Below are 67500 nucleotides of genomic sequence, written 5' to 3'. Positions count from 1 at the left end.
AGCAGGATCGACCGAAAGAACGCACGGAAGAACAAAGCCGGATCGAGAGAAAGAAGGATCGACCGAAAGAACGCACGGAAGAACAAAGCCGAATCGAGAGAAAGAAGGATCGACCGAAAGAACGCACGGAAGAACAAAGCCGAATCGAGAGAAAGAAGGATCGACCGAAAGAACGCACGGACGAACAAAGCCGGATCGGCCGATTGAGAAATAGAAGCATTGGCCGAAAGAACACACGGACGGACAAACCCCCGATTGAGAAATATTTCGAGAGAAAGAAAGAACGCATGGACATCGGCACAAAGAAAACATGCAGGGAATGGCCGGAGCTGGTAGAATCGATCGCCGATATGCGATGATCGATTCAAGAAGACGATGATCGATTTCAAGGAGAAGATGATCGATTCAAGGAGAAGATGATCGATTCATGGAGAAGATGATCGATTCAAGGAGAAGAAGCGCGCTCTTACCTGCATTTCGACAAGCGGCTTCCAGCGCCAAGCCGCGGCGGCGCACACAGCTTCTCCAAAACAAATAGAACCCTTTTAAGCGGGAGAAAATCTAGTCCAGACACGTGTAACGAAGAGGGACGGCTGAGATCGCGCTAAGAATATTCGTAAGGGTGAAGGATTCCTGAGATATTCGCTCTAGATTCTGTTAAGCATATTCCTCTATGTTTAAAATTCGATTACAGTAAAACGTTGTCTGGTGAAAACCAAGCCTCGCTACTCCACTCGCGATGATCGTGGCCAGCGTACTCCACATAGCGCTTCCTGCTGCATCCGCGATCATCCCTGTCGATCACGGTGCTAGAATAGTAGTAATCACGCTCGGCTCCGTCAAAGTAAATGTACCTCTCGTGACGTTCGTCCTTGTATCCAGAATGGTACTCGACCTGCCGTCGCCTCCACAGATCATCCGCATAAGGATCTCTTTCCCAATTGAGATGATCTCCTTGCATGCCATCGTCACTCTTCCGCCGATGCCAGTGATCACTCTTCCGGGGCCTGGAGCATGGTTGACACCGCCTCTCGTCGATGGACTCATCTCTTTCTCGCAGAGAATGGCCTCTCTCCCGACGTATGGAACAAAGATGTCGCTCCTCGGTTGAGCACTCTCTTTCCCGACGCATAGAGTGACGCTCCCCCTCAGTTGAGCACTCTCTTTCCCGCCGCATAGAGTGACGCTGCATCTTGCCGAAAGAACGATCTCTTTCCCCCTCAGTTGAGCACTCTCGCCGCATAGAGTGACGCTGCATCTCGCCAAAAGAACCCTCTCCTTCCCAACGAGCGGACTCCAGCCGCCTGCGGTCGATAGTAGGATGTTCTCTGGAGCTCGAGTATCCCTCCTGCTTTGGACTTGCTCCATGACCACTACGGTTTCTCTCCGTTTGTCCCTGCTGCCTAAAGCTCAAATCCTTCTTACGCGCAAAGCTGAGAGCTGTACCACCAAGTTTGATAGGATGCTCCAGCGCAAGCACCGCTTCCGTAGCAGCAACCGAGTAGAAGTTGATGAAGGCTTTGTCGCCCGTCTGAAAAAACTTCTTCAGCAGCTCCTTGCCGTATTCTCTGACCGAGCTGTTCGATGCAAACGTCCTGTCCAGCAACTCGCACAAAGCTCCCTTGACTAAATCTCCTGGAAGCTTGGGAAGGCCCGACACTCTGATTGCATCCGTCTTCTCGTCGTTGACAACGCCACTGGTTTTGTTGACAGCACCCGGTCGGCAGTAATCGGCGTGTCGGAAGATTCGAAGCGGCAAACCTCCGAGAAGGAACTTGTCCGGCTCGTCAACGTAGACGTCCATGATGGCATCCGCGGCAGCCTCGGAGCTGCAGTACACAACAGCGTTGGGCCACCGGGAGATACAAACCTTGCAGCTCTCGTCTGGTTTGATCTCTCGGAGGAGGCACTGGAAGAACATTTCCACGCTTCCAATATCATCTTCCGCGAGCAGATTGACCACCATTAGTTTCACGTTCGATAGTCTTGCGAGTGTTCTGTAAGACTTCGGTCTCTCCAGGCGAGTAGCGTGAGTGCTCGTCTTGTCGAGCGACTCCAGCGCGAGTTCTCCAGTGTTAGTCCGACCATTGCAGTCCTTGGCGGAAAACGTTTTGCTTTCTTGAGGAAGGTCTTCAGCCGCCCCGAGTTGAGGAGCAACATTATCGGACCCGGGAGAACATACGATCTCAAGACCCTTGATTCCCGGCTCTTTTGCAGCCTCCTCGATATCATTTTTCACGTTTCCAAGCTCGACCGGCCAGTTCAATCTTTCAGCTTCGATGAGAGGCTCCACTTTATCTCTCGGCGCTGTGTTGCTGCGACAGAGGAAGGAACCCATGGAGATGGAGTCCAGAGACCTGTTTTTACCACACCTGTAGAATATCAAATCTGCCACGACCTCCGACCCCATACCCAAAAGTGCATCCGTCCCCTCGGGAGAAATATCCATCGAGTCGATGATCTCGCCAACTTCCTCTTCCGGCAAGATTTTCTTGAAGTGTTGCTTGAGGCTATTCTCCGTCCAGTCTTTGCTCGGTCCCCGAAAGTATACGAGCAAATCTCCGCACCTCTGAGACAGAAAGTCCATGGAGAGAATTTCCATAGGCGAGTAAAGCCTTCGAATATCGAGCTCCTTCTCCTTGACGTAAGGCGGGCTCAACATGCAAGCCTCGAAGAAGAGCTCAGCCACCACCCCTGATACGAACTTAAACTCTGCAGCATTCCCGTCGCGTGAAACCATGACGAGCTCAGCCTCTTCCGGAACAGCCTCAAATCGGCCATGAACCAGTGCCTTTAGATCCGATAGCTCGCAGCTCTTTGGAACATCTTCAGCAACTATCTTCCACTCGTAAGCTTGACGAACCGGAACTGGTGGTGGAAATCCTGGTGGAAAGCCAGTATCACAAGACTCCTGTTCCATATCACAAGTATCCTCGAGCTCTTTCAGCTCTTGAAACTCCTGTAAGCCCCCAAGATCCCGTAAGTCCCCGAGCTCCAGCAACTCCTCATCCTCTAGCATAGAAGTTGACGCAAAGTTTGCAAAGCTTTCCTGCCCGTCCTTGTGATGCTCTTCGGCAGAAGTCGAAGGCAAAGCGAGCATGGGAATGTTCTCCTGGACGTTCCTGTGTGCTTCATGCGAGGCATCCAAGTTTTCAGCATCCTGCTCGGCCTCCTCCTCGCCCAGCCGTGGCTTGAATCGAGAGCATCTCGTCAAAGGAGCAACTCGCTTCCTCTTTTTCCCGATTCGAGTCAGCGGCCAGGACGCTTGTTGCAAGAGTGGTCTCGGAGCAGCGACACGCGCCACCTTGTTCTCGACGCATCTCTTCAAAAGGAGAACCTCACGTATCACAGGCTTGTAGCCCCTGGCTTGGATCGTTTCCAGGTTTCCCTGGTATTCCTACGAAGAAAGAAAAGAAAGAGAGCTAGACGTGAAAAACGAAGACAAAGAAGAAGAGACGAACCTCTAGAGCCCTGGCAGCGCCAAGCCGGACACTTTCCTCGTCAAACAAGCTCTTTATCGGCTCTCCGGGAGCGATGGCATACCTCCGCCTGAACGCCGCCTCGTTGAGCTCCATTCCCCTAAAGATCCTCGCTATGCGATCGATTTGCTCCATCCCTACGAAATCCGGCAGCTTTACGACCCAGATTTCCTTGCGTGCGCGAACTTACCCCGGGCAAGCATCTCACGATCGCGAGAAAGAACGCGAGCTCCAGCTCCGTGGGGTGGAAAGGCGGCAACCCTAAACTAGCACGCTAGTTCCGTACGCTCGTACTATTTTAAATTTTGGACAGCCGCGCGCCATATTTTCGTTAGACCCTTTTAAATCGCTTTCACGCATTTTCGGACAACTTAGCAAATTACGTTTAGAGATACTACCCATGCATATACGCCAGTTTGACCGAGAAATCCTCGTGATATACGCTGTATGGCATAGCTATCAATGGATCGATCAATAGCCAGTGTCGTATAGACGTACGCCGAGGGCGTGGTCTATTCCTTTGATCCCAAGATCATTCTTACCTATTGACATGGTTTTTACTCCATGCAAGAGGGGTCACTTTTCCAGATTTAATGTGATTGCCCAAGACAAGCTATGAATGTTCCTGGCTGTTCGTTAGTTTTTCGCTGTGAAATCCTACAAGAGTTTTCCCCTTTTCTTGACCAGCAGTACAGATTATACACTGTCAGTTTGAAAAATCTGTATATATGTGTATAAAATACAAACAGAACAGGGTCCTTGAAACTTTGATATCTTTTTCGTTGTGGCCTCTTTTTTCCTGATGTGTTTGAAGAGTGCTGGTGGAGTGAATTGAGTGGAGCAGTCATCTTTTTTGAAGGGGTCAGAAATAGCGACACAGACAACTCTTTTATGGGTGGTGTCCAAACACTTCTTCAGTAGAGGAGCAAGAGTTTTCTTTCATGACAGCTTCGCTCCAAGTATATATACATAAAATATTTCAGGAATTTATATGATATAATCTGTGGATGGATCGTTCGTCGGTGTTTGCTGCGTGAAGACCAAAAGAGGAGAAATTAGCTGTGCGTTTGTGTAAGGGGATGTGACACTTTGGTTGGGTGTTTTTGGTCGTGGGCCGGTCTTTGAAAGCCTTGCAGTGCTCGCAGCTCTGATATATCCTGTTGAGATGTTGAGCTGTTTGGAGCCTGTGTGTCGCGTTACGGACATTGAAGCTAGAGCTCTTCCATTCCATAGAAAATCCGGCTGAGCGCGTTCACAGTAGTCTCCATAATGCTGTTTGACAAAACGTATCATCGTTAAAGAAATCAACTATATGATTCCTGATTTCAAAGGTTTCTGGACCTGGATTTGACTGAAGAGTCAAAAAGTAGTGCGTTTTCCCTGGAAGATAAATAGCCAGACTACCGACCTTTCTGCAGCGAAACAGAGCGATGGTGCTATAATATGTGGGGAACCCAGAGGTTGACAGCGGCCAGATTGATCCTGGCGTACGATCTCTGTGTACGAGCATCACCCCCATGTTTCCTTGAACAGCAGCAGCAAAACAAAGTCGCATTCTCGCCACTATGAAACAAGTATCTTGTGGTGGTGCATGATCACGAATCCTTAAGTTTTGGTTTAGTGGAATCTCCCAAGGATTTGATTATTCCGTGCAACCGGGCGTACCACAGATCCTGGAATTGCTCCATGATTACTGTGGGTGGTGGTGGCCTCATTAAAAACAAGACTTTGGATGTTTTCACTTCAAGCTCTGGCTCCAAAGTTGACAACGAGTTTGTTGTTTGTTGTCTGCACGGCAGGGCAGCAGGACATTCCACTTTGCTGCGACGCTGGAGGCTCGCAAAAGCGCCCGAATATTCGCCTGCCACCTTGTTTCAAGGGCTTTGCTTTCGCGTTGTTGTTTATCGAGAAAGGGGGGATCAATCCCTTTGTCGGAGCGCAATGATTATCAACACATGATCAGCAGCATTATTCAACATTTGTGGTGCACATGGAAAATAAAAGAGAGTAAAATTGAGTTGGAAAACCAAAATGCATGCAACAAAGAGCAAATGCTTGCTGGCTCGCCCCTTGTTTCAAGTACAAGCAGTTGCCCTAGTTTCTCATGTTTACTATTAATTTTGCATTAGAGGATTACTATAAGTAGATGACCATTTCTTTTACTCCTACTCTGAGAATGGAAAGGTGGCCTAGGTTGAATTGCGCGGGATTCTCGCCACCCGGCAAAATCTAGTCACGCTGGCCTAGATTCGCCGTGCTTGATGATAACCATGCATCGGAATGCCCATGCTAATTCCATCCCTAACAATGATTATGTTCGCATTAGCAACTTATCTAGAAGACGAGGTTGGTAGGGGCACAACATTAAATGAGTTTGTGATTTGTCAACCTCTCAAGAAAGAGCATTGCACAAATGCTTTTCACGTTTCGGTTCATATTAAGTTGTCATAGTAGATAGAGATATTGTTTAGTCATGGGATTAGACAATGGATTTTCTAGCAATTAACACAACTATTTGTTCTTAGCACAAGGAAAGAATGGAGATGTTGATAGTTTTAAAAGAGAGAGGCCATGTGCATGTGGTTCATGACTATTGATCATGAGGTATCGGTCAAAGAGCAACAGGTTACAACACAGAGAGTGAAAACAAAATGAAGAACTTTCAGCCACACATCAATTTCTACCAACTGGATTTTGCATTTCCACTGAAGAAGCAGAAGTGAGAACTGGCATATGTATGGTCATTTGAGCTGGCAGAAAGTATGAATATGCCTTGGATGCTTCTGTGCCTCTAGAGCTCTATGATGTTCAAGTTGATGATGATGATGGTGAATGATGGTGGAGTGGATTTGGAGAGGGGTTGAGATAACTGACTTGACTGCTGGTGGTGCTCTGGTTCCTTCTGCTGCTGTGGTGATGGTGTTGTTGTTGGATGGCTGGCTGGAGCTCTCTCCTTTGAGCTCTTTTAGTCCCTTTCAGCTATCTACTTAAAAAACTTTAAATAAATTCTTACAGGGACAGGGCTGAACATTCAGCTACTTACCTAGGTAGTGAGGATAGTAAAATGGGGTGGAGGGATTTCTCACAGCCTGGGCCTATCTATCCCTTCTCTTGATCAATCAGAAGCTGCATTTGAAAATCCTCAATTCATGATCATTCCCAATCCAATCTTCCAGGAAGAGTGCTAGCCAGTTGTGTGAGAACAAGCTCCCCCCTCTTCTCTCCTCCCTTTCCAGCACACACTTGATATGGAAGATGGGATCCAGGCTTGGTGGTGCAGCAGGGAGGGGAGGAGCTAAAGCAAAAGAGGGGTATGCTCAGGTGGAGGAACAGAGCACATTGAGAAGCACAAACCTTGAGGGGAAGGGGCGGCAGCTGGAGCAGCAGCAGTGGTGGTGTCTTTTCGTTTTCTCCTTGCTTGACATTTATATTTTTTTGTTTTCTTGCTTCTCCTTGCCCAGGGAAGTGCTTGATGATTTTTGTATGAAAACAGCAAAGATGGCAGTGGTGGGCAGGCCTTTTGTAGTACCATGGACACACACTGTGGTGGTGGAGGTGGTGGTGGTGGTGGACTGCATTTCTAGAGTAGTATAGTTGTTGGCATCTCCTTGTTCTTCTCCTTTTGTTCTTGTTCTTTCTCCTTTCTCTCATTCATTAGGTGCACCAATAAGCAAAGCCAAAGGCCGTTCAAAGGAAAAGAATCAAAAAGGAGAAGAGGGAAGGAGAAGCGGAAGTGTCAAACCTTGCACACACACTGGTTTTTATTTTCCCTGGGCATAGTTTTTTTCTTGAGTCTTTATATTGCTTTTCGCGGCTGCTGCTGCTGCTGCTGCTGCTGATGGATGGCTTGCTGGCTGGCCGGGAAATGGTTTTGGGTTCGTTGGGCTGCTGCTGGTGATCTATCAATTCTGCTCCTATCTCAAGAACAGAACCGAAAAAGCCAACACCAGCCACTTGATTGATGATTGGGAAGAAGAAGAAGCACAAGAAGAGACAACACGCATTCATTTCTCAAATGATTCTTCTCCTGTGGGTTGGATTCAAGGGATTCAGCTGGAAGATCAGCATCATCATTGATTCATGTGGGTGGGATCGTGAAAGCAAGGGGAAATTGGATTTGTGGCATGGTCAGCCTCCCCTCAACGCAAATGCTCCATAGGTAGCAGCAGCAGTAGTACACACTCAAAAAGTCAGTAGCATCACTAGGATCAGCAAAAGCATTCTTTTGGTGGGGTGGGGTGGGGAGGACTTATGCATGGCTGATCAAGGCACCGCCAGTGCAATTGTCCCACTTGTGGTTGCAGCAGCATCATCGTCCTCAGCAGGATTGACATCACCAGCATCAGGGGCAGCAGCAGCAGCAACGCCACCGCCGCCGCCAACACTTGAGATCGAACAACAGCAGCCGCAACAGCAGCAGCAGCAGCAGCAGCAGCAACTCGAGGCCTTGGACAGCAGCCGGGGTGGAGGCGGGGGAAGCCGGGAATACAGGAAGGGCAACTGGACGCTCCAGGAGACGATGATCCTCATCCAGGCCAAGAAGATGGACGACGAGAGGCGGCTCAAGGGCGGGGACAAGGAGAAAGGCAAATCGGCCGAGTTCCGGTGGAAATGGGTGGAGAACTTCTGCTGGAGGAAAGGGTGCCAGCGCAGCCAGAACCAGTGCAACGACAAGTGGGACAATCTTCTCCGGGACTACAAGAAGGTGAGGGAGTTTGAGTCCAAAGTGATGGCCGGATCATCCTCTTCGGCTGCTGCTGCTGCTGCTGCTGGGGCTGCTCCCGTGGTGAATCAAAAGAGCTACTGGCAGCTGGAGAAGCACGAGAGGAAAGAGCGAGGGCTGCCGTCAAACATGATCATCCAGGTTTACGAGGCCCTTCACGAAGTTGTGGACAAGAGACCACGGCCTCTGCTGCAGCAGCAGGCTCAGGCTCAGGTTCAGGTTCAACAGCAGGTTCAGCAGCCGTTCCCGCAGCAGATTCCCCTTCACCCCCAACAACAACAGCAACAAATCCATCAACTCCACCAACACCAGCAACATCACCATCAACAACAACATATTTTTTCTCAAGTTCACTTGCCTGGACCAAGTAGTGCTGCTGCTGGAGTTCCACTCCAACAAGCTACAGGTATCTCTTTTTGCATCTTATGCTTTTTGCTTGGAATTTTCTTTGCATGATGAACGCTAAACATTGTTTGACCTCCACCACTTTGGTTTTCTTCTTTTCCCTCCTCCAGAGGTTTCGAAGAGCACCGAGAGCGAAGGCAGCGAAATGGAGCGATCGCCGTCGGGGAAGCGTCGCAAAGTTTCCCGAGAACAAGGCTTGGCCCCGACGGTGTCAAAGAGCGCCTACGAGCTCTCGCAAACGCTGCTAGCCTGCGAAGAGAAAAAGGATAAGCGTCACAGGGACTTGCTTGGACTCGAGGAACGCAAGCTCGGCTTGGAAGAGGCCAAGACCGAGATCAGCCGCCAAGGCATGGAAGGACTCATCGCGGCCGTCAACAATCTCGCCAATGCGATCCTCACGCTCGTCTCAGATCGACAGCAACCTCCAGGCTGACTGCTCTAATCTCGTTTCCTTCTTTCTTTCTTGTTGATTATTCTTACCTGACCACCGGCCGCCACTCGAAGATTAATTTTTTCTTTTTCTTTTCCGTGATTTTTTCCCTGAAATTTTTTTCTCAGCCTGTCGGCTGAACTGCTGTATCTTTAACCGTTTTTCTTTAATTTCTTCCGCGTTGTTCCTCTGTAAGATCTGGAAAAAAAAGAGAGACGAGGTTACATCCTCTCGATGGTTACCACTGTTTTTTGCTTCATAACTACGTGAAAAAAGTGCCCACCAACGAGAGGTTACTATCAGACCAAGGTACACATGATGAGTATGACTGCCTTCGATTGAGCAGCAATCCTGGAAAAAAAGAGAGAAGGAATTGACGGATGTCTACTCCTCTAGACTGAGGGAAAATAGTACCTCACACGTTGAAACGAAAGAGCATCACGTCGCCTTCCTGTACAACGTAGTCTTTGCCTTCTGATCTTAGCTGTGCAATTAGCACATATGAAAATTCAGCGGGTCAGAACTGTGGCAAAAAGAAAAAGCAAGCAAGGCTCACCAGTCCCTTCTCTCTCGCGGCCTGTAGCGAGCCAACCGATACGAAATCTTTGTAGGCAACCTGCACGGGAGAACGCAAGACTTCAAGATTTGAGGAAACGAATCCTTTCCTCCAAATTACCGTCTCAGCTCTTATGAATCCACGCTCAAAATCCGAATGTATTACGCCCGCTGCTTGGGGCGCAGTCATGCCTGTGATGTGTCAATGACGAGCTCTCCACTCACCATCTTGTTAAGCAAAAAAGCCTGTCAAAAGTACCTGACTTGATCGTCCATGCCTTGGTCTCCTGCATATCAGTGTGAGAAGGTTTAGGATTCGTTCGTATACCACTAGCACATGAACCTTTTCTCCGGTGGTGAAGTACGTCCGTAATCCCAGAAGGCTGTAAGTTGCTTTAACAAGAGATCCAAGTCCACCTTCAGCTGCTCCAAGTGACTCCAAAAACTCTTTCCTCTCCTTGGCATCAAGTTCCGCAAGCTCCGATTCTACCTGATTAGAGAAGAAAAGACAAAGAAAATATCAGAGCCTAAAAAATGGAATACGAAAGACGTACACACGAAAACAATGAAATAATGCATACACAATTCCATGAGGAGGAGAGAATTACTTGAGCAGAAACAACCACTGCTTCGGAGCCGAGATCAGCAGCTGTCTTCACAACCCTCTGAACGTACTCGTTTTTAGAAGGGTCTCCGAGGTCTGTCTCAGCTACGTTGGCAGCATATATAACGGGTTTCATCGTGAGTAGACACAACTGTTGGACTTGTTTCCTCTCATCGTTGGAAAGGTCGACGGTTCTTGCGGCCTTTCCAGCCAGTAAAGCCTCGTTTATCCTCTCTAGTGCAGCAGCTTCCATATCTTCCTGAAAAACCGCGTTATCCTTCATAGGATTGTTTTACCCATGCGAACCTTGGCTTTGGTTTGTGGATCTTTAGCTCTCCCCTTTTTAAGCTTCTCCAATCTTTTCTCGATCTGGACGAGAAAATCTCATTTAGATGACAACAAAACTTGCAACTTGAGGTTAGACCTGTGCGATATCAGAAAATGCAAGCTCCAAGTTGATAATGTCAATGTCTGCCTCCGGATCAACTTTCCCATTGACATGGAGGATGTCCGAGTCGTCGAAACACCTCACAACCTGCCGAAAGCACACAGTGAAAGGGAAATGAAGAGAAAAGAGAGAAACAATATTTAAGAGCGAAAAAAAGAAAATGGAGAAAGGAAACTTACCTGGACAATCGAGTCAACTTCACGTATGTGCTGAAGAAACTTGTTACCAAGGCCCTACACGATCACACAATGGATAGTTATTGAACTGGTTGTTTGTGTCACTAGAAAGTGGAAAAAAAAAAAAACTCTTACCTCACCTTTACTCGCACCTTTGACGAGCCCAGCAATGTCCACAAACTCCATGCTAGCGGGCACAGTTTGCTTGGAGCTACTTATATCGGTGAGCACGCTCAAGCGAGTATCTGGAACTGCCACAATTCCAACATTCGGTTCAATCGTGCAGAAGGGAAAATTCGCTGCCTGAGCTTTGGCATTCTCTACCTACAAAAACAAAGAGAAGAAATCCAAGATATAGCTAGCACTAGGCAAGTAAGAAACAAAAACAAGAAGAAACCACCAGCCTAGACACATTTTAAATTCTGCTTACGTACCAGAGCATTGAAGAGCGTGGATTTGCCGACATTAGGGAGCCCTACGATGCCGGAGCGCAAGCTCATGCTGATCTTGGAGGACATTCCTCGCCGGAACAGCCATAGGGCGTGCTGGCGCGGGAAAAGCCCCACATTGCCACCAATTCCTGGAGAAATCCATAGCGACACCGATGACGATGTCAGGGACGAGGAGGAAGAGAAGAATGCCACCGCTGGCCTAGCGCCAAGTAATCTAGGCATCCCTCCCTCCAGAAGAAAACCTTGGGGGTTTATCTCTATCCCTAGGTCCGGGGTTCGAATCCCGGGAAAGCCAACCACGAGGTGGTTTGTGTTCGAATCCGGGGAACGCCGCTTTAAGAAACCTCAATTGTTTTAAAATCCCAAAGCCTGGTATCTCTGGAACAAGGAAATTATTCTACCATGTGGAAGCGTCAAATTTTTCAACTCGTTGTCACAGTGGTGTTGATCGATCCTCGTGAAATAAAGAGCTTGTGAGACTTACACTGGAAATATTTTTTTCATAGACGTCTGTAAGAACTGTACACAGGATTTTAGCACTGGATGCTCGATTTGTATCGTTCTGTGGAGAGAAAAAAAAAAAAGAAGGAAAAAAGTAGTGTGTTGATCTGATCTCTCCCTGAAAGTTTAGAAGAAAGCTCGGCTGCCATAGAAGACCCTGGGCGTATTAGAACTAGTCAAGTTTCTCTTACCTCCACCGCTGCTCTCACCACTCCTCTCGGAGCCACTGCTAGAGTTGTTGTTGTCATTCGTGTTCTTGGTGTCTTTGCTGTTAGTCGTCTCCGAGGAGGCGGCCTCGTCCAGCTTGATCAATCCGTTCTCGTCCACCGGGAGCTGCATCTTTGCAAGAGCGTCGGAGAATTGCTGCATGCTCCTGGTGTACATGTCCATGATCTCCTGCTGCATTATCCTCGGCTCCGGCTGGATCACAGGCTTGCTCACGAAACCAAACTTTGCGGCCTCCTCGTCCCTCATTACTCCGCCCTGTCCACCACCGCCGAGCTCCGCAGCTCTGCCATGTTTCTCCTCGTCCGCCTTGCTGATGGAGAGATCCTCCTTCGGCTTCGAGCTGGGAGTGGGAGTTACGCCGTTACTGACGGACGATTCCAGCAACGATGGGCTCGCCGGAACGTCTAGCTGCTTGAGTCCGGGCTTGGAGATGTTTTCCTTCTCACCGCCGCAAGCTGCTGGAGCCGAGAAGAGTTTATCCGTCCCTTGTTCTACCACCGACTGCTCGTCGTCCAGCTCCGGAACTTCATCTTCCGACCGCGCCTCCTCCGCTGCTAAACTCTTCCTCACAGCCGAGCAGTCGAGCTTGAGAAACGGAGGACCTGTGTAGATACCATCGTCCTTGGCAGCCGCTTCCACATTCTGTTTCCTCTGGATGAAATCCGAGACGAGCTCCTCGTCCTCCCGAGCGTCGGCAAGGTCCGCAAAAGCCACCACCTTGGAGTCTATGCCGTCGAGGCTGCTGGCCGAGAGGTTCGAGGTGGTGGAGTTGCACACCGTCACCTCGCAATCGTTGCTTTCTTCTGGGCTTGCCTTGTCACCGAGCTTCGTGATCTCTTCAAACTTGAGACTCATGGTGATGCTTCCTGCCGGTGAGTGGAACAGCTCCGTGGACGAGAGCTCAAACTCGTTAAACTCCTTGTCTTTCCCGACCAGTGTGGACAGCGGTATGGTGACTGCCCCCAGAAGCTGGTCCTGGAGATAGTCGCGCATCTTGCTGGCCATCCACACCTCGCACCTCAAAGCACGGTCACTTTGCACGAGAGAAGTGCAAAACTTCTGGTTGAAAACTGGATCTTTACCTCCTTTGTCGACCACCTCCGTGTAGAACGCTGTTGGCCCGCTCCCGCCGGCGGCGTCGTTGAGCGATAGCTTGGCGTACACGTCCTGCTTGGCGTAAATGCAAATGTTGTGGAGGTTGCGAGCTTGGTGAACTTCCACTTCCAGAATGCCGCCAGCAGCGCTGGCGGGAGCACCGTTTGCAGCAGCCTGGCCCCGCACGGGCGGGTGCTCGGCGGTGAAAGGAGCAAAACCATTCGGAAACTCGGACGACGCCATCGCTCACAGCTAGAAAAGCAAGAAAAACACTAGAGCTCTCAGACACAAGAGATGGTTTGGACAGAGAAGAAGCGCTTCAAGAGCGTTACGAAGGGATATTGCGGAGATAAAGCTCACGGCTCAAAAAGGAAAAGCTGGAGACCCGAGCAGAAAAACTAGACTAGAAAACAGTTTTTTAGATTCGTCTAGCACAGGAAGCTGCCACAGTGACCCCTGAAGACCATGAATATGTCATAAGGAGACGTGTAGCGTTTAAACAAAGACCAGACGAGGCTCCGGGAAAAAAGAATTGAAAAAAAAACGACTCAACAGTGAAACCATGTAGCCTCTCGCTCGGCCAGAGGAAATCTCGCTGCCTAGACCGCCACAGGAGGCACTGCTAACCCTACAATCGTGTTCTCTGGGGAACAGGAGACGAATTTCGCAGCTCTCGACTCGACTCTCTAGGATCGAGCACAAACCTCGGGAAACCGCCGTCGCGCAGGAGGGAAATCCACGCCGGCCACCGAAATGTGAGGCGAATTTGAGAGCGCGCGCATCCAATCGCGAGGAACACGAGCGCCCGCCAGAAGCGAGAGAAGTAGAAATGGAAATAGGGGTTTTGTTCTTCCCCAGTGAGCAACGTCTTTGACCATCCGTCAGTCATATCAACCCCTTTGACTAAAGTAGGATATTCCGCTCAAAAGAAAGCGGTGTTGGATCGTCAATATTTAGTGACGTGTTGGCTCCTTTTTTATATTAAAATCCCATATATATATATATATATATACTTGTTATTTACAGTAATTTTTGGTTTGCTTAAGCAAACGATTGGGATGGTAGTGGATATATTTAAAATATATTTAAATATTTTCGAATATTCTACCATCTAACGGTTGTTATTCATTTAAATTAATTTTGTATTTATAATTTATAAACATGTTTATAATCTATAAGCTTTCTTAAACCCTTTATAGTATATTCTTTTTTATTCTATCATCTAATGTTTGATATGCAATCTTGTGTTTATAAATTACAAACATGCTTATAATAATAAACTTTATTTAATCAATTAAATTAATAAGTAATAATAAAATTACTACACGTAGCAATTTATTTAATATTATTTGTTCCTGTTGGTGTTTAACACGAAATCTTTGATTTTTTTAATCTAACGGTTCTGTTTAGGGAAATGACATTTAACTATCCTTCGCCTTGGATAAAACCATTCGAGACGACGACGCCGTCACCCTGGAAGATCCTGCCAGCACGAGAACGATGGAAGTGTGGACGAACCAGCCACGAGTCCAGTTCTACTCCGGTAACCAGATAGTGAGCATTCAAGGGAAAGGCGGGGCTGTCTACTCCAAATATGCTGGAGACTCGAGGCTTCCCCAACGCCAAACTTTCCCCGCGTGATCCTCAACCCGGAAGAAGTCTATAACCGTGTCATGGTTCATAGCTACTGCCTGATCACATAGAAACTTGTTAATATCATACATTCAAAGAAAGTTCTTGAGTTCTTACCTGAGCTCGTTACCAATCGAAGAGAACTAAGTTCAGCAGCTCCTTGTGAGCTGTCGGTCCTTTGAGAATCCAAGTGTGTTGAGGGACGAAGATTAACACTCCAGGAGATCATGTGTTGTATCGTTTGGTTCTAGGCCCGCCTCGGTCATTTCTTCCAAAAGCTTTCGAGCCAAGTCGGCTCGGCCCGACTTGCAGTAGCCCCCGATGAGAGTGTTGCAAGTCTCGATGTCTGGACAGCAGCCGAGCTTGGACATTCTCTGGACGAGCTCGTACGCGTCGTCCACCTTTGCGGCACTGCATAGCCACGAGATGACCACGTTAACCGTGGAGATCTCGGGTGCCGGACCAGCTGAAACCATAGCCTCGAAGACTTGAGTAGCTTCGTCCCACCTTTGGAGCCTCGACAGTCCAGAGAGAAGCCCGTTATACGACGAGACTGCCGCTGCAAAGCCTCTCTCGGACATTTTGTGAAGTAGCTGCTTGGCGTCGTCTGTTCTTCCCACCTGGCACAGTGATTCTACCAGCGCGTCCACGGCTGAGGAGCTCGGATTAAACTTACGGTCCCGCTTGTCAATCACTTGCTCCAGGACAGCAAGTGCCTTGTTGTGCTTGCTTGCTCTTGCCATGCCTTCGACAACTAAGTTGTAGATGAGAGCATCGTCGGTGCAGCCTCTAGCGGCCATAGAATCGAAGAGTTGTATGGCTCTCTCCGTGTGGTTTCCTTCAAAGAGCCCCCCAAGAACAGCGCTTAACGTATTGACTCTGGGAGGAAAGCCTTTGGATGCCATTTCTTCCACGAGCTCTACGACTTCCACCGCTCTCGATGTCTTGCAGTACTCGAGAATCAAGCTGGTGTACGTTGCCAAGTCGGGTGAGAACCCCTTGTCGACCAGCATGGAAAAAATTCGGCAAGCGTCCGCCATCCTGCCCAACGCAGCGTAACCATGGAACAGCGTGCTGTAAGTGACTGCGTTGGCCGCGGACACACCACTCTCCGGGATCGTCTGGAAAAGCTGGAATGCCTCGTCGACTTGGAAGCTCTTGCACAAACCATCTATCAGGCTGTTGTAGGTGATGATATCCGGTGCGCAGCCTGTTTCTCTCATCCGGTGGTAAAGCTGGCGCGCCTCCTCGATCCGCTTGGCCTTGCAAAGCCCATCGATAAGAATGTTGTGCGTGACAACGTTGGGCGGACAGTTCCTTCTTTCCATAAGCTGGAAGAGCTCATAGGCGTCGTCAACCTGACCTTGCTTGCAAAGCCCGTTTATAACCGTGCTGTAAGTCACGACGTTTGGCGAGCAGCCCCCCGTCACCATCTTCTCCAGAAGCTGCTGAGCTTCTCCGACCCTGTTCGCCTTGCAAAGTCCAGTGATCAAGATCGTGAAGGTGAAGACGTTTGGCACGCAGCCTTTCTCGATCATCACCTCGAGGAGCTTGTACGCGCTGTCGAGATCCTTGGCCTTGCAGAACCCGTTGATGACGAGATTGAACATTAGAACAGTCGGCGTGAAGCCCTTCGCGATCACCACTCCCAAAACTTTGGAGGCCAGCTCCACAGAGTTGTACTTGTTGCACAGCCTCTGGATGATGGTCTCGAAAGCGGCATCGCTGTTACCCATCCCACGCTGTATAACATCCTCGAGCACCCGAAATGCCTGTTCTTCGCTCCCAAACTTGCAGAGCCCATCGATCAGTGTGCTGAAAGTCACCGTGTCAGGAGCACAGCCTCTGGCGATCATCTCGCGGAGCATACCTTGGGCTTCATCGAACTTCCCAGCCTTGCAGAGCGCATGGACGAGCGCGGTGTAAGTCATCACGTCGGGAGCACAGTCCTTGGCCATGGCTCGAAAGTGCTCCAGCGCTTCCACCACACGACCTGCATCACACAGTCCCTTCATGAGAGTGGTGTGGACAACGGCATTGCCCTCAAACCCGTTGCTTTTCATCTCCTCGAGGAGCTGGATGGCGATGTCCAAATCACCGGCAGAGGAAAATCCCCGGATCAAGATGCCATACGTGAACTTGTTGGGCATACAAATCCTGGCCATGGCGTTGCGGAAGAGCGCCAGAGCTTCTTGACGGCGATTGAGCCGGCACAGCATGTCGAGAGCGCAGTTGCAGCTAAAGACATTGTGGCCGACTCGCGATCGCGCCCAATCGAAGAAGAGGAGGACGAGCTCCGGCTTGTCCATGCACTGCATCACTCTGCCAGCCTTGTCCGGCCCTAGATTCTCGACTCGCCCGGCCAGAGCATCGTCCAGATCATCTCCCGGCCTCACGGCATCGAGAGCTTCCAGGATCGGCTGCAAATCCATGGGAATGCTGGAGACCCTGTCGGGACGTCGCCATGGGGACTTGGGATTCTCGAACCGCGCCCTGTCGGGCCTTGGCGCCGGGATTTCTTGCTGCTGGGAAACCCTAGGAGATGGAGAAGAAGATGGATGTCCCAGCGCCGCATTGAGCTGGAAAGAGGAGGAGCATAGCCCTGTGGATGGCGAGGAGGGATTGAACGCCGAGGCGCGCAGTGGCAGCGCTGATGCTGCAGCCATAACATAAACCCTGCGCGCCACATTAGCCTCAAAATGCGGTATAATCTATTTTGATTTTTGGTTTGCTTAAGCAAACCTATAGGGGGACTGGGATGGTAGTAAATATACCTAGAATATGCTTGGATATTCTGGGATATTCTACCATCTAACGGTTGGTATTCATTTAGATTAATCTGGTATTTATAATTTATAAACATGTTTATAATTTATAAGCTTTCCTAAACCCTTTCTAGTATATTCTTTTTTATTCTATTATCTAATGGTTGATATGCAATAAGATTAATCTTGTGTTTATAAATCACTAACATGCTTATGATTATAAACTTTATTTGATCAATTAGATTAATAAGTAATAATAAAACTACCATTAAGCAAACCAAGCGTTGCTACATGCAACGCGTAGCAATTTATTTATTCTTTATGTGTTTACACGGTTGATCTTATGTCAAGCTGATTCTTACATTTGTAATGTTAGTGGCTCTTGGAGAGGATGAAATGTATTATCTCCTTCCAAGCTTTTATTATACACTTGGAAACTCAAACAAAAATGACTAGCACTAGATATGCCATAGAAAATACATAAGGAAACTTAAGAGACCAATCATAGACGAATCAAATGAATGTGTAGAGAGACATAGCCCTCTTGCCGATTGGACGTATACAATAATAGTAATAATAGTAATATGAAAAAAAGAGATAGTGTAGTATAAGGTGGAAAAAAAATACATTTTATTCTAAATAAAATTCTATTCCTTTTAATGTGAAGCTATCTTAATAGATTTTCAAAATCATAAGTGACTACCTAGACTTAAGGTCTAGACTTAGATTCTAAAATAAAAAATCTAGAATCATGGCTGTTGAAATAGGCAACTAGAGGTGGACAAGTAGTTTGGCTATTAGGAAGAGAAACTAAATGGAATGAAAAAAGAATAGGAATTAGAGGAAAAACTGAAAGGGAAAAACTCTTGGGACAAATTAAACATAAGGTGAAGGAAATGTTTATAGAAAAGAGAGATAAGACAGTGAAATAAATGAGAGGATGAATAGTGAAAGTCAAGCTCTAGGAAAATACAAACATGAAAAATATTTTGTTGAAATAACCTGTAGTGCTTAGGAATAAGATGAAGAAAAATGAAGCCACTCAAAACACTTTTATAAAAAAACAGGTTACTAAGGAGTTAATATACAAAAAGGATTGAGAGTCATAGAAAGAACAACCACATCAAACAATAAGGCCACCAAACAGTTAAAACCTTAAGCTTTCTTCAAAAAGGAGAGAATGAGCAAAGAAACTAAAAGAAAACAAAATGCTCCAAAATTATTCCAATCAACAACAATGGCTCCCTTACTCTCAAGTTTAGGCATGAAACAATATTCTTGTTAAAAGTTTAGTAATTAAATAAATATTTTTAGTAGCAATATTTTTATTAACCAATATTTATCTTCTACTTTAGAAGGATTTAACAAATTAATATAACAAACTTATATTCAAGTAAAATAACAGTCTCAAATTCTTAGCAGCAATAATTATTGATTATCATCTTGGTGGTTTCCTATTCTACACTAGTTTATCAGATAATAACGTACTTAAAATAGCTCCTAATTTACACTTAATTTAAAGTATTGTATTAATATTAAATTCAGTGTCTGAAAAACAAACATCCACTAAATGTTTTTTACTATATTAATGCTATTTATTAGAGTTAGACTTCTCTTATTTATGATGTAGTTTCATATAAAAATATATAAACAATAATATGGAATTGATTTTCTATGAAGTTTGCCTTCTTTCCTTGTATTTTATATTAATAGTGTTATAAAATCTAAGTTATAGATTTTATAGTGATGGATTTATTTACTAAGTTATAGATTGTAAACAAGAAGGTGGAATCAAATACTAAACTTTGTAGAGATGGATTCAAAGTTTAGCATTTGAATCCACCTTGTTTACAACTCCAAAACTAAGAACTCTAAACCCATGATAAGAATATTGTTACTTAATGCTAACCTATTTAACTTTTTCTTTCAAATGCAATGCCTTTGAGCATATTGTCTTTCAACTAAGTATTTGTAATTTTTGTTTTAAGAACTCTTGAGAAAAATATTAAGTTTAATTATAAAGTGTTCTTTTTGAATTTAAAGCATTGTGAGTGCATGGAATATGGAAAGGGAATACAGAAATGTGCATATCAATTAGCCCAAAAACCCTAGCTTATATACAGGAGCGAGTGGTCTGGATTGAAACCAATCCGACGGCTACCAAAATCCACTACGCTAATATTAGTATACGGCATCGTAACCGTACACTTGGCCCTCACATCATCCCCTCCTCTCGGAATAATGGAAGGCCGTCAGGGTTCTCTTGTAGATGGGCCGGGATCTGGAGGAACGTTAGGAGGAGGCATCGGCGGATCTGTAGACGGTATTAATTGCTCCTGATCCCTTTGTATGAAGCGTTTTAACCGCTGCACATGCACAATCTCCGGAGGATCAGCCTGCTGAACGTCATGCCGAACCTCATAAACTTGCGGTCCAACTTGCCGCAACACCTGATACGGTCCTTTCCACTGCGCAAGGAGCCCCTTAGATAAACCACATACCGTAAGATGGGGAAAATGGACTAACACCAAATCATCCACTTTGTACTCCGCAGGTGGACGATGATGGGAGTTGTAGTGCCGTTGTTGTCCCACTTGTACGCGGCCTAAGTGTTCGGCAGACTCTGCTCGGACAAGTGGAAGAATGCTTGTCAAATACTGATCCCATGACCTAGCATCAGGAGCTTGTGGCAATCGCGAAGGTAAACCCAACTCTGTTGGTAATATTGGATCATGACCATATAGAAGTTTATATGGTGAAGCACCAACAGAACTCTACCCCCCTGTGACATAGGCATACTGAAGAGACGGCAAATAACCATCCCAATCCGAATGCTGAAAGTTCACATACTTCGAAATCATCCCTTTGAATGTCCGAACGAGCCGTTCCACCAGACCGTCTGATTGTGGATGATAAGCACTCGTAAAAGTGTGGCGTATCCCCAACCGAGATGTCAAAACATGAAATACCTCAGCCATACATGCAGGACCATTATCCGAAAGAATCCGCTCTGGACAAGAATGCTGGAACACCACTCGATTGAGGAGGAAGTATCCAATAGCAGTTGCAGAGGCACTAGCAAGAGCACCAACTTCCACCCAACGAGTCAAGTAGTCAGAAGCAATAATAACATACTCATTGCCAGCAGTCGATCGTGGAAAAGGTTCGATAAGATCAAACGCCACCAACTCAAACGGACGGGAAACTGCAATTGACTCCAACCGTCCTTCCGCAGCACAAGGGGGAGTATTACAAGCTTGGCACCAAACGCAGCTACGCACATACCGGATAATATCACGTCGCATCTCCGGCCAATAGAAAGACCTGCGCAGCTTCTCGGTGACACGACGGTGTCCCATATGCCCACCTAGAACAGGAGAATCATGGTAGGCATGGAGAAACCGCGGAATAAACACCAAAGGTACCACCAATCGTAAATGATCATCAGGAACCGTCCCCACAAAATAAAGAAGGCCATCTTCAAGGCGATATTGAGAATGTAAATGCCGGAAAGGCAAGTCATCAGCAAGTGATGTAGGATTCTCAAACCCATCTCGAAGCCTTCGAATCCACGGCTCAATCTTCTGAGCCTCGCGAACCTCCTCAAGAGAAGGCAGATCTTGCTCTGCACCCTGTGGACACTGAACGTCAAGGACAGCAACCGCCGACGGCACAGAATCCTCATCTAGAAAATCCACAGATGCTGGAACAACAGGTTCGTCAGAATGATGAGAAGTGAGTGAAGAAGGAAGAGGAGCTCGAGAAAGGGCATCAGCATCAGCCATAGAACTCCCTGGGTGATGAACAACATCAAAATCATATATCTGAAGCTTCAAAGCCCATCGAGCCGTACGACCAACCAGGTTCTTCCGCTTCAATAATGAAGTAATAGCAGCATGGTCACCTTCAAGTAACGTTCAAGAACCATGTAGATATGCATGAAGTTTCTCGAAACCCCAGACTGCTGCTAAACACTCCTTCTCCGTCGTGGAGTAGTTCATCTCCGCTGGTTGTAATGTACGGCTTATGTATGCAATGGGATGGCGCTGACCAAGCACACTCGAGCTCTCTTGCATCAACACACCTCCAAGACCAATGTCAGAAGCATCCACGCGCAAAATAAAAGGTCGAGTGTAGTTAGGATATGCCAAAACCGGAGGAGTTGTCAATAGCTCTTTGAGATCCACGAACGCCCGCTCACAATCCAGAGACCAGATGAAAGATGATGTTGATGACTTCAGCAACGCTCGCAATGGTGTAGTGCGATCGGAAAGATGATCCACAAAACGACCAAGATACTGCACCTTACCCAAAAAGTGTTGCACATCATTCACACACTTCGGAGTAGGGAATTTTAGAACAGCCACAAGTTTGTCAGGATCAACTTGCAAACCCTCACGAGAAATACGGTACCCAAGATAAGTTGTGTCCTTGGACCCAAACACGCACTTCGACCGCTTCAGCTTTAAACCAACATCACGTAGCCGATCCAACACTTTACAAACATCACGAACGTGCTCCTCCCACGTCCCCTCCAAGTGGATCAAGACATCATCAATGAAGTCAGCAGTCACCTCCGGCATATTGCAAAGAACCTCGTCCATCATCCGCTGGAAAGTTGCTGGAGCATTGTTCAAACCAAACGGCATCACCAAGAACTCGTACAAACCAAATGGTGTACGAAAAGCAGTCTTAGGAATATCTTCTTCGGCCATTGGTACTTGCCAATACCCAGAAGCAAGATCTAGCTTGGTGAACCAACGACTTCGCCCCAGACGATCCAAGAGATCAGCAGTGTGAGGAAGAGGATACACATCTAGGATCGTTACTTCGTTTAACGGATGATAGTCAATGCAGAAACAAATACTCCCATCAGGCTTCGTCACAAGATGAGGTTCACATGCCCAAGGACTCCGCGACTTCCGAATAACACCCTTTTCCAGCATTTCCTTGACGTTTGCTCGTAAAATTTTGACCTCCTTAGGTGACCGACGACGAACAGGAACCTTGATTGGACGAGCATCCCCGGTGGGAATTGGATGACGTGTGGCAATCTTGGCCCCAGACGATAGGTCAAATTCAAAGAGATCAGAATACTCTTTCATGAGCCGGTCAACTGCCGCAACACAAAGATCGTCGGAGAGATCGGAAAAGGGAAAAGCAGAACAAGATGGAAACACAGAAGGAAAGAGTGGGGAAACAAAAGTAATGGAAGCAGAGGTAAAAGTAGAAGGACGAAGAAGTATGGAAGTGAGAGGAATAGATGAAACATAAAGAAGTATGAGACAAGGGGAAGAAGCCTCAAAGTCACACTTGGCATGATTGCGCTGCAACCAATCCATACTAAGAATGAGGTCAAAAGCTTGACTCGGCACCACCCACAACGACTGCAACTCAAGCTCGAGATCGCCCACACGCACAACCAGGTCCACCTCATCCCGTGCACATGCATGTGTACGGCCGTTGCCATAAAGAATGAAAACTGGTTCTGCCGCACGACGCAAGTGTAGACGACAACGTGTGGCAACAGGTCGAGCAATAGAAGATAAACTCGAACCTGTATCAACCAACACGGAGAGAATAATAGGAGACTTCTTGTTATAAAAACGAGCTTGGAAAGTAAACACTGGATGAACTGGTGCCGAGTGAACCCCTTGATGATACTCCCGAAAGAAAGATGGAGGGGTCACTGATTTATTCGCGCAAGGTCCCTCCGTTACTCACGCGACTCCTCGTTTCCCTGATGCATCTCGATGTCCAGACCTTCCACTGCAGCAACACCTAGGGGACGTTGCTGACGCCAAGGTCTCCACCCAGGAAATGGAGGTCGCCAATCCGGAAAACGACGGCAATGCCGATAAGTATGACCAACTTCATCACACGCCCAGCAGCGAACATCACGGCCACGACCACGTCCTCGCGCTTGTCCTTGGACTCGAGCAGCAGCAACATCAACCTCCATTGGAACAGGACCATCACCCATAGGAAGTGGAGCGGAAGGATGTGCAGCGAGAAGTGGAAGAGGCGACGTCTCATAACGTTGTGCCAAGCAAAGAGCATCGTCAAGGGTGGCAGGAGCAAGTGCATGCACAAGTCCGACAAGATCTTGACGAAGTGCTGGCCACAACATTCCTAGCTTGATCTGCTCCGACATATTTGGCTCCGCACGAAGCAAAAGACTTCGGAAACGAACGCCAAATTGCATCACCGACTCCGATGGCCCTTGGCGAAGACGATGCAATTGTTGGAAAGCATCATCACAATCATCGGCATGTCCGAAGGCGCGTTTGAAGACGTCCGGGAGAACACTCCAATCCCCACGAGTAACTGCGCTCAAACCATTGTACCACTGCAATGCCGTCCCTTGGAGACACGTGGGAAACTCACGCAACCGTCGAGCATCATCCCAAGAATGATATGTGGCAATCATTGTAAAGTGATCGAACCAATGGTACACATCATCCCCAGAATTCCCGCGAAAGAACTCCGACCGAACTCGAGGATTGGCACCAAGAGTAGGAGGAGTTGTACCACGTGCCGTGAACGCCGCCATCAACTGAGTTTGGTTGTTCAATTGCAAGCGCATAGCATCAAGCAATTGAACCAACTGCTGCTCTAGAGTCAAAGGAGGAGATTGCGGATCGGCCATGAAGATGAACGAAAAAGAAAGAGCAAAAGAAGAGAAATGACAAAAAAGCTGGAAAGAAATGGTAGATCTAGACAATGCAAAAAGCTAGATCGAAACCAAAATCCTGAAAGGAAAGAACAAAAGAAAGGAAATGGAAAAAGCTAGATCTAGACGATGCAAAAGCTAGATCTAGACCGAAATCCCAAATCCAAGCACTCCCCAGGGACAATCAAAGGTGCCCCTCACCTCCACCAATGTGAGTGCATGGAATATGAAAAGGGAATACAGAAATGTGTATATCAATTAGCCCAAAAACCCTAGTTTATATATAGGAGCGAGTGGTCCGGATTGAAACCAATCCGACGGCTACCAAAATCCACTACGCTAATATTAGTATACGGCATCGTAACCGTACACTTGGCCCTCACAGCATTATATTCATTAAATTTTATAAATCATTATATAAAATTTTAAATTAAAACTTCTTGGGAAGTCACCCATCCTAATATTACTCAAACCTTTACTCAAAGATACTTAGCTACACATATTTAAAAACTTTTAATTGATTGAAAAAGGAGGTGTAATTTTATTTATAAACATTTTCTCTTTATATTTGACCTAATGAATTATCTTTTAAGTCATACTATTTAATTGCTTACAATTCTCTAAAATTCATACCTTCATAAACTGAAGCTAAAATGTATCCCTTGTTTAGCCCAATGAGAACAAACCAAATCCTTAAATATCAATATTAACATTTGGTGTGATTCTTTTATCTAATCAATAGAGTCAAACTTGAAACCTCTTTAATACCAAATATGCTCTTAAATTTAAACTTTAATAAAGTTAAACTTGAAATCTTTTTGATACCCTTAGCAACAGAGTTTGGAGTTAAGACCTCTCTAATACTAAATATAAACTTTTAAATTTGGACTTCAACAAAGTCGAATTTAAGACTATTTTAATGCCAAACATAAGCTCATGAATTTGTACTTTAATAAAGTTAGACCTAAAATTTTTTTATTACAAATGTAAGCTATTGAATTTGGACTTTAATAGAGTTAGAAGTAAAACCTCTTTACTATTATGTGTAAACTTCTAAATTCAAATTTTTTGGAAGGTCATTCATCCCAATACTATCAAGACTCAAGAATACTTAACTCCATATTTTTTTAAAATATTTAACCGATTGTCAAATAGACTATACTTTTATTATGGGTCTATATTTGAACCTTAATTAATTGTTTTTCAAATTATTCACTTTAGTCACTTACAATCAATTGTAATACAGTTATCTTACAACAACTATGTTTAAAGACACAAATCCTTAAATCCCAAAACAGAGTTAAAGTTGTGTCTGTCAAAAGTGAAAGTTTAACAAGCATAACACATTTGAACTAAAAACTCTAAGTCAAAAAGTTGAGAATAACTTTAAAAAGCACTTGAGGAATAAGTATGAAGCAATTGAAATCAGCATAAAGTAGTTGATAAGTGGTTTTTAGAAAATGATAAAATGAATGACTAACATGTGGCAAGTATTATCAAATATGAGGGACAAACCTTGAGGGATTTAGTAAGTCTATGTGGAATAGTGAAAGGAGGGATTTCAAGGAAACCAATGCAAATAAGGCATACTTATGTGGTGGGTAATAATATGAATATTAAGGAGTTCAAGGCTAACATGAATATGAATAGACAAATGAAGTGACTTGATAAAGTGTTCAAAAGATAATTCTAACTCCTTTGGGAAATTAAATTGTTAATACTCCCAATCCAAGTATGGGTGGCATTACTTATTTGAATATCTAATATGGCTTATTGAAACTTTGTTCTAGCCAAATAACTAGGGCATTTTGGTGGTTGAAGGTGGGGAGAATACCTTTAAAGCTTATACTAAGTTGCAATATTCAAAATCTTATTCGAAAATCCTTGATTATGGACAAAAAGAAAAGTGGTTCTTTTGATTAGTAATCAAGGATGTGGCTGCATAATGAAGAAGTCTTAAAAGTTAGTGGGATTTAGTGGATAGACTTTTAGATTTTAACCCAATAGCAATGTTAGTGATCACTATCGTGATTGAAGAAGGATTTAGTAGGGATTTTAATGTTACTCTAATTGATGTTATAATTATAGTAGATAAGAATAATGTTATAATCACCTCCCTCCCACAAAAGCTAGATAACAATATATTAGGAGATTGACATTAGAGTAAGATATACAAGAAGGATAAAAATGTGATGAAGAACACTGGTATAAAATATAGGATTATGATGTAATTATACCAAAGACTTGTACAAGTTATGTTTTTACAATATAATTTTAATGCATGAAATAGTTTATTATTTAGCTTTCTATACTCTAATAAGTCTTCATTAAAGACAAATCTTGAAAGCTTTGATCATTAAACTTTACTTTACTTTACATGATTCTGTCTACCTTGCTCCAGTTAATGTGCAACACCTCATAGTGACTTTCTGAATAAAAAAGAGCATAGGATGTATTTTAGAAAGCGTACAAATGGAAGTTATATTTGCAGTAGCATTGCCATCTTACACTTGTCCTCACATATATACATATTATTATTATCTATAGGAAGAAGCTTTACTATTCTTAAAACTCAGAATTAAATAATTATTTTAAGTCTTTATTTAAATATAATATGTTAAATATACATATAATATATAATAGAGAGAGAAAGAGATTAGGTGAATTCCTTTATATTTTTCATATTGTAGGGGCTAAAAGTGATAAAACATAATGATTGCATGGTTTGTATTACCTACTTTGATATTTTTAACATTTGCATGCACTTTTTCTGAAGATATTGAATATGAAACAGGCAAACTTAATGCTATAACTAGAGAAGTAGCAAAACATATTTACTATTTCAAAATAAATTAGTAGAATACTAGACAATATAATTCCTTTAGGTCAAAGTTTCTATGGAGATATTTCTGATATTATATAATTTGGTATTTATGCTTTAGATACAGTTTTTCAAATTTGTTATGTCGATAATGATGGTAATTCAAATGGAGGATCTATTATGAGAAGTTCATTATATGAAATTTTAAGAAATTTTACTTGTCAAATATTAATTTCAACTGCTTCATATATTATTATTAAAAAAATTCATTTTATTATTTACTATTTTTTAGAAACTATAATTTTCAAAATGTTAATTAAAATATAGATATAAACACATATATAATATAAATATTAAATGTGACATTTTTACATATACCTTAATAAGTGGTTACACTAATATGCCCCATCAATATTTATTACAATCACAATTTTTAATCTCCTTAAATAAAAAGGCACATTGATATTTATTTTAATTTAATAATTTATTCACTAAATAAAATTTTATGGTCAACAAAATCATCAAATAAATGCTTCAAATGCAGTTTAAGACTACAAGAAGATGGAAATTTAGTTTTATATTTTTATGATAAATTGTTATTTAGCATTCAAATACATATTGTAAATATTAAAATTATCATGAAAATGCAAATTTAGTAAAGGAAAATAATTGTAACTTAGTTTTGTATTTTATATATCAAACAACATTAAACACTAAATCGTTAACTAAATCTATATAAGATTCAAAAATGTTTTGTTAGAAAATAAAATTTCTGGATCTTTTTTTTCAAGGCAGTTTTTGTATTTTGCAATTCATCATGTGCTTATTATTCATTATAATTCATGTTTGATACTATTCTTAAAAGTTAAAATTGAAACATTGTAATCATGATTTCTTATAACCACGGTCCTCACCTAATAGATTGCTTGCTTCCCGGGATTTTCAGTTGCCTTACGTCCTTTGCTTCTCATATATTTTGCGACCTATTCTTCCAACAACACCCCTTCCTGAGGAGCATTCCTTCCACGCAACTCTTATCCACAAGCCAAGCAATCCTCCTCCGCTGCTATAAAATAAAACTGAGCATCAAGTTCTTACCAAAAGATGGTCCCTTTGATGCTCGCCTGCTTCCTCTTTCACTCGCTCCACTTCGTCCTCGTCCTTGCCAAGAACAAGTAATCGATCCTCTGACCACTGTCTCTATAGATCAATCATCCTCCATGGCTCCAGCGTTCTTTCGTCTAGCATTTCTCCTAGTCAGCCTCCTGTCCAGCTTCGTCTCGCCCTCCCCGGTCTTGAGAATGGACCTCACAATGCGCAACGTCTCGTGCAACGATCTCGCGAGCTCAGGTTTGGGGGATCCGCTTCTCCACAAGCTGTCGTGCATGGCGAAGAAGACCACCTTTCGGGCAAACCGGATGGTCCAGGCGCTGAGGAGCAAGCTCGCCGCCTCGTCTCTCATCACCAGCGAGGTTCCATACCCGCCGTCCGTGAGCACCGACTACGAGAGCCCCGTCGCCTCCGGCGGTGGTGACTACGTCACGACGATCTCCCTGGGAACTCCAGCCAAGGTGTTCTCCGTGATCGCGGACACCGGCAGCGATCTGATATGGATCCAGTGCAAGCCGTGCCAGGCGTGCTTCAACCAGAAGGATCCAATCTTCGATCCGGAAGGCTCGTCATCCTACACCACCATGTCCTGCGGCGACACCCTCTGCGATTCCTTGCCGAGGAAGTCGTGCTCCCCGGACTGCGACTACTCCTACGGCTATGGCGATGGCTCTGGAACCCGAGGAACGCTGTCGTCCGAGACCGTCACCTTGACGAGCACCCAGGGAGAGAAGCTGGCTGCCAAGAACATCGCCTTCGGCTGCGGCCATCTCAATCGCGGGAGCTTCAATGACGCCTCTGGCCTCGTGGGTCTCGGCCGGGGCAATCTCTCGTTCGTCTCCCAGCTGGGCGATCTCTTCGGCCACAAATTCTCCTACTGCTTGGTTCCATGGCGAGACGCCCCCAGCAAAACCAGCCCAATGTTCTTCGGCGATGAAAGCTCCTCCCACTCCTCCGGGAAGAAACTCCACTACGCTTTCACCCCTATGATCCACAACCCGGCCATGGAGAGCTTCTACTACGTCAAGCTCAAGGACATCAGCATCGCTGGGCGGGCGCTGCGAATCCCAGCGGGATCCTTCGACATCAAACCCGATGGAAGCGGCGGGATGATCTTCGATTCCGGGACGACCCTGACGCTCCTGCCAGATGCGCCTTACCAGATCGTGCTCCGGGCGCTGCGATCCAAGATTTCCTTCCCTAAGATCGATGGATCCTCCGCGGGGCTTGACCTGTGCTACGATGTCTCGGGATCCAAGGCGAGCTACAAGATGAAGATCCCGGCGATGGTGTTCCACTTCGAGGGCGCGGATTACCAGCTGCCGGTGGAGAACTACTTCATCGCCGCCAACGATGCCGGGACGATCGTGTGCCTGGCGATGGTGAGCTCCAACATGGACATCGGGATCTATGGAAATATGATGCAGCAGAACTTCCGCGTGATGTACGACATCGGGAGCAGCAAGATTGGATGGGCGCCATCGCAATGCGATTCCTCGCAGTGATTAATTCTTCCTGCCCAAGAACCCTAAATTCCTCTCTTGTGAATGGATTTTTTAAAATTAAGCGTTGGATACCCGTTAAAAGTCTTAGAATTCAACGGTTGCGATCACTCCACGGGCGATTTTCGTGAAAAGATAAGCCATCAACTCAAAGGAGCTAGGGTTCTAGGCAAGCGTGGAGGAAGAGAATTCTCGGCGCGCTCGATCGATCTCTGTCGAGCCGCATTCTCTCCCACAAGCAATTTCATCTCTGGATTTATGAATGACGCTGATTCTGGCCCTCTAATGTCGTCATACGGCCAGCGATTGGAAGCATCCGAGTCGACGCAATCGCTGCTCAGCCGGCGAGGATCAGGTATTTGGCCCAAATCCCAGTAAAGATCCCATCCAGGAGCTCCGGGAGCGCTGTAATCTCACCTCTTTTTTTGTTTTTTTTTTCCAGAATTTGGCAACAGATACGTCCAGATCGACGACGCGGGCATCTATCTCTCCTCGCTCGCCGTCACAATCCTCCTCTCCTCGGTGGCCACCATCGGCATCCTCCTCTTCACGCTCGTTGTCACGCTCTCGGTGATGCTGGGGTCGTGCCAGAGCCAGCCGATGCTACTTCACGGATCATGGGGCGAGATGATCCGGGCTCCTCCTCCTCGTCAGGAAGAAGCCCGTGGGAATCCCTGCGAGAGCTTCCGGCTCAACGCGGAGATGAATAACCTCCAGGGCTGGCTCCTCCCCAGGGAGTGCTCCAGCTACGTCGGGAATTACATGATCAATGGGCAGTACCTCTTGGATGTCGAAGCGGCCGTGGGCGCTGCCAGGAGCTACTTGGAGACCATCGCTCCTGGTGGCGATGGGTTGGACGCCATTGTCCTGGACATCGATGACACTGTGCTCTCCAACGTTCCATACTACACCGAGCATCAATTCGGGTAAAAAAACCATTCTTCGTTCGATCCTTTCTCTTGATCCAAAGCTTCTTCATGGCAGTGTAGAGCAATATAACGTGACCGCGTGGAACGAATGGGTGGACCAGGCCAGAGCCCCGCCTCTGAGATCGATGCTTTCTCTGTATCGCCAGATGGTGGACGCGAACTGGTCCATGATCTTCATTACCGGGAGGCCCGAGCAGCAACGAAACAAGACCGCGGAGAATCTCTTCAAAGCCGGCTTCTCCGACTGGATGTCTTTGAATCTAAGGTAAGCTTTCTCGTTTCGCGCTTGGCTCTCACGATCTGTTTGGTATTTTGGTTTGCTTCTCTTTACGTCTAGATTCCAGAACGAAGTTGGAACCACAGCAGTAAATTATAAGTCGAGTAGAAGGATGCAACTCGAGAGAAAGGGATACCGTATACGTGCCAGTATTGGCGACCAGTGGAGCGACTTGATTGGTCCCGCCGCTGGAAACAGAACCTTCAAGCTGCCGAATCCCATGTATTACATTTTTTAAAGCCGCTGGATCGATTGGATTGGCTCTGTAAAAAATCGCTATTCTCTGTGAAACAATTGGTCAGTATTGAAAAAAGTTTTAGTTTTTTCTACCTTTTTTTTTCTGGTGTAAGTCGTAGCTTTGCCCGTCGCTGTGAAAGCATGTGTGCGTAGAGGAACAACGCAAAGCCGGGATATATGACTAGCAAAGCCTGTGATAAAAGCGAAGAACACAAAGAAACAAAGATAAAATAACTGAAAACTGGAATTGCTGGCTCTTGCCTTTATAAAGCCGTGATAGCCGAATGGAGCCCATCTGAAGAAACTTGAGTACATCTTTTCCTTGCGGATGAAGGGCAAGGCAGAATACATCAAATGCACTGCAAACAAAATCAAGAATAAAACAAACAAAAAAGTGGGATAGGCTGGTTTCCGAACTTACTTTCAGAGAAGAACCCAATTGGATAGAGCACAATGAAACCAGAATATCTGTAAGAAAAAAAGTTTCTACAGAGTTTCGCCAGTTAGAGTGAAGCTTTTCTTGCCTCGTCCAAGTTAGCCATGGTGGACACGTTCCAAGAATGCTAGCCACGTATTGTGGATATCGTATCACCTGAAAGAGACTTTTGGAGGACCAGTGAAGAGAGAAAGTGCGAACCTCCGAAAGCGACCAAGCTCCAAGCAATGTGACGAGGCAGGGGCTGTTTTGGATCTGACACGAAAGGAAAGAGATTAAAGCGTTCGTTTCTCTACGATCAAACAGAATTCATGTACTTCTTCGATTGGAGCCACGACTGCAGCGATGACGTGAAATCTCCCACCCCATTGCAGCAACGCTGTGAGAGGTCCACTCCGAACAAGGCCTGTAAAAGTTAGAAGAAGATTTTCGAGTATTTAACGGGGAAGAAACAAATTTCTCACCGAGCAAAGAATGTATCACTTCTAACAGCGCAAAGAACTGGAGGTAATCTTCACAGCCAGAAACGTAGGGATTGAGAAATGGAATCGAGAGCCGAAATTTCGACAGAAAGTTTTACATGCGAGGCGAATTTCTCCCGTTTTCACCTCTCCTGGCGCCAAGAGCAGCCGCGCGAGTAGCAAAGCCCTAGAATCCCATGAAATTTAGCAAGGAAAACACAGCGCTGTGCTCACCAGCCTCCCGCCTGCGCTACATTGTACACGACCAGGTAGCCTCTCGCCATGGCCAAGAACCCTAAAATAACGTCTATAAGATATTTGTTTTGTTTTCCCTAATTAGACTCTTAGAATATTCGAAGTACGAGGTTTAAGTGTTTCTTTAACCCTACGCCACCCTCAAAGAGAATATACTGTTGGGGTTGCTCGTCATGAGTTTGGATGTGTTCTCTTGCGATTTCATGGTGGATGATCTCGGGATGAATGATCTCGCGCTGGACGATCTCAACGAAGATCAAGGCAAGTTTACTAGGCTGCATGTCGATGATGGTGATCCATGGGCGGGTTTGAGCTGCCCTCCCTGGGATCCCCAGGCGCTCGAGGAGCCCAAGCCAGTAATCTCCAAGAGAGCTACCAGGCGGCCTCTTAGATTCGCCTGTATGGATCTGGGACAGGACGACGAAGAGGAAGAAAAGCCCACGAAGCCCAAGCCCAAGAGAAAATCCAGGCCCACCTCCAAAAGTGTTGCCGCGCCGAGGAAGACCAAAGCCGAGAAGCCCAAGAGGATTTCCAGGCCCGCCTCCAAAAGAGTTGACGAGCCCAAAGCCGAGGCGAGGAAGAACGCCACCTCCAAGATCACTCCCGAGGAACGGGAGGAGCTCAGGAGAATCCGAGAGACTCTGCCGGATCACGCTTTGTGCCCGAGGTGTGACGAGTTTTGGCGCACGAGGTTCTACGACTTCAATAACTATCGCAAGGACCAGATAAGGTATAAGTGCGTGCCCTGCAACAAGAAGTGGACGCTCGGTAAGCCGCCACGAACGAGAACCAAGCGTGCTAAAGTTGCAATCTAAGAGGGAGAGAGAAAGATTTATTCAGGGTTTGCTTAGCTACCTGGATTCTGGGAAGTTTTACGACGGATGCTTCAACCGGTTGTGACGCTGTAACGTCGGCTACCGGGACAGTTCTTGAATGAGATCTAGGACGCTCGTCATCGCTCCGTCGTTCTGCGGGGCGCCAAAAGAGTTAGCAGAAGAACACGAAGTTTTGCGTAGACTTAGAGAGAGTGTTCTTACCAGAACAACGATATCAAACGCGGTTGTGTAGGTGCTTAGCCAACTGTTTATGTTCTCGTTGCTGCAAAAGAACGAAAACGTTTTCGTCCTTCACCGTGAGATAGATGAAATACTTACAGGAATCCTATGGTAATACGGTTGTCATAGTCAACTCCATCCGACATTCCGAGGTCTCCAATGTGATCGCCCAGAAGTATCACGTTCCTGCGGTCTCGCACAAGAGAGTACCCGTTCTTGGCATTGTTGACGACTTCGTGGCCATGATCGTCATGTAGTGGAGCAGCCATCTCTAGGGAATGCTCGTTCTTGTTCAGAACGTGTATCAGCTTCCCTGTTGATCGCAAAGCACTTCAGTACGAATGTAGATAGCTAGCTCGCTACCTTTGAAACCCAGGAGATTGCCATCACCATCAAAGTCCATGCGATTTGATACGACACGGATGTTTTTGAAAGAACGATGAAGCTTTTGGCGCATAACCTCTTCGATGATATCAGCTAAACCAGCAGAAAATATCAAAACGGGGACGCTCTTGGCCTAAGGTATCTAACGTAAGAGGCAGCAAAACTATACAAAGACTTTACCTCTAAAATCTCAAGAAGTTCGACAACGCCGCTCCGGAAACCAATAACAGCATTAGCCACCGAGGTTTGAATAGCTTTGAAGGTAAGACCGCCTTCTACAAGAAGGTTATGCGTCTTTCCCCACCTGAGACGGGAATATCTATCAGATAAACAATACTACTGCGTCCCAAGTACTTACCACTCTTCCATAAGTTTGGTCTTCTGTTCAACAGGAATTGTTGGACATGTCTCGAGAGGATAATAGTGATCGAATAGCTGCTGACGCTTTAAATCATATTCAGCGTTTCCTTGGTTCAAGAGCGCGTGAGTACCTGTTTTTATTTTGTAAATAAAAAACTGAGCAAAAGGGGTTGAAAGTAAGGGGAAAAAAAAAAAACTTACTTTGGCCTCTTGTACCATTGACCATGTATTTTGTCAAGGTCATGTCGAAGTCTGCAATGACCTGGTAGACAAGGAAATAATTTATAGAATAATAATGTTCTACAAGTCATACCTGCAAGGAAGACAATCCAGCAGCTTTAATAGCACGCTTTTTCCTCTCCAGCTCTTCGGGGTTCCCAATGACAATCTGTGGGACTCGCGAAGCAACAGTAGCTCCCAGCTTTGTTTCGCTACTATCCATTTGAGAAGCGGCAGTGGCAGTAGACCTGTACCAAACAACGATGAAAAGAACAAAACTTTAATCTTCCCATAACAGAAAGAAATCATCGCACCTCGATCCAGGAGCTACAACTTGTTCTTGCAAGCTCCTCTTGCCGGAACTAATCGTCATGGACGACAACGCCTTGCACAGTGCTGCGCGGGTGTGAGTCATGAGTGGAGCCCAGGAATTTTTCGCGCACAGCTGAGAGGGAGTGAGATGATGAGAAATAGGCGAGCGGTTCTGAACCCATGCCGGGTTCATTCAAGCCGCCGCCGGCGCTCGTCTTGTCAGGCCGCCGCGCAACTGATTCCCATGCTCTCTCGGGATCAGCAGCGACAGAGAAGGAATGCAAATCAAACCTGGAATGCGTCGCGGCCGCGATCGATCGCCCTCGCCCGAAGAAACCCTAGAACTCGGGGGCTGGGGAAAACCCTTAACGGACACAATGCACGGTTGGCTGCATTTTTTGTTTCATCACTTTGGGAAGAATTGCCCTAAAAATAAGTGGACAGTGGGCTCGAATCTCTTACAGCATATCCAATGATTTAATGTTAACTTTATGCTAAACGTTTTAGTTTGTTTATAAGTTAAGCTTAAACTGTCCCTCGAAGATCTAGCTCGGACTTGACAGCCTCTCGGAGCGTCCTGAGCAGCCCTTGGTGCTTGCGTTGGATCCACGCCGCGATCTCTTCCACCAAAAACTCCCCATCGTCCCAGGCCTCGGCAAGCTTTCTCCTGCTATCCACCACCGTTTTCCATCCTTCCTCCAGCTTGTAAACCAGCTCCGCCACCCTCTTGTGCGCCATCGCCTCCGGCTTGAGCAGCATCGCCGGATCGGCAGCGAGATATGGTCGCAGAGGAGCCAAGCTCGCCAGCACTCGGCCCTCCAGCAACGCCGACGCAAACACCGCCACCGTCTTCCTCCCCGCCGGGAGTTCCATGGCGTGCAATGGTAGCTGCCAGTTGTGGGGGCCGAAAGTCACGGACACCCAGCACTTGACTTGGTCGGCTTCTCGGTCATACCACGGCGGAGGATCGTCGAGCGGCTTGGAGAAGGAGCAGAAGAAGCTTGCCTCGGTCACCAGAGCGTGTGCGTCGATGGACGAGACGCACGCCATGTAAGGCCTGGAAGTCTCCACGATCTCCTTGTAGACGACGAAGTCCGACGCGAAGCTAAACGTTGAGGAGGACGGGCCGAGGTAGACGATGCTGCGTCCCTCTCCCTCTTCGTCTCCTCCATCCTCTTGTCCGTGGAGCGACGAGGCCTGGTAACGAATTCCTCTCTTGCGTGACTTGGCCGTGTCGAGCCTGTCGCGACGAGTTACTCTTCTCGCAACTCTGTCCGGCCACCCCGCGCAGAGTGCACAGATGAGCGCCTTCTCTTCGTTGGCGCTGAGTTTCTTCCGGCTTAGCTGCTTCCAGCCTTCTTCCAGGCCGGAGCCAATCAAAAGATCCTCGAGTAGCTGTTGACGAACTAGTCTCGAAAGCTGGCCCCTCAGCTTGGACATCTCCTTCATGATCTTCTGATTGAGATGGCTGGCCGTGCAAAACTCGGCCTGGTTGCTTGATTCTTCGTAGGCCCGGAGCGCGTTCATGATCGTCAATGCGTCGCTCGAGGTGTTTTTAAATCGGTGACGCTCGGGTTTCTTTGTTGCTTTCATGGCTTCTCCGCTCGGCGTTGTAGCAGCAACATCTTTCTCGTCTTTGAATGACTCTTCGAGACTGAAAAACGGATTCTCCACGCTTAGCGCAGCTGCGATTGCCACTGCACAAGCGGCTATCACCGACTTTCTGGACTTGCCACCCATAACGCGGGCAGACTGTAGCGCCGCTATCACCATCCGTGCATGCCGAGGATTGATGGGATATAGAGCCATTGCTTTCCCGATTGATGTCGGCAAACCCGTCGTTCGATCCAGAGCTGATAATGCTGTCAGACATTTTTCTGCCTCTAACAATGCTTCCTTCTCAGGTGGCGTGGGGAAAGGAAAGTTCATTACCTGGAACACAACGAGAACCTCAGTGAGAGGAACAGCAAAATGAAGAAAATGATACCTTGTCGATGCCCATGCACTTCAACACAAGTACTACCCCCTCGATTGGAACCAAACTGATCTCTGGAGGAGCGAAGTCCGGAAAGTTGTGGTGGTAGTGCGTCTTAGAATAGAGCTGATAACAATGTCCCGGACCAGTTCGACCAGCTCTTCCAGCACGTTGGTCCGCTGACGCCTTGCTGATCCAGCCGACTTCAAACCTGGACACTCCGCTGGAGCCATCGAACTTCCTCTCTTTTGCACGACCACAGTCGACCACGTAACGTATGCCAGGTATGGTGATAGATGTCTCGGCTACATTTGTGGCGACAACAATGAGCCTTTTCCCTTCTGGAACGGCAGCAAAAACTCGTAGCTGTGCCGCAGCTGGAAGCATAGCATAAAGCGGAAGGACGAGCGCTGGACCCGGTTTTCTGACGTGATCCATGTTGCTGGTTTCATTACCTGGCGTTTTATCTGTGTCTTCGACGTCTGACACGCCACTGCTGCTGCTATCATTTTCGCCTGTAAATCCGTCAACATCTTCTTCCCAGTCCGAAGAATCATCATCCTCTTCATCAACAGCGTCTGCCACTGATCTCATGTCCAAAGCTCCACATTCAGTCCCTGACAAAAGCGCTGAATCCTCTCGTTTAGCAACTGGCTTCCCATCTGAAGACTCTAGCTTGCTTGAAGGTGTAAACGACAGTCTCAGCCTCTTGCACAGAGCTTCCACTTCACGCCGGCCAGTGACAAAAACTAATATCCCGCCCGGCGGGAGCTTCCTGTGGATGGCACAGACTTTCCGATATGCTGCACTTTCGTAATCCTGAAGCTCCGTCTTCCTACTGGAATGAACCGTGACGGGGAACTGTCTCGCTGTTACGTGAATCACCGGCGGTGGAAGAGGAAACATCTTTTGGTTTGCCGTGAAGTCCTCAACCCGAAGAGTTGCACTCATTATGATCAGTTTCAGAGGGGTGACGGCCTCGGACCTTTTGTTTTGAAAATACAGCCTCTAGAAATTTTTAGAAGATTAATAGAATCAGCATCTAGGGAATATAGAAACTTACATTTCGCAGAGGTAGAACTCTAGATAGCATTCCAACGAGAATGTCGGTGTTGACACTTCTTTCGTGTGCTTCGTCCAGCACAATCACGGAGTACTTTGTCAACAAAAAATCTGACTAAAAGATGTTTGAGTCGCTTCGTAAAAGCCATGCTTTACCTGGATTTCTCTGAGAAGAATACCATCCGTCATAAACTTGATAGAGCTTTTCTCTCCAATTTTCCTGTCATGCCTAACTTGAAATCCAACTTCTTTGCCTAGTTGGAGGTTGAGCTCGTGTGCCACGCGCTTCGCTGTTGTCAGGACCGCAATTCGCCTGGGCTGTGTGATCCCGATGATGCCACAGCGATCCTTGTACAATGGAGAGCCATAACCAGCTTCGTACAAAAACTGACACACGAAACACAATTAATCTCCACTCACACAAAAAACTAGAGATAGTGAAATACCTGAGGTACTTGAGTTGTTTTACCGCACCCAGTCTCTCCACAAATAATCACAACGTCGTTCTCCTGCACTGCCTCCATAACCTCTTGCTCCATCATGATAATGGGCAATTCACGTCTACTCTTGTCCACCTCTTCGGATCTCCAGACGTTGACAACAAATTTTCGCGTGTTGCTCGCAGCTGCTGATGCCACTGCAGCGAGTGACAAGGAAATATCAGTCCCTTCAGCGTTGGCACAACTTTCCTTGATGGCTTGGCTATTTCCTCCGTCCTGGATTACGGACTGGCAAAAGTCGGTTCTTTTGGTCTTATTGTGGACTTTCTCCGTTTTTGCTGTGACGGACGGCCCCGGCTCAACCACTGAATCGTCCTTGGAAACAATCCTCTCTCGAAACAGAGGAATCTCGGGAGGAACGTCCAATCCAGCGGCCCTCAGCTGCATTCCCCGTCGAAGCTTCTCCCGCATTGTCTCCGCCTATTGAACGTCATAGCGCTGAGAAAAAATGAAAAGCAAGAACAAAACAGGTAAACCTTGCCTAGCGCACTCGACGAGGACATAAGTGCTTGGACATTATCCGAGAGCTTGTACTTCCTAGAAAACGAAAGCCATCAAGCTACGAGAAATTGTCAATGTAAAGGTATAACTTACTCCAACGTCTCGAATGCCTGTTCTCGCAGTTCTCTCTTCTCCTTCTCTTCCTAGGGAGCACAAACTTCGTGAAGAGATGCCAAAAACTAGAATTTCTTCCATGCAAACCTGGAGCTTCTTGAGCTTCCGCTGCATGCTCTTGCTGATCCTCCCCGCGTCAGGCTTGCTCTAAGAAATCCCACCATTAAAACCATTAGATAGCTCCACGATATCGAGATCCCATACCGGCAGCACAGATTCCTTGTTTTTCTTGCGCTTTGCAGGCATTTCGATGGCGTTGCTGTCGGCGCCGGCCCCAGCGCCATCGCCACTCCTCCCGCGCTTCTTCTTCATCCAAATGCCCTACTACGAAAGCCCTAATCTCCATAGAGAAAAGATTCGATTTTTGTCCTCTTTTTGTTGTCTGGATCCAAGTTTAAGCTCTAATAAGAAGCGAATGGTCCACAGAAAAGGAGAAAAGAAAATGGCCTTTATCTCGCAAGAACTCGAAGCTGTTACCTTTACGGTACTAGAACATCTTTGTTTCTCTTTCTTGCCTGTCCTTCTTTCCAGTTCTAGATAGGTACTGCGCTCTTAGATTAATCACTCGCTCCCTCACTCGCGATTTCATTCTGCGAATCCGAGTCCTATGGAATGGATGTCCGACGAGCTCCTCGACTCCATCTTCTCGTTCATCGATCACCCCATGGACCGGCGAGCGCTCTCCGAGGTTTGCAAGCGCTGGTACCTTGCAGACGCCAGGACTCGCAAGAGCATCACTGTTGGCTTCTCCTACGCCATCGAGCCATCCAACTTGAGCCGAAGGTTCCGCAACATCCAGGCTCTCAAAATCAAAGGCAAGCCTCGAGTGTCCGAGTTTGGGATGGTTGTCAAGGACTGGGGTGCCTACTGCGAGCCGTGGATCCAAGAGCTCGTCAGCCAAAGGCATCCCAGCAGCGCTACAGCATTCGCCTCTCTAACGTCTCTCCACTTTCGACGCATGGAAGTCTCGGACACGGCCTTGAGATTGCTCGCTCGGGGCTTCGGCTCCTCGCTCCAAGTTCTCAGGCTGGACAAGTGCTCCGGGTTCTCCACCGCGGGATTGGAAGCCGTGGCTCGAGAGTGCAAGTAAGTTCTTCTCTTATCTTGTCGGTGTTCTTTATTTTACCTTTATCACTAGATCCCTGCGAGTTCTTTATCTGGAAGAGAGCGTGATCGAGGACGATGGAAGCCAGTGGCTCCACGAGCTGGCAGTGAGCAACAGCGCCCTGGAAGTCCTCAACTTCTTCCTCACTGGCTTGGATCTTTCGAATCTCTCCGACCTGGCGCACATTATCGCGAACTGTAAGTCGCTGACATCCCTGAAACTTGGCGAGATCAGTAGGGGCGTGGTGGACCTCCCGGCGGACATCTTCATCGCGGCCAAGTCGCTCAAGGAACTGGCCGTGATCTTCGCTCGCAACAACATCAGTGTCAACTTGCCCAAGACCCTCACTTCTTTCGCCGGTGACCTCTTGTTCCCGCTGGATCCACTCGTGTGCTCAAATTTTCGCGAGCTGGATCTCATGTCCACCACTCTCACCGCCGAGGAGCATATGCAAGTGATCCAGTGCTGTCCAAATCTCGAAGTCTTGAAGGTAGAAAATCCTCTCCTTGTCGTAAAAAAGTACTTTATTTTTGTGTTTTTCTTTTAAGTACGTTTGACTGGGCTCCCCGAGCTTTGGTTTTTATCTCCTTATCCTGTGTTCGTGGTTCTTGAACTTTCCAAAGTTTTCCCCAGTCCCTGTCGTAAAAAAGTTTCTCTTTACCGGGAATGTGTTCTTAGTTCTTGAACTCCTCTATTTTCTCAAAGTTGTTTCCCAAAAGTTCGTAGTCAATCTTCTCAGAGCTTGATGTGTTTGTTCACCGTGGACCAGGTCCGGAACATAATCGGCGATGCCGGCGTCGCCACGCTCGCCAGCCTCTGCCCAAAGCTCCGCCGCATCCGCATTGAGAATCTCGAGGACGCGTACGGCTTCTGCTCTTACAAGGGCCTCATTACCCTCGCCTCGCGCTGCGTCAACCTCCAACACGTAGCCATTTACGTCTCCGACATCGCAAACTCGGCCCTCCGAGCTTTCGGCACGCACTGCCCACACATGCTCGACTTCCGAATCGTCCTCCTGGAATCCACCTTGCCCGTCACGGAGCTGCCGCTTGACTCCGGCGTCCGGGCACTGCTCCAAGGCTGCCGCAAGATCACCCGCCTCGCCATCTATCTCCGCAATGGCGGCCTCACCGACGCTGGCCTGGCCGCAATTGGAAGCCTCGGCGAGCACTTGACGTGGCTGCTGCTGGGCTGCGTGGGGACCTCCGATCGGGGCCTCATTGATCTCGCTTCCGGCTGCCGGAGCTTGCAGAAGCTGGAGCTCCGCGATTGCCCCTTCACTGAGGGCGGGATTGCGGTCAGCGTCCGCCTCCTCGCGTCGCTGCGCTTCTTGTGGATCCAAAAGTACCGCGAGTCCAATCCCTATGATCTCCTCCAGATGGGTGACTGGGTGGTAGAGTACATCGTACCCAGTAGCGACACTACACCATCACAGGTGGTGGCGTATCGATCCACTGTGGGGCACCGCAGCGATTTCCCTGAGGAGGTGATCCCTCTCAGCCAGATTGCCTGGGCATTTGGCGGGGGATTTCATATTTGAAACTACTTCAACAAAGACAAAAGTAGGATGAAGTCCAGCGTTGCGAGGGTACTGACGCCTCATGGAAGCGCGAGTTGCAAAAAGTAATGTTTTTTTCTCTACGATGCATTTGCAGCAGCCAAAATCGGCTCGCGGCGGAAATCTTGCAGCAGCTCCAGAGATGGTCAGAATCCTCTAGTCATATATGTAGGACAGATTGGGTTTCTGGGACAAGAGTCTATGAAATAGTTCCTTTCTTAATAATTGCAATCCAAGGGAATAATAAAGACAGAAGTGGAAGACAGATAGATATCAACATGGGACCATACTAAAGTTTATTAATCCATAGCTCGAGAATGCAGGGCTTTATAACAATAAAATTGAGTTCTCAATTTGAGATTTAAGTAGAGACGTTTAGTTTTTATTTCCAGAAAAAATGAACTAAATAAGTAAAAAAAAATTAATTTATGAAAACCTTGCATTTTGTCAACAGTAAAAAAAAGCTTACCTTGTAACAAAAACTCTTTCTCTAGAGACCACATAAGTTCTTCTCTAGCCTGCACAATTATCTAGAAAAACATCAACTCTCATGTCTGATCAAATAGATGATGATCTCGATGTACACAAGCTGCGAAATGGTCATCTGAAAAGAAAGCCAAATGGAGCCTACAGCACATCGCAGACATGGATCACTCCATTGTTATCAGTTGAAGACAAAAAAAAAAAAAGAAAAAAGCTTTTAAGACAGAAATAAAAAGCTTTTAAGACCAAATGCAAGCTAGCTAGACTCTAGTTGAGAGCAAATTCTTCCATCTCATGACTAAAAAAGACTTGAAGGTGTATAACACAAGTTTTGAAGATACATTGTTGCTTTAGGCATTGTCAAAAGAAAGTTCTTGTATGAGGCTCTTGACATCTTAAATTTGGATGAAACAAACAGCTACTTAAGAGCACCTCTTAAGTCATGCCTTCATCTAAAGACTGTACCATTGTAGTATAAGGCCTGCTCGTTTCCCTCCTGGCAATGAGCATGAAAAAGCTAAAAAGAGAACAAAGAGCTTTGAAGCATAAGATGAGATCTCCCAGAGGAACTACCATGCACTCCATAGCATCAGATGGCACAGAGTGTTGATGTCTTCACATCCACCTATGCATCTTCCTCAAATCCAAACCAAACATGGACCTCTTAAGAGTAGTACAAACTAAATGTGGTGTAAAAGATACATATACATTTTACTAAGCACCATCATAGGAAAATTTAGCTTTAAATTTATTGCACACATTATTTCTCTCACTTAATTGTTTGATCAGAAAGTTAGCTATTCTATCCTTATTTATCCTCTATTGTTCCCAAGATCTGAAGGTGACCATACATTTTTTGTGAGATCCATACGTGTTAAAAGGGGGATGAAAAAGTTAAGCCTAGAAACTAAAGAGTAACATTTGAACTTCTAAGATATGTTAAGAATTATTGTTCTAACTCACCAAAAAATCCCACCTATTGCACTATTCATAACAATGAGCTAAAACTTAAAGATAACTATATAAATTCATATACCATCAATTAAAGTTGCCACTATCATACCACTTTCATGAGGAGACCATTTAATGGAAGTTAAAGTGGTGGAATAGATTGCTCCCTGTATGTGACCATCTTACAAAACTTGAGATATGAGGAATAAATATTGAAGTATAAAAGCACACCTAAAAACAAAAGAGCTCTTCTTATATTTTCAATTAGCTCAGCTTCAAGTTTTTCCCAATATTGTCACTACCTCCTATATATAAGCTAGAATATGTATATTTTTGCATTCCATTTGTGTTTTGGTTTAAATCCAGTTTTTGTATTTCTATTATTTTTGTTGTTTTTTCCATTTCTTCTATTTTTTTTTCTTATTTTTGTTCATTTTTATAGCAAAGGAGTAGCCCCCTCATCCTTTGACTTAATAGTAATAAATTGTGTGCTATATAGTATCAAACTTAGTTGATGGCGGCATTTATAGCACTTGGTGCAATTCCTTCTCAATCCTCATGTCAAATTAAAGTTCTTATGTGGGAATCCACACACTAAACTATGTTGTAAACAACTAATAAGAACAACTTAAAAGACAATTTATAAAGGTTTAAATAGAAAGGGAAAAATCTTATAAACAAGAGTGCACCTTATTTTCCAACCGATTAAAGGTTTTGGGATATTTGAAGTTAAACATCCTTGAGTTTGAATAATACTAGGCTAGATGACCTTTTGGGAAGTTTAAATTCCAAAGGGATAGGGTGTCAAGAAAGCAAAGCTCTAGAAGAACTATAGCTTTTAACTTTTGTTTATAAAGGTGTAAATTTGTAAGGAAGTATAGTAAATTGTAAGCAATTAAATGGAATTATATGAGAGATGATATAGTGCACCCCCTTTTCTAATTAATTAAAAGTCATGGGATACTTAAGGTTAATGTTGGTTTTGATGGACACATGGCATGTGACATATGGCATATAACACGTGGCACATGAAGGGTTAGGTTTCTCTTCATGGATTGAATAAAGGGCCATGGAGTAACTCTCAAGCATATACCCCAAGGGGCAAAGGGATAGGAGCCCAGAGCAGCTTAAAACAGTCTTAGAGCAACCAGCATCCCAATATTAAGACCAACATGTAAAATGGAGCCAAACGGAGTCGGCGCTATTTTGGTATACCGGCGGCCTAACGCAAGGATATGGGTACTCCAATAGCTAGCATAGAATGGAACTTAGGCTTAGACCCAAGCCGGACGCAAAACAAGGATAGGCATGCAAGTGGGAGCTAAATTATGCCTTAGGTTGATTGGCCATGCTCAATCTACCCACTATCCTTATTATACATTTGGAACACATGCTTTGGGCTTTTACCCCAAGCCTCCCTTAGTATTAAGAGTTAGTCTCTAGGACAAGCTCAAAACTTACTAAATATGGAATGTCCTTAGATTGCAAATTTGGATATGGGACGAACACCATTGTGTTCAAGACAATCTTTACATTCCATAGATATGAATCTAGATACTTTCTATAAATAGCATTTGGGACCACAATGAGACTAACACAAAAAGCATGATAGCGAGGGTGTTTGGTAGACACGGTAAGCTATCATCCAGTGATATTGAGGGTTCTTGTCAAGCTAGTGCAAGACAGAGCAAAAGAGAATTAAAAAGCCGGGCCAAGTATGCTTGGCAAAATAGACACTTAGGAATTCTGTCCTTATGCTCATTCGGCCAAGTATAGATGCAAAATCCAGTTTACTAACACTTGAACAAATGGGGCTAATAAAGGGTTTAACAATACCGACTTCTGCCATTGTGGCAGTAAGGAAAGAGTGTCTGTATGGACTGGCCAACAAGTAACTTTCAATACCTGAAATCACATTCGTAACACTCTCCCCCCTAGGGAAAATTGACGTTCTCATCAATGCATACTCAAGTCTAGACCACTGCTAAAGAAATAACTCCAGAAAAAGTTTATGGTGATCACACTATGTGAGAAATGCATCAACTTAAATGAGTTAGGAGGCAACCTCTTTGTCTAACACAGATGTGCTACTAGCTCAGACACCTTTTGGCCGTCACCGACAAAGAAATGACCAATGGAGTTAGCCACCCTTGCTGTGTTAGAGGAAGGAGGGGCACCTCCCCCAATGCTCACTCAAACACAAAAAATGCTTCAATACTCTTCGCAAAAATGCCCCCCTTTGCCCTTGTGAGGCAAGGGTTTTATACAAGGAAGATAGGGAATATTCTAAGAATCAGAATATTCCCTCTCTCTCTCTCGCTCTCTCAATGGCCACACCTTGACATGCGACCATGGTGGATCGTGCTGGCTCTAGACGCTCGAGAACCCTCTGAAAAGTGTAGAGTGTACCTCTACTACTAATACCAAGTGTTTGTAGCTGCATGAAATAATAGAAACTCTAGAAAAAAAAGTAAAAAAGAAAGAAAAGAGGTAGGTATGAAGTTTGGAGATAGGGAGGAAAACCCGGTGGGATACCCTGTAGTCAAACTGGACCCTGAAGTTGAAGAAAAAATGCAAAAAACATGTGAAAAGAGGAGGAAAATAGAGGAAAAAAAGTGTGAGTACCCAAAGAACTTAACCCGTACTTAGCTTTTGGCTCAAGAAAGTGTAATATGCAATTGCAACCTCTTGATGGCTTCCAGTATGCTCCAAGGATTGGCTGAAATCAAGAAAGAAAGAGAGGTAGAAGAGGATGCATTGCCCAAGGGTGGTAAGTGTAGAAATGATGAAAAGATGGAGTGATATGGTGGAGCGCCGAGATGGTGGTGGCACTCTGAAAAGGTGGCTATCTATAATCATTGGCTCATAAAGTAGGTGCTGACCTCTTGGAGTAGCCGGTAACCAGTGACTAGTAACTAGTAACCAATAACTAGGGACTTGTAACTTATAACCGGTAACCACCTGCTGTCGCTCCTACTCCTGCATCTAGGGAATGTGCGGGGTATAGTAACAGTAAGGGAAGGGCCAAAGAACCTGGAACATAGACCGAGCCAAGCAAGGAACTTCCATACAAACGGCAATGTAGCCTGAGCATGAAATCCAAGGCATGGGCCATGGTCCAATGGAGAAACACCCTCTAAAAGTAGGAAAAGGAGCCATGAAAGTAAAGTGAAAGAAAAGAAGAAAAAGAAAAAGAAAAAGAAGAGAAGAGGAACACCTCACCAGATGAAACATTTGAGATGAGAGTGGTTGTGAGCATGTGGGAGCTCATATCTATCAACATCAATTAGCACATATGCTCCACCTCCGATGTGTCACTGGATAAAGTAGGGGCTGGTCCAGCGAGGGGAGAACTTCGAAGGTGGCATAAACTCCTTGAGTAGAACAAGATTGCCATCCTCGAATGGTTCAGCAGACCGCTATTGATTAATGACGAACTTAATCTTTTGCTTGCTTTGAAGGAGATGTTCAATTGTGGATCATTGCTGTTCTTCCAAGGCAAGAACCTCCAAGTCACGTGCATAAAGCTTGTCCTCATTGCTAAGTTGCATTGTTGCTGCGTATCAAAGTGAAAGTGAGAGCGATGGCATCTGGATCTCCACTAGAAGCACAGCCTCTATCCCATAGACAAGGGAGAATGGGGTTGCGGAGATGGATGTCTTAAAGGACATCTGAAAGGCCCACAACGCCGTAACCAAGTGCTTGTGCCAATGCCTCAAATCCATCACACGCTTCCACCGCATGTGAAAAGTTGGTTGGAACTCTTGGATGGTCACAATCCAAGATAAAGTATGAGGACTATGAACCATTCACTGTAAAAGAAAGGTCAGCACATTAAAATAGGCATGGAAATGGATACGGGCTCTAACGAGAAAGTGGCAAAATCGCTCTAAGGTGTAGACAACAGCCATTGCTTCTTTTTCTGCATTCACGTACTTCTTCTCAGTCTCCTTGAACAAATATGAGGCATAGTATGCTGCGTGTGGTGGCTTGCTGGGCTGTGAACAATGGCAAAGGCATAGTCCAAAAGCATTAGTGCCTGTTATGATGTAAATTTTGAAAGGAAGTTGTCGTTCTAGTGGTTGGAGTACTAGGGGCTCCATGGTAGGAAATTCTGAACTCAAAGAGCTATAACTTGCATGCAGCACGTTTGATTGGCTTGAATCTTTTTGCCAATTGTGTGTCTGGATGTCATCTTCCATCTCCAAGAAACGGCATGACAAAATACGTTCGGAGTTGTCAACTACCACGATTTTAGTAGGAAGATGCGGGCTGTGTGACACCTCAAATAGTTGCTAAGGAAGATTGAGTTCGGCTGTATCCTGTGAAAGGTGGACCTGGTTTGGAGTGGCTCCAACAATGCTGATTGCATTGCATAAGAAAGTATCCATCTTATAGATGGTCAACTCCAGTGCCAACTCAGGAAAAGCCTCTGTGAGCTCAAGAGGAAAGTGTGGTGTGGAGACCACTTTAGTTTGAGCCTTCTGGGCCTGCCAAGAAAGAGCTTTACTGTGGTTGTTGAGAAAGGTGGCACTATAGGGTCCATCGGTAATTTCCATCTTGCCTTGCACACTGTCAATGGTGCAATGGGCTATGACTTGCCATGAGCAGCCAAGGATGATAGAGTCCTTCAAAGAGGATGTTCCAAGATGTTGGTAGTCAACCACAAGGAAATCCACCTCAAAAATAACACCTTGCATTGAGACCTTGACACCATAGCAAATGCTTGCTGGAGGAACGGTGTGATTGGCAAAGGTCTTGAGCATGATGGATGAGCTCTCAGTGATCTATAGCTATGCTGAAAGGGCAGTTTCAAGAGAGATAATGTTGCTTCTAGAACCGGAGTCAACAAAAGCATCCATTTTATAAGAGGAAATACTAATCTGCACCGGGACGAGGAATGGACTAGGATCTCCACCATATCTTGTCATGTCGACAATGTGCACCTCTTGAGGAGCCCTCTTGAGAGTGCTCTCTAGTGTTCCTGACCGTGCAAACTCCTCTAAACGCTGGTCAAATCCTGGGATAAGACACATGTCTCAGAGCGAAAAGGTGATGGGAGTGTCAACCAGTTGTTGAAGAACCAGCTCCGGAACAGGAATAGCCATTGGTGAGGTCTCAGGGGGAGAAGAGAGTAGTGACTTGAAGGGGAGCTTACAAGCCACCCTCTATGTCACTGGATCTGGTGCCAACAGAGATTCACTCTCAACTTACGTAGGAGGATCTCATGTAGGCTGAGTGGCTACCTTCTTCTTCACTTGGGCTCAAGTGGCTGCAATTTTGCTACTGTTACCTATAGAGTTCCTTGGTTACCAAAATTGTGTTGACCGATGAAGTAGGTGCCTTGCCTTTGCTTGATGAAGGGGCTGCCTCAATTGCTTGTTGCTGAAGAATGATCTCCTTTAGCTGCCATATCTCATTGGCAAAGTTCTCAATAGCCGGAGGCGTATGCTCAATAGCAACAGGCTTTGATGTGGGTTGACGAACAACTGCACAAAGTGACTCTAACGGGGTGATGGCTTGGTCGAAATCAATTCTAGCAATCCCCAGGTCAACAAAAAGCTCTCTTTCCAGCTTTGTGGCAAATGAAAATGCCTCGTAGCAAGACATGAATGTCTTTGTAAGAAGTTTCCGCTACAAGTTCTTATGTAGACCCGCTGTGAATGCCGTGATCCCCTGTTGCTCATCTTGGACCACTCTGCAAGCCCAACACTGCTTCCAGTATGCTTGAAACTGGGTGATATAGTTAGGAACAGACTCGTGAGCACCCTGCCGGAACGAAAAGAGGTCGACAAGTAACCGATTTGTGGGTTTTTCTTCAACGAAGTGTTCTCTAAAAGAAGCAAGTAGTGTCTAAAAGTCTATCTAGTCCTTTGGGAGGAGAGAATCTGCCCAAGTTGCTGCTTTTGTAGCGCACCTTATCTCTCTCCCCTTAAGCCAACTGGAAAAGGGGCAATTGCTTGATGAGAGAGCCCTTAGTGGATATTTTATCCCCATTTATCCCCCAAGGTTCTAAGGATCCACGGTGACAGTATATCCAAATCTCATCCCATGATCACATGCGCTACAGCTTTGCCTTCAAGAGACTGCAAGAAGTCATGGCACATACGATCATCATCGACGATCATGTTTGTGGTGCAGTAGTAATCAAAGCAACTGATATGCGATGTTGGAGAGATTATTCCAACTCCTAAGAAGGTCGGCAGATCACTCCCCCTTTGTAGAACATGGAGCTGAGGTCAAGCTAAAGGTGGCTGTGCCATAGCTCGTAGATTGAAGTCATTGGAATCTGCCGAGGATGAAGAGGACTCAGCTCGAGAAGGTGTAGTGTCATACCTAAGCTACCTTTGGATGTGAGAAAGCTTACTTCGTACCTTAGAGCCTTGAGGTATGGTAAAAGGGTGTCAATTTGTCACACATCTAGTTTGTACCGGCATCAAATACCCTGAACACTACAAATGCTCGGTCAAGGAAACTAAGTTGACAGGAGCAAGAAGACTGTAGGCTAGTGCTCAAGTTGCTCAAAGTTGCCCAAAATGCCTGTGACGAAGAGAAATAAGGGTGAAAATGGAAGGAGACGTAGGCCTCAAGCGCACATAACCATTGATCCGTAGAGTAAGCATTGACCTCTCGGAGTAACCGGTAACCGGTAACCAATAATTAGTAACCAGTAACTGGGAACCTGTAACCTATAACCGGTAACCCCCTACTCTTGCTCCTATTCCTGTGCCTACTCCAACATTAACTCCTGTTCCTGCTCCAACATTAACTCCTGTTCCTGCTCCTTTTGTTCCTGTTCCTACACCAACTTGTTCCTTGAAGATTGTTTTGTTCCCAAGGAACCCCCAACAAAATTTAGCCTAAAAGAGAAAAATGAGTCCTCTGGTCTCAATCCTTCCCCATTTTGACTGTTGGTGGGCTTATTGGAAAGGGCTTAGCCCCATCTACCCTCTATTGGAGGAATTTGGGAAGAATCTGCCTCAACATTCCCCGAAATCCAAGAAGAGGTAGCCTAAAAACCCAATATTGTGGGAAAACATGTGCATATCACTGATGTAGATTAATACTAAAGTGCCATTGGTATCTACGGAAAGCTTAGACTTAAGAGCACCTCTAAAAACAAATGGCATCCAAAACAAAGCTCGGAAGAGCACAAATTCCTACTACAAATATGACCCAATTTAGCTAGAGAGGAAAATCTTTTTGCATGCTGCCAATTTGGCCAAATCTAGCGCCAAGAATCACCACTACTTGTAGATCTAGGTCAGATATACAAGCCTAAATGCACTACTATGAGAGATTGGGCCGAGGATTTAGGCAAGAAAGTGAAAACCCCAAAATGTTCATTCAATTGAGCCAAGAAATGTTGTATCTCTTTAAATACTACACGGCTTAATAAGTGCTATACCTTGCTAGAAAGAGGAGCTCTAGAACTATCCAACAAGCCTAAGATCCAACAAAACCACCGCAAGACGAATAAAAAATTAGTTCATAAAGTCTGCAGTTAAAAGAAAAAGAAAGAAAGCTCTATTTCGTTAAAGTGGGAATTGTCATTATCCCACTTGTAAAATAAGGTTTCCAAACCTTTATATAGTATATAAATATAACAAAATTCAACTGCATTGAGGCACATGCCATTTTATTTTAAACAAGGAAATGTCTACTCAATCACTTCTCCTCCCCCTGCCACTGCTTCACCTCTCTCTTCTCCTTGTCATCGTCGTCCAATTTCTTTCCATCCTTTTAATATTGGCTCAGTTGCTCCGAGTCTAGGTGGAGCCCAAGTCCCCATTCAATCTTTATTTTCCCCTTATTAATAAAACAACTTCGTAGACTTCCAATAACATGCTGTAACACTTCTAGTATAATGCAAATCCTCTCAAAGAATTGTCTTTTAATATTAATACAATGGCATGGAACCCCATGCCATAATAAGTTACATTTTTAAATAAATACATGCCATCTCAGACTGTTATTTTTTGCCTCCAACGCCTATACAATAATCTTGGAATTTCATCACTCTCCACACTATCAGGATTTAAACCCAATAGTAATGCCATCTCTTCTCTAATACGTCCACGCTCATGTTCAGTGGTCGAAGAACCCATCCGGTTGAGCAGATTATGGAGATGTGGATAGTGCTTGGCTAGACAATATACATGCCATAAATGATGACTGGTGTCTGTCCGATCAAATGGCTTCTGATATACCGTTCCATCTGCCATTTGGTTGATTTCTGCAGCCACCTCCTGGACTGGCCGGTTCTCTATCACCATCGCTTCAAGCCGTTTTGCAAGGTCCCCCAGAACATACGGTTTCTTCTCCCTAGTTTCCATACTGCAAGAGATGGGGTGCACTGCATATGTGTGCGTGTTCGCTGCAGTTTTAATCGGCGAGTCATCGATGATGAGGATTTCACTTAACCTAGCAGTCCGGTTTATCACTACAGCCTCTGCCTTGACGAAGATGGGCTTGCTACCCCTCACATGGACCATAGTCAAGCAATCCTCCTGCGTTAGGAGAAAGTCAAATGGTAATATTACTCGCGTCTGATCGTGCATCATCTGTAGCAACGTTAATGCATTGTGGCGCATCATGGATGTCCAAACTCCCAATTGCAAATTGAACCCGGCCCTCTGTTTTAAGTGTCGCATGGTCATTATTAGATCCCGCAGTTTCTCCCGTGTGATTAATGTGAATCTGTCTCTTTTGACCAACTTGCGACCGCAGGCTTTGGAGGGTGCAGTGACATTCGAGGACGAGCCACGCTCATGGGAGAAAAGGACACCGTTCAGATCAAAAACGATACAGTACTTTCGCCGTGACTCTGAAATGAAATGCGTCAGCATAAAAAATGGTACAAGTCAATTTTACCATCTACAATATTAGCGAATGGTGCTCCCGATGGTCATTCAGAGGGTTTTGGTCGAGGAAACGTGAAGGGCGGAAATACTCTCCTCTGCAATGTGGGGTCAATCGCATCCGATGGCGTGTGGGCACATGCCATTTCAGCTGTAGACTCTGGTACAACTGGCTCAACAGTGGCATGGGGTGGTTCCGATGGCGTGTGATCACACGCCATTTCAGCTGGTGCCTCCGTTGGCAAAGTGGACATGACCGAACAGGCAGCAGGGGCGGTGTAGGGAGGTTCCAACGCCGCGTAGTCAGACGATTGGGCACACGTTGGAAATGAGGATACGACCGGCTCGGCGGCTGGAGCGGCCTCATGCGGGTCCAATGGCGCCTGGTCACCGTCAGTTGGATACATGGACAAGATTGACTCAGTGGTATGGGCAGCATCAAGTGGAGCGTGGTCAGCTTGTTTGGCGTTGATATGGATAGTAGCCTCCACCAGCTCTGATGACTCTTGCAGGCAAGTAGAGTCCACTGGCAGATCCATATGCATGTCCAAATATCTCCCTTCGATTGAGATGGTATCCTCCCGTGCTACTAAAAACAAACTCATTAGCACATTGAATCGACTATACTGTATTTACCATCAACTGCTATTGAGGAACTAGGACCGATATCACTTGGGCGCACTGCTGATTCTGAAGGATTGGACATACGTTTCGACCCTTGCTTGGCACTATCCTTCCTCGACACTAAAGGCTAGAGTTTGTATCTTAATTCAACTGAATAATCTCTACTTACCATTTCTTCTGCGACCTACATGGACAATGTTAGAAATGGTAAAAGGTTAGGAATGGATGTACTATTATTTACCTGATGGTTTGTCTTGTATGACCTTCCTCCGCTGCTCTTTGGCCACCTCAGGCTGGCCATCGTCGTCATCATCGTCATTGTCGTTATTGTGATCGTCACCATTGTGAGGACCATCCAAGTCCTCTTCGTCCTCCTCTTCTTCATCCTCCTCTTCTTCGTCCTCCTCTTCTTTGTCCTCTTCTTCGTCCTTCTGCTCTTCCTGCTCATTATCTTTCTCTGGCTCCTCATCCCCCTCTTGCATTTCTTCCATAGGCTGCTCAGGCTGGATGGCTTGTTTTTCCAGGACCATCTTGGAAAAATCATCTGGCCGAGTCTCCATCTCAAAATACAAGACATCCATAGCCTGTTTTAGTGCGTGACCTAGGACCGTATCCTCACCCGACTGTCTTAACATGGTTTTTGCACGTTCTTGCACCCTTCGAAGACGACGAGATGAGAAAAACGTGGCCCTGACTTGAAAAGCATCCCTCATCCATTGTACCTCTCCATTGAGATTGGGGAAGGGGAGTCCGCCATAGGAATCTGAGTCAGAAGGTGGTGACTGGCTCCTTTCACTCAGCCCTTGATCTGCAATGAATGGCATGAGCACACACGCCATAACCGCGAGGCATTACCTATCATCTTTTCGTTGCCCTTCTTCCTTTTCGAATCAAACGCCTCTGATCCCGACGATTGTCCAACGTGCTTTCGCTTTTTATGACCACTGTCAGTTTGAGCTTGGCTGGTGCTTGCCTGTTTTGCCTTTGAAGAAGTGTCTCCTGCAAGGAATGGCATGAGACCACACGCCATTGCAAATATAATTTGTACCTCCTTTTTTCCTATTGCTTGTCTATTTGTCCTTCTTCGACGCGCCACCAGTGCGCTTTTCAGTCCTCGTGTCTGAATATTCACAACGATCTATAATCAAAATGGCGTGAAGCCTCACGTGACCTTACCTTGTGTAGGTTGTGAGCTCGGCCCAACATGGGTATCTTCAACAGTAGCTGTTAACGCCGTTTCAGCATCTGGGGGTGGCCATGCTCCTGCATACAGAGGTTGTGAGATAACATTTAAACTTAAAGTGCGTATTCACCAGGTTCACAGAGAAGATACTGTTTTTCTTTGGCAACTGTAATTATATGCTCCATTGAAGTCACCTCTTCAATGGAGTTTGTCACCGCAACACACGGGACACTCTTGAGTAGTGCGGCTCGAAAGAATAGTCCGCCGCAGTTGTACTCGACAACGCATTTGCCCTTGGAGTCCCCAGTGGACGAAGGACCCGCTATTGCGTTGAAGACCCAGCTGAGCATTTCCCATGCTGCACCTGGAGCTTTCTTTGGATTCGAAAGCTCCATAGCCGTCTTCAGTTCCTCAGGCACGGGTAAATTCACCTCCCTCAGATCAATTCGATCGGCTTTGTTGAACGAAGCTGGGAAGTCACTCCAGTCCCACTCTGCTGCAGGACCAATAACAAGGGCGACTGTGAAGATGCGGAAATTCGTCAGTATCTTCTTCTTAGCCATTATCCCATGGATCTCCCGCATCTCCTTGCCTTTCAACCGAGCCTTCACCTTGTTCAAGGCCTTCCAGAACTTGTGATAGGATTCGGAGTCGTAGATCATATAGTGGACTGAAGATTCCACCTCCGCAAGTCCCACCATTAAGTCAATGATGGAGCTGACTTCGTCTGCATGAGTGATCTCCTCGTTTGTGAAGTCCATCACACAAAAGATGTTCTTGACCTGCTCATCTCCGCGGGAAACGATGCTCCTCCACCTTTGATCCTCATCCGAATTCACGTATACCCGGTAAGGTTCTCGATAGGCCTCTGCTGCGGGGTCGAGCTGTTTCTGAAGCCGGCGGTCGACATCCCTCTTAATGAAATTTGGATACTGATCCAACTTCTCAGCTTTACTTTTCGTGGCATCCCGCAGCAGATCGATGAACTTGGGGGCCCCCTTCACGTACTCGTCGATGTCTTCATTTGACAAGTCCAGCTCTTCCATCATCTCTTGCGTGGTGTCAATGCTCACCCTCGCCACGGCCACTTGCTCGAAGATCCAATCCTTCAATAGCGCACGAGCTCTCAGAGTCGTGCACAAGTCCTCGTATGTCACAATATGGCCGGGAGTCATTTTGGTCTTGTTGAAGACTACCTCACCACGTAGAAGAGCATTAGCCACTGTCAGAAGGTTGTCGTTGTCTAGAGACCGCGAGAAACGCAAGGCGTTGAGCTTCAAATCATTGGGCTTCCGGCCGTCCTCCACACCCATTGAGTTTAGCAACTCCCCGTCATGGTACCTCCTTAGCACATCTACCCATTTGTCAAAAACAACTTTTGTCGCGAGTAGAATGTTATGGATGCTGAGTGTGTCATTGACCCCCAGTGTTTTCGAGAGAAGACTCGAGAATTCCTGCAATGGAAATGGCGTGAGGCCACATGCTATGCCACATGCAACGAGGCTTACCTGCCAGGCGCTAGTTGCTAGTGCACGTCCTTGTCCTGGTTTTTGTGGCTTCTTCAGTTGAACCCAGAGCTTCCGTGTTCGTGCCAATGTCTCGTGCAGACCCGATTTGTAGCACGTTTCTTGCTTGACATTCTGCGTGTGGGAGATGTATATGATAGATCGGAGGGGCGAGTTGCCTTTCATCAGGCGGACAACTCTTGTCTTGAAGACTTTCTTCACCTCCTCGCCCACCATAATATCCACAACTATCTGTTGCATCGCCAAGCTAGAATGCTGCCCGGAGACGGCATAGAACCGGATGTTCTGATCGTCCAACACCTTCCTATTGATCAAGTCTGGAAACCTCGTCTCGCCCTTCATTGTTTGGTAGTAGGGGATCACGTCTGCGATGTCGGGTGTTACTGGACTTGCCAGCATCTTCTGCTTCAGTTTCTCCACCCACTCATCAGATACTAGCCTGTGGTTGTATTTGCTTTGGATCTCGATATGGCTCACGTCGATTGTATATACTTTGTTGGAATAGTAACAAGTACTATTATCTGCGACGATTTTTGCTGCCTCTTCTTGCTCTTTCTGCTCTTTGCGGCTCTTCTTTTTGGTGGGTGTAGTGTTCGAACCCGAGGCAATGGCATCACCGAGTAGCTTCTTTTTTGGAGCAGCAGAGTCGGACGTCGGCTTGAGCTTGACCACCCTTTTCTGCTTCGGGGTAGTTTCCAGATCGACCCCCTTCCCCTTCGCTTCGCAAACTGGAGGCACTCTCAACGGCTCAATGTTGGAATATAGATTTTGAACATCGCCGTAGGTGAGGTCCGTGGATTCCATGTGATCTTCATAGACCCGCAGCGTCTTTGAAATTGTGGGCCTCCTGGACAACCTCTCCCTAGCTCCCTCTAGGAATTCCTCATAGCCGCTGCCCCCCTCCGGGAAGCCGCTAGGATGTGCAAGGTGGATCTTGAAGGCGGACGCTGTCTCTACCACAAGTGCCAGTCCATATTCTTGCATGGAACTGCATGGAGTGTCTGTCACTTGGATGAGGATCCCCATGCATTCTTTTCTCCCACCATCTGTGTTGTACAGCATCAGATCCTCGCCTTCCATCCCGAAAGTCCAACTGGTGAGCTCCTCCCCCTTCTCTGCATCCACATTGACAGTGGCTGGAAGAAGAACGCAATTCCTCTCCTGTTCAGAAATGCACAACAATTAGAGCTGACAGATGAAAAGCTAGCAGCTGGAAATAACGTGAGGCCACACGCCATTCACCACTGCATCAGATGTCTTGAGGCTGCATCCTAAGATGGCGTGAGGCTACACGCCATCTGTAACCGGACTGCACTCGAGAGCCCAATCGGTGCATGCCAATGTTGCTACTGAATGGCATGTGGCCTCATGCCATTTTCTACTTCGTCTAAAAGACTTACCATTTGAAGCCGAATGGAGGCCGTGACAATCGAGGCCGGACTCGCTGGCGAATGTGCACTGTGTGTGCAGCGGATCGTAGCAGCAAGGCTACTCTGCCACTTACAGTTGGAGAGTGGCGCTGAAATCTCCCGGGACGCCAAGTGGGCTGCGTGTGGGTGGCGGAGTGGGCGGCGGAGTTGGCGGCGAAGTTACAAACTGGGTGTGTCTTGAAGTGGACGCCGATGCACACGAGCGCGATGCGAGCGCGAGTGTGATGCAAGCGCGAGTGGACGCCGATGCACACGAGAAACCTGTAGAGAAGTGAGCGTGATCGCGAGTGGGAGCGCGAGTGTGATGCGAGCGCGAGCGTGAGTGTGCGAGCGCGAGTACAAAGCAAAATGCAAAACCTAACCTCACACGCGCGAAATGTCACAACGGTTGGTAATCCCACCACGTCATCATTCCTCGGACTTGGGCGCCACCATTAATTTCTGGATTGCCGCGCGCATGCAAGCACGCAAAATCCAAAAGAAATCCGCAACGTCATCATTCCTCGGACTGCATGCACGTGAAATCCGAAAGAAAGATCATGATTGGGATATCATTTAATACCCTCGCTATATTTATACCATGCATGATTGGATATTCCAAAGCATCTTGTATTTCCAAAAATGGCAGATGTTCAGCTAAATAAAGAAATTCTATCTGTTTCTATTTTTCTCTCAAATCAATATTATAGCGTGTGGGCTCATGCAATTTTGAACCAAAGAAACCCAAAAGACGTTGGACCCAAAATATTTTGAAAAAACCCAAAAAACCCTAAACATTTTAAACCCAAAAATCCAGGCGTCCTGTGGCGTTATTCCTTCAATGGCGTGTGGGCGCATGCCATTTTCAGGGCCAAATGCTGAATGGAGAAAAATTCCCTTTCAGTGCAAATGCTGCAAGAGGCAGATGCCGAGCACAAAGGACTGTAACTACCTCACATGACACAGATAAACTTTTCTCTATTTGGCAAAGATAAACTTTATAGTGTGTGGGCTCATGCAATTTTGAACCCAAGAAATGCACCAAAAAATTCTCGGCGTCATCTGGCATTATCTCTTGAATGGCGTGGGGCCGCATGCCATTTTCAGGGGCACATAGGAGTATATTCCTAGGATATTCTGACACGCGCGAGATTTTTTTGAGTTTTCTGGAGATCCAACCGTTAGATCGCAACTAGATTTTACAGAATGGTATACAATGTCTTTCTTGATGACCCTGCAAAGAAGCATCTCGATCGGACACCACATGAGACCACACGAGCCTTACAATGTTTCAGGGGCATTTGCCATAGATCCGACCGTTATTTTGCTCCAAGATTTTACAGTTTGGTGTGCATTGACCTTTCCATCGAAACTGCAAAGGGACATCACAATCAGATGCGGGATCACAAGAAACTAACTTCACTAACTCTGGTTTCACCAAGATCTACGTAAGGAGTTATGAAATGAAAGGACCCTCTCTATTGAAATGTGTTTATGGTCCTAGGGGCATTGTGACATATCAAAGGATTTTGCATCAAGTTCTGTATTTACATGTTTATCAAGCTATTGAATTGCTAAACCCTAAACCCTAAACCCTAAACCCTAAACATGTGGCAAATGCTGCGTGAAGAAAGATGCCCTTTCTGGGCAAATGCTGTAAGAGGCAGATGCCGAGCAGATGTATCTCAGGCTAGCGAAGGGGACAAACGAAAGCTAGCTATAAACATGACGGGATGCAAATAGATTACTAGGCTGGTCCTACGAAAATCAAAAACCATAATTGAAAACATTGAAAATGCAAAAAGAAAGGTTTATAATATTTTTGAATTTTATGCAACCAAAGGAATGTAAGTAGGGCATGTGTTTGTAAGTTTAAAAATGCCTCAACCACTTAAATTCCCAAGTAAATAAAGCTGTTTCTATTTTTGGTACAGGTAAACTTTATAGCGTGTGGGCTCATGCAATTTTGAACCCAAAAATGCACCAAAAAATGCTCGACTAGCATTATTCTTTGAATGGCGTGTGGCCTTATGTCGAGCATTATTCTTTGAATGGCGTGTGGCCTTATATTGCCATAAATGGACGTACACACACAGCATAATTATTCCTTTACACGGCGAATAATCTTGGCGCGGATCGCTGACATGGCATGGCAAAGTTCGAATCACTGACATGGCACAGCTGGATCGAGGCAAGGACATGATGTGACAAAGTTCAACCTCCGACAGCAAAGTCTAGAAGCTACTCAGTTTGAAATTTGTCAGAGGAATCATAAGATCTGGTTTGTCAGAGGATTTGATGTGACGTTCAAGCGTGTGTTATTTTTGAATTCTCGAACTCATTCCTAGGTCTATCATTTTTGTGCGCCGTGTTCTTGGTTCCGCTGAGCGCAGTGAGCGCTGCTTGTGTAAGCGGCGTTGTGGGCTGTGGTTTATGCGTCTACGAGCGGTTGCGGCATTGCGAGCGCCATTGCGAGTGGCAATTTATGCGAGTGGCAGTTTGTGCGAGCGGCGCTACGAGCAGTTGCGGTGTTGCGAGCGGCGCTACGAGTAGTTGCGGTGTTGCGAGCAGCACTGTCTTTGGTGTGGCTACCGCTTCCTCTTGATATTCGGCACTTGTGCTTCCTGGTATGTTCACCATGGAATGGCTTAGGACCACATTTAGAAATGGCATGAGGCCACATGCCATCTTGGGCCCTTGCAATTTCATGGCTAGCGTATTGTCATGTATGTTTTTACTTGCCTGCAGCTGTGTGTATATCAAGATGGCATGAGGCCTCATGCCAATTTTGTGAATGCGAAATTTCACGTGGGAGTCAATAGCATGTTTGAATAATGGCATGTGGCCTCATGCTATTGAGGTTGTTTGGTATGTTATGATTTAGGCCATTCTCCAATCATTTTTTGTATGGTCTTAACTTCTTTTCTGCACTTTCAGAATGGCCTTCAGGGTTGGGGAAAAGGTTTACATTTTGAATGGTGGGAAGAGAGTTGCAAAAGGGACCCTTGTGTCTATGGATCGGAACTTTGTTATACACTGTCAAAGGCTTGGGGAAGGCAATGCTGCTGTATCAGTAGAGACTGTCTTCGATGGGAATGTGGTCGCTATTGAACGAGGAGAGATGGTCGTCGGGGTAAATGTTGTTGTTGCCTTGAAAAATCTTCAGAAGAAAGCAGATGTTGGGGACAGCGCAAGTGCGACGCATGTTCCCTCCGTGGATCTTAAGAACCGTGCTACATGGATTCAGGCAAAAGTGTTTCTAAACAACCCCGAGGGGGAGGTGGTAGCTGAGGGCTTAGCCACAGTTGTCGATCCAAGAGATGCGGTTGCTAATCAAGAATTGGGCTGGGATGATATTGGAGTTGCGATTTTAGAGGTTGTTGACACAGAAGAAAACAGTCTGACTATTGGAAGCATTGTGCGGTGGAAATTGAGGCACTTAGTGTTTGAGAATGTGAAGGATTCACAATCAAACACCACTACAACTGATGACAGAACATCTCTTCATGGGAAAAGAAAGTACACCTTCCTAAAGCGCAGCCAAAGGGATCTGAGCAAAGAACCGAAAAGGCAGAAAATGGCGATGGAGGTTCGAATGGTCTCGACAGTTGCTTGTTGCAAGAGGAGGTGCTGTCAACATGCTGATTGGGATGCTATTGAAGAGGAGAGAGCAAGATACAAGACATTGTCCTGGAAGGCAGCTCGCAATTTTGTGTATGAGGCATTACGGTCATCTGTTGATGCTTCAGAACATCAGGTGGGGGGCATGGTCTTCCAGAGGGGTTTGGTCTGCATGAAGGCATGGAGAATCATTTATGGAGTCCCTCGAACCACATTCTACAGAATCAAAACTGAGTTCGAGGAACAAAGGGTTCAACAGGAAGTCCATGGGAACGACAGTACGCACAAAACCAGGGGTCATGTTGTATATGGAGAGGCAATCTTCAAGAGGTTTGTCGAGACATGTAGCGAGCAGCAACCACATAAAACCCGCCTCTTGGAAGATGGAACACGAGACACCCAACGAGTTCTCCCTTCCATGTATACCAAGGGGGCCATATTGGAAGATGTGAATCGGGAACTCTAGAGTAATGGCTACAGGAAGCTGAGCCAATCTAGATTTAGTAGATTGTGGAGCAACAGGTTCAGGGATGTGAGTATAGGAAAGTACTCCAGCTTTTCAAAGTGTGACGAGTGCACTGCTATCAAAATGGCTTTGTCGAAGAATTCTTGCAGCGCTCAAGAGCGAGAGAGTTGGTTAGAAGGCGGCTTGACCACAACATCGAGCAGAGAAGCTGCAGGACTGCATATTATCATAACAGGATTCTCTCCATGGAGAGACCTGACTCTTACCTCTGCATCATCCACGACAAAATGGACCAGAAAAAGACGTGCTTACCTCGACTCAATCCTGCCCCCAAGGCAATCTCTTCATCCATGCAGCTGCCTGTGTCTCTGTTTGGCATAATCGCTCATGGGCATGGTGCCCAGAACTATGGGAACTTCTTTGTACCTCTATGGGGTGGCGGGGGTGCAAACATAATGATTGCGTCCCTAGCAAAACACTTAAGGTCTCTACAAAGTGCGCAGACTGAGCTGAACGGCCAACCCTTGCATAAGGCCCTTGTCGATCGAACCCCATACAGGGTTCAGCTGGAGGAGGAGCAAAGGCTTGCAGTATCGCGTGGGGCCCCATGCCATCCCAGTGAATATATTGGCCGTCAGATTGTAGGGTTATCACGTGAGGCCTCATGTCATTCCGACGAGGCTGGTCGCCCGGTGAATGCACAGCCTCATCCAAACGAAGCAGAATCTCAAGGAAGTTCTTGCGGCTGATGTGGCCTTCCACCCCATCTTCTGCTCCAAACAGACAATGCTGGCAGTGAGAACAAAAACATGTACGTCTTCGCGTACTTGGCGATGCTTGTTGCCAAAGGCATATTTGAAACGGTTACACTTGGCTTTCTCATGGTTGGGCACACTCATGAAGACGTCGATGCCATGTTCAGTCACCTGGCAGAGTCCCTCCGGCGATCCAATGTCCTCACCCTCCCACAACTCTACGATGAATTCCAAAATTGCATCAAAGGCACTGTTGAAGCTGCACTTCTGACAGAGGTTCCAGACTTTAAGGGGTTTGTAAGAGGCTACATCAGGGACGGATCCGAAACGCTGATTGGCCACTCCAAGCCTCTTCAGTTTCATTTCAGCATGCGTGACGGTGCTCCAGTGATGAGGTACAAGATGAGAGAATGGGACACAGTGTGGCTGCCAGTGGACGGCATTGAACTCTTCAAGAGAGATCCCATAACTGGGGAACCTATGATTTCTCAGGGTTCCCCACGGCCGATGCACCCGGATGGACTCAAAGACCAGGAAAGTATAGTGGCCGGGATTAGACAGCATATTGCCTTCTGGAAGAGGGGGTTGGTGTTTGGTGGAGAATCCTATTTTCAGAGGTGCAAGCCTTTGCTCGAATACTGGGAGAAGATTATATCTGCTATCCAAAATGGGCCGGTTGTATATGAAGAATTGGAAGAGTCCTTTTGGCCAGAACCCAGAGCACCAGATAGTAGCGGAACAATGTCCTCTGGAAATGCAGTGACAGATAACGATGTTGAGGATCACTATTGTGGGCCGAGGAACAAGAAGCCGGATTCAACATTCAATCCAGTACAGGTCTGCAAAGGAATGGTCGTGCTTGTCAGACCCAGTAATAAAAAACAAATGATATGGGTGGGGCGCTGCATCACTGATGCAGAGGAGGACGCGGAAACTAACTCCTTCAATGTAACTGTGGAGTGGTTCAAGCCAAGTTCCAGATATACGAACGATTGCCTAGAAAAGAGATGGGTGCTGAATCCAAGGGATCCCAGCATAAGCATATCGGTGGATAATGTTGTGCATGGTTGGATGCGGAAGCAGAGTGCCACCATCACCTTGCCAGACCATGCAAGAGATGCAGCAAGAGCATTCATAACCCGGGTTCAAGGTGAGATTCATTAATATTCCTTTACTAAGTTTCTAATGTATTTTATTTCAAGGTGAACAATCCGAATCTGAATCAGAGGAGGCGTGATGGCATGTGGCCTTACGCCATTCCTAGGTGAGATGATACAAATAACAAGTATAAATTCTTAGTTGTTCTAGCAAATCTTACTTAAAGTTCAAGGTGAACAAGCCGAATATGAATTCATCGGATTGTTATAACAAATTGCGAGGTGATGGCATGAGGCGATACGCCATTTGAGAGTGGTAGCCATTCCTATATGAGGTGAGTGAAGTATTTATTAGAAATACCTCATTCAATTGTGCACTTCTAAGTCTTGGTCCACTTAGTACTGTTTGCATGTTTTTATTTTAATTCTTTCTCTAAAATGTTATTTAGCATGTGGCTTCATGCCATTGCTCTCCACAATCATGCATTGAATTTCTATCCTTGCATAATACTTCTCCATATATATAGCATGTGCGCACATGTGATATGGTTCATTAGGCCTGATATAGTGTGTGAGGTAAAACAAAGATGATGTGACATATGCATTTACCAATCATACGTGCATAAATCTAATAATATGGCGTGTGGCCCATATTAATGGCACATAAACCCATATTGTGGGCTTACGTGCTTTATGTACCATCATTCCCTTGCAGCGTGTGTGTTGGTTTCCTTTTATAACACAACGAACTCCATATTTTAGGGTGAAGAGCGTTCTCATGGCAAGCACAAAATCTGTAAGTGAGGCAGAAAAGGAGACGGAGAAGGAGATAGGTGAAGATGTAGAATATATAAGTCTTCCAAACTCCCCGTACTATACTCCAGGTGATCATTTTTCTGAACAAACGGCAACATTAACAACTATCGAGAACGCCCCAGTAACGTCAGAGACAACAATCCAAAGCAAAACAACTGACCCGGAGAAGGATGATAGTACCGCTGAGAGTACCAAAAAGGAGGTGTCCACTAGCGCTTAGGCTTATAATGGCGTGTGCCCTCATGCCATTTACTTGATCACCAAATACCTTTTTCCCTTTGCACTAGTATATCTTAATACCGGTCTGAGAAATAGAATGGCATGTGCCCTCAGGCCTTTTACTAAATCACCTTTGAAAGAAATGCAAGCCTCTATGTCGTAAAAAAAAGGTACTAGAGAAATTCCTTAATAATATGAATGTTATTTAGTTTCATGAAAATACACTAAGGGTCAAAAAGCTCTATTTCGTTAAAGTGGGAATTGTCATTATCCCACTTGTAAAATAAGGTTTCCAAACCTTTATATAGTATATAAATATAACAAAATTCAACTGCATTGAGGCACATGCCATTTTATTTTAAACAAGGAAATGTCTACTCAATCACTTCTCACTGCTTCACCTCTCTCTTCTCCTTGTCATTATCGTCCAATTTCTTTCCATCCTTTTAATATTGGCTCAGTTGCTCCAAGTCTAGGTGGAGCCCAAGTCCCCATTCAATCTTTACTTTCCCCTTATTAATAAAACAACTTCGTAGACTTCCAATAACATGCTGTAACACTTCTAGTATAATGCAAATCCTCTCAAAGAATTGTCTTTTAATATTAATACAATGGCATGGAACCCCATGCCATAATAAGTTACATTTTTAAATAAATACATGCCATCTCAGACTGTTATTTTTTGCCTCCAACGCCTATACAATAATCTTGGAATTTCATCACTCTCCACACTATCAGGATTTAAACCCAATAGTAATGCCATCTCTTCTCTAATACGTCCACGCTCATGTTCAGTGGTCGAAGAACCCATCCGGTTGAGCAGATTATGGAGATGCGGATAGTGCTTGGCTAGACAATATACATGCCATAAATGATGACTGGTGTCTGTCCGATCAAATGGCTTCTGATATACCGTTCCATCTGCCATTTGGTTGATTTCTGCAGCCACCTCCTGGACTGGCCGGTTCTCTATCACCATCGCTTCAAGCCGTTTTGCAAGGTCCCCCAGAACATACGGTTTCTTCTCCCTAGTTTCCATACTGCAAGAGATGGGGTGCACTGCATATGTGTGCGTGTTCGCTGCAGTTTTAATCGGCGAGTCATCGATGATGAGGATTTCACTTAACCTAGCAGTCCGGTTCATCACTACAGCCTCTGCCTTGACGAAGATGGGCTTGCTACCCCTCACATGGACCATAGTCAAGCAATCCTCCTGCGTTAGGAGAAAGTCAAATGGTAATATTACTCGCGTCTGATCGTGCATCATCTGTAGCAACGTTAATGCATTGTGGCGCATCATGGATGTCCAAACTCCCAATTGCAAATTGAACCTGGCCCTCTGTTTTAAGTGTCGCATGGTCATTATTAGATCCCGCAGTTTCTCCCGTGTGATTAATGTGAATCTGTCTCTTTTGACCAACTTGCGACCGCAGGCTTTGGAGGGTGCAGTGACATTCGAGGACGAGCCACGCTCATGGGAGAAAAGGACACCGTTCAGATCAAAAACGATACAGTACTTTCGCCGTGACTCTGAAATGAAATGCGTTAGCATAAAAAATGGTACAAGTCAATTTTACCATCTACAATATTAGCGAATGGTGCTCCCGATGGTCGTTCAGAGGGTTTTGGTCGAGGAAACGTGAAGGGCGGAAATACTCTCCTCTGCAATGTGGGGTCAATCGCATCCGATGGCGTGTGGGCACATGCCATTTCAGCTGTAGACTCTGGTACAACTGGCTCAACAGTGGCATGGGGTGGTTCCAATGGCGTGTGATCACACGCCATTTCAGCTGGTGCCTCTGTTGGCAAAGTGGACATGACCGAACAGGCAGCAGGGGCGGTGTAGGGAGGTTCCAACGGCGCGTAGTCAGACGATTGGGCACACGTTGGAAATGAGGATACGACCGGCTCGGCGGCTGGGGCGGCCTCATGCGGGTCCAATGGCGCCTGGTCACCGTCAGTTGGATACGTGGACAAGATTGACTCAGTGGTATGGGCAGCATCAAGTGGAGCGTGGTCAGCTTGCTTGGCGTTGATATGGATAGTAGCCTCCACCAGCTCTGATGACTCTTGCAGGCAAGTAGAGTCCACTGGCGGATCCATATGCATGTCCAAATATCTCCCTTCGATTGAGATGGTATCCTCCCGTGCTACTAAAAACAAACTCATTAGCACATTGAATCGACTATACTGTATTTACCATCAACTGCTATTGAGGAACTAGGACCGATATCACTTGGGCGCACTGCTGATTCTGAAGGATTGGACATACGTTTCGACCCTTGCTTGGCACTATCCTTCCTCGACACTAAAGGCTAGAGTTTGTATCTTAATTCAACTGAATAATCTCTACTTACCATTTCTTCTGCGACCTACATGGACAATGTTAGAAATGGTAAAAGGTTAGGAATGGATGTACTATTATTTACCTGATGGTTTGTCTTGTATGACCTTCCTCCGCTGCTCTTTGGCCACCTCAGGCTGGCCATCATCGTCATCATCGTCATCGTCGTTATTGTGATCGTCACCATTGTGAGGACCATCCAAGTCCTCTTCGTCCTCCTCTTCTTCATCCTCCTCTTCTTCGTCCTCCTCTTCTTTGTCCTCCTCTTCGTCCTTCTGCTCTTCCTGCTCATTATCTTTCTCTGGCTCCTCATCCCCCTCTTGCATTTCTTCCATAGGCTGCTCAGGCTGGATGGGTTGTTCTTCCAGGACCATCTTGGAAAAATCATCTGGCCGAGTCTCCATCTCAAAATACAAGACATCCATAGCCTGTTTTAGTGCGTGACCTAGGACCGTATCCTCACCCGACTGTCTTAACATGGTTTCTGCACGTTCTTGCACCCTTCGAAGATGACGAGATGAGAAAAACGTGGCCCTGACTTGAAAAGCATCCCTCATCCATTGTACCTCTCCATTGAGATTGGGGAAGGGGAGTCCGCCATAGGAATCTGAGTCAGGAGGTGGTGACTGCCTACTTTCACTCAGCCCTTGATCTACAATGAATGGCATGAGCACACACGCCATAACCGCGAGGCATTACCTATCATCTTTTCGTTGCCCTTCTTCCTTTTCGAATCAAACACCTCTGATCCCGACGACTGTCCAACGTGCTTTCGCTTTTTATGACCACTGTCAGTTTGAGCTTGGCTGGTGCTTGCCTGTTTTGCCTTTGAAGAAGTGTCTCCTGCAAGGAATGGCATGAGACCACACGCCATTGCAAATATAATTTGTACCTCCTTTTTTCCTATTGCTTGTCTGTTTGTCCTTCTTCGACGCGCCACCAGTGCGCTTTTCAGTCCTCGTGTCTGAATATTCACAACGATCTATAATCAAAATGGCGTGAGGCCTCACGTGACTGTAAGCTCATGAGTTTGGACTTCCCGGGAGGTCACCCAGCCCAGTACTATTCAAACCCAAGGACGCTTAACCCCAAATATCCCAAGACCCTTAACCGATTGGAAAAGGGGGTGCACTCTTGTTCATGGGCCCTTTCCCTCTATATTTGAACCCCAATGGATCGTCTCTCGAGTCGTTCCCTTTGGTTGCTTACAATCCACCACGCTTCCCTGCAAGTTCACGCCCTCGTGAACGGAAGCTGAGAGCCGCAGCTCTCCCGAGAGCCTCGCTCTCTTGACACCCTACCCCTCGGGTCGAGCCCAGTGGGAGCAAACTGGACCAGCCAGATGTCAATCAACATGTGGTGCGATTCCCCTAAGCCAACCAACAGAGTCGGACCCGAGACCGCTCCGATACCAAATGTAAGCTCCTGAGTTTGGACTTCCCGGGAGGTCACCCAGCCCAGTACTATTCAAACCCAAGGACGCTTAACCCCAAATATCCCAAGACCCTTAACCGATGGAAAAGGGGGTGCACTCTTGTTCATGGGCCCTTTCCCTCTATAATTTGAACCCCCAATGGATCGTCTCTCGAGTCGTTCCCTTTGGTTGCTTACAGTGACATTACATTGTGCAGGTTGTGACCTCGGCCTAACATCAGTAGCTGTTAACGCCGTTTCAGCATCTGGGGGTGCACACGCTCCTGCATACAGAGCTTGTGAGATAACATTTAAACTTAAAGTGCGTACTCACCAGGTTCGTAGAGAAGATACTGTTTTCTTTGGCAACTGTAATATATGCTCCATGAAGTC

The 67500-nt window shown here is 46.1% G+C and overlaps 9 protein-coding genes and 1 long non-coding RNA gene across 13 annotated transcripts; 4 read left to right on the top strand and 6 right to left on the bottom strand.

Moving 5' to 3' along the window:
* The first annotated feature begins 7032 nt into the window (after window positions 1-7032).
* LOC9636094 (SUN domain-containing protein 2) lies at window positions 7033-9232 on the top strand. Its single transcript, XM_002967473.2, has 2 exons — window positions 7033-8608; window positions 8718-9232. The coding sequence occupies exons 1-2, from the start codon at window positions 7735-7737 to the stop codon at window positions 9038-9040; spliced, it is 1197 nt and encodes a 398-aa protein (XP_002967519.1). The 5' UTR covers window positions 7033-7734; the 3' UTR covers window positions 9041-9232.
* On the bottom strand, window positions 9161-11513 carry LOC9636093 (ribosome-binding ATPase YchF). 2 transcript variants are annotated; one of them, XR_002992025.1, is made up of 13 exons: window positions 11255-11513; window positions 10956-11144; window positions 10824-10877; window positions 10621-10731; window positions 10503-10565; window positions 10201-10455; window positions 9936-10082; window positions 9852-9879; window positions 9714-9784; window positions 9594-9653; window positions 9452-9521; window positions 9321-9388; window positions 9161-9235 (listed from the first exon to the last, which is right to left on the bottom strand). XR_002992025.1 is itself a non-coding variant. In XM_024672013.1 (12 exons), the coding sequence occupies exons 1-11, from the start codon at window positions 11492-11494 to the stop codon at window positions 9453-9455; spliced, it is 1287 nt and encodes a 428-aa protein (XP_024527781.1). In that variant the 5' UTR covers window positions 11495-11513; the 3' UTR covers window positions 9187-9388; window position 9452. The 2 variants fall into 2 exon arrangements, 1 of the variants encoding a protein (XP_024527781.1); XM_024672013.1 differs by having other exon boundaries at window positions 9187-9388.
* A 239-nt stretch (window positions 11514-11752) lies between these two features.
* LOC9636092 lies at window positions 11753-13924 on the bottom strand. Its single transcript, XM_002967111.2, has 2 exons — window positions 13801-13924; window positions 11753-13348 (listed from the first exon to the last, which is right to left on the bottom strand). The coding sequence occupies exon 2, from the start codon at window positions 13337-13339 to the stop codon at window positions 11900-11902; it is 1440 nt and encodes a 479-aa protein (XP_002967157.1). The 5' UTR covers window positions 13340-13348; window positions 13801-13924; the 3' UTR covers window positions 11753-11899.
* A 490-nt stretch (window positions 13925-14414) lies between these two features.
* LOC9632594 (pentatricopeptide repeat-containing protein At1g62670, mitochondrial) lies at window positions 14415-17394 on the bottom strand. The gene is made up of 2 exons (XM_002967110.2): window positions 14846-17394; window positions 14415-14787 (listed from the first exon to the last, which is right to left on the bottom strand). The coding sequence occupies exon 1, from the start codon at window positions 17392-17394 to the stop codon at window positions 14938-14940; it is 2457 nt and encodes an 818-aa protein (XP_002967156.2). The 3' UTR covers window positions 14415-14787; window positions 14846-14937.
* Window positions 17395-27796: 10402 nt separating this feature from the next.
* On the top strand, window positions 27797-29686 carry LOC9632593 (aspartic proteinase nepenthesin-1). The gene has a single exon (XM_002967472.2). It carries the CDS (start codon window positions 27875-27877, stop codon window positions 29600-29602), a length of 1728 nt encoding a protein of 575 aa, XP_002967518.2. The 5' UTR covers window positions 27797-27874; the 3' UTR covers window positions 29603-29686.
* LOC9636091 (acid phosphatase 1) lies at window positions 29033-31139 on the top strand. The gene is made up of 4 exons (XM_002967471.2): window positions 29033-29954; window positions 30042-30525; window positions 30584-30793; window positions 30866-31139. Exons 1-4 carry the CDS (start codon window positions 29645-29647, stop codon window positions 31041-31043), a joined length of 1182 nt encoding a protein of 393 aa, XP_002967517.2. The 5' UTR covers window positions 29033-29644; the 3' UTR covers window positions 31044-31139.
* Window positions 31140-31821: 682 nt separating this feature from the next.
* On the bottom strand, window positions 31822-32208 carry LOC9636090. The gene is made up of 3 exons (XR_002991986.1): window positions 32174-32208; window positions 31943-32126; window positions 31822-31857 (listed from the first exon to the last, which is right to left on the bottom strand). It is a non-coding gene; the product is annotated as an uncharacterized LOC9636090 (long non-coding RNA).
* Window positions 32209-32286: 78 nt separating this feature from the next.
* Window positions 32287-34935, bottom strand: LOC9636089 (cytosolic 5'-nucleotidase 3). 2 transcript variants are annotated; one of them, XM_024671611.1, is made up of 11 exons: window positions 34816-34935; window positions 34527-34657; window positions 34307-34460; window positions 34195-34255; window positions 33992-34124; window positions 33814-33937; window positions 33613-33766; window positions 33349-33562; window positions 33232-33292; window positions 33050-33162; window positions 32287-32939 (listed from the first exon to the last, which is right to left on the bottom strand). In XM_024671611.1, the coding sequence occupies exons 2-10, from the start codon at window positions 34625-34627 to the stop codon at window positions 33109-33111; spliced, it is 1056 nt and encodes a 351-aa protein (XP_024527379.1). In that variant the 5' UTR covers window positions 34628-34657; window positions 34816-34935; the 3' UTR covers window positions 32287-32939; window positions 33050-33108. The 2 variants fall into 2 exon arrangements, with proteins under 2 accessions (XP_024527379.1, XP_002967154.2); XM_002967108.2 differs by having other exon boundaries at window positions 34527-34759; window positions 34816-34931.
* Window positions 34936-34997: 62 nt separating this feature from the next.
* Window positions 34998-39056, bottom strand: LOC9632592 (ATP-dependent RNA helicase DEAH13). 2 transcript variants are annotated; one of them, XM_024671608.1, is made up of 9 exons: window positions 38881-39056; window positions 38764-38823; window positions 38656-38705; window positions 38538-38598; window positions 38008-38481; window positions 37718-37948; window positions 37563-37676; window positions 36512-37507; window positions 34998-36456 (listed from the first exon to the last, which is right to left on the bottom strand). In XM_024671608.1, exons 1-9 carry the CDS (start codon window positions 38986-38988, stop codon window positions 35050-35052), a joined length of 3501 nt encoding a protein of 1166 aa, XP_024527376.1. In that variant the 5' UTR covers window positions 38989-39056; the 3' UTR covers window positions 34998-35049. The 2 variants fall into 2 exon arrangements, with proteins under 2 accessions (XP_024527376.1, XP_024527377.1); XM_024671609.1 differs by lacking the exons at window positions 38764-38823; window positions 38881-39056 and having other exon boundaries at window positions 38543-38598; window positions 38656-38703.
* Window positions 39057-39164: 108 nt separating this feature from the next.
* Window positions 39165-41642, top strand: LOC9636088 (coronatine-insensitive protein homolog 1a). Its single transcript, XM_002967470.2, has 3 exons — window positions 39165-39762; window positions 39815-40271; window positions 40551-41642. Exons 1-3 carry the CDS (start codon window positions 39284-39286, stop codon window positions 41319-41321), a joined length of 1707 nt encoding a protein of 568 aa, XP_002967516.1. The 5' UTR covers window positions 39165-39283; the 3' UTR covers window positions 41322-41642.
* The last annotated feature ends 25858 nt before the right edge of the window (window positions 41643-67500 follow it).

The sequence above is a fragment of the Selaginella moellendorffii genome, unplaced genomic scaffold (assembly GCF_000143415.4).
Source record: "Selaginella moellendorffii unplaced genomic scaffold, v1.0 SELMOscaffold_8, whole genome shotgun sequence".
Taxonomy (NCBI): domain Eukaryota; kingdom Viridiplantae; phylum Streptophyta; class Lycopodiopsida; order Selaginellales; family Selaginellaceae; genus Selaginella; species Selaginella moellendorffii.
This window is presented reverse-complemented; position numbering and strand designations above follow the sequence as displayed.

Excerpts from the sequence above, each read along its gene's own strand:
- LOC9636094 (XM_002967473.2), top strand. The coding sequence starts at position 7,735 with ATGGCTGATCAAGGCACCGCCAGTGCAATTGTCCCACTTGTGGTTGCA. Across the intron at positions 8,609-8,717 it reads TCCACTCCAACAAGCTACAG|AGGTTTCGAAGAGCACCGAG; the intron begins GTATCTCTTTTT and ends TCCCTCCTCCAG.
- LOC9636093 (XM_024672013.1), bottom strand. The coding sequence starts at position 11,494 with ATGCCTAGATTACTTGGCGCTAGGCCAGCGGTGGCATTCTTCTCTTCC. Across the intron at positions 10,566-10,620 it reads CATTTTCTGATATCGCACAG|ATCGAGAAAAGATTGGAGAA; the intron begins GTCTAACCTCAA and ends TTTCTCGTCCAG. Across the intron at positions 9,785-9,851 it reads GGCATGGACGATCAAGTCAG|GCATGACTGCGCCCCAAGCA; the intron begins GTACTTTTGACA and ends GACACATCACAG.
- LOC9636092 (XM_002967111.2), bottom strand. The coding sequence starts at position 13,339 with ATGGCGTCGTCCGAGTTTCCGAATGGTTTTGCTCCTTTCACCGCCGAG.
- LOC9632594 (XM_002967110.2), bottom strand. The coding sequence starts at position 17,394 with ATGGCTGCAGCATCAGCGCTGCCACTGCGCGCCTCGGCGTTCAATCCC.
- LOC9632593 (XM_002967472.2), top strand. The coding sequence starts at position 27,875 with ATGATTTCTTATAACCACGGTCCTCACCTAATAGATTGCTTGCTTCCC.
- LOC9636091 (XM_002967471.2), top strand. The coding sequence starts at position 29,645 with ATGGATTTTTTAAAATTAAGCGTTGGATACCCGTTAAAAGTCTTAGAA. Across the intron at positions 30,526-30,583 it reads TACACCGAGCATCAATTCGG|TGTAGAGCAATATAACGTGA; the intron begins GTAAAAAAACCA and ends TCTTCATGGCAG. Across the intron at positions 30,794-30,865 it reads TGGATGTCTTTGAATCTAAG|ATTCCAGAACGAAGTTGGAA; the intron begins GTAAGCTTTCTC and ends CTTTACGTCTAG.
- LOC9636089 (XM_002967108.2), bottom strand. The coding sequence starts at position 34,717 with ATGAACCCGGCATGGGTTCAGAACCGCTCGCCTATTTCTCATCATCTC. Across the intron at positions 33,767-33,813 it reads AACTTCTTGAGATTTTAGAG|GCCAAGAGCGTCCCCGTTTT; the intron begins GTAAAGTCTTTG and ends TAGATACCTTAG. Across the intron at positions 33,163-33,231 it reads CGTTTGATATCGTTGTTCTG|AACGACGGAGCGATGACGAG; the intron begins GTAAGAACACTC and ends GGCGCCCCGCAG.
- LOC9632592 (XM_024671608.1), bottom strand. The coding sequence starts at position 38,988 with ATGAAGAAGAAGCGCGGGAGGAGTGGCGATGGCGCTGGGGCCGGCGCC. Across the intron at positions 38,599-38,655 it reads CAGGCATTCGAGACGTTGGA|GAAGTACAAGCTCTCGGATA; the intron begins GTAAGTTATACC and ends TTCGTTTTCTAG. Across the intron at positions 36,457-36,511 it reads AGTGCATGGGCATCGACAAG|GTAATGAACTTTCCTTTCCC; the intron begins GTATCATTTTCT and ends GTTGTGTTCCAG.
- LOC9636088 (XM_002967470.2), top strand. The coding sequence starts at position 39,284 with ATGGAATGGATGTCCGACGAGCTCCTCGACTCCATCTTCTCGTTCATC. Across the intron at positions 39,763-39,814 it reads GCCGTGGCTCGAGAGTGCAA|ATCCCTGCGAGTTCTTTATC; the intron begins GTAAGTTCTTCT and ends CTTTATCACTAG. Across the intron at positions 40,272-40,550 it reads CAAATCTCGAAGTCTTGAAG|GTCCGGAACATAATCGGCGA; the intron begins GTAGAAAATCCT and ends ACCGTGGACCAG.